Source organism: Dermacentor silvarum, chromosome 4, assembly GCF_013339745.2.
Source record: "Dermacentor silvarum isolate Dsil-2018 chromosome 4, BIME_Dsil_1.4, whole genome shotgun sequence".
Classification (NCBI taxonomy): Eukaryota; Metazoa; Arthropoda; class Arachnida; order Ixodida; family Ixodidae; genus Dermacentor; species Dermacentor silvarum.
Genome location: NC_051157.2, coordinates 146,331,011 through 146,403,099, shown reverse-complemented (window position 1 = coordinate 146,403,099; position 72,089 = coordinate 146,331,011). Strand labels below are relative to the sequence as shown.

General features: G+C 47.9%; 1 long non-coding RNA gene across 1 annotated transcript; it reads left to right on the top strand.

Moving 5' to 3' along the window:
• Nucleotides 1-34,854: 34,854 nt before the first annotated feature.
• Nucleotides 34,855-62,152, top strand: LOC125944807 (uncharacterized). The gene is made up of 3 exons (XR_007466513.1): nucleotides 34,855-34,963; nucleotides 56,861-57,083; nucleotides 62,028-62,152. It is a non-coding gene; the product is annotated as an uncharacterized LOC125944807 (long non-coding RNA).
• Nucleotides 62,153-72,089: the final 9,937 nt, after the last annotated feature.

The window sequence follows — 72,089 nt, the reverse complement described above, 5'->3', positions numbered from 1 at the left end:
TCGCGGTTATTTGTGCCACCACTGGAAGGACCGATATTATTGGTCCATTCAGGGATGCTCGCGCTAATGAATCGGCCATTTCATTTAAATGTAGTCCGCAGTGTCCTGGTACCCATAATAATGTTACAAGATTCAGCTGGGGGGGGGGGGAACTAATGTTAGAAACGTCTTTAGAGCTGATGAATTAGTTGAAGCTGTAAGCGCAGTACAGACAGAAAGAGAATCTGTTATAATAACCACGCTGGATTCATTTAAAGGGAGTTTACGCAGTGCAAGAATCATTGCTAAGAGCTCAGCTTCAAATACGGGAGTAAAATCTGGCAGTCTCAAGGAGAATGACCAGCCAAGTGACATCGAGAAAATGCCTACGCCCGCCTTATCGTCGTTCACAGAAGCGTCCGTGGCTATTATGTTAATTGTGTGTACTTGCGCAAGGTAATCTTGCGTTATATTATTTAATAACTTGACTGAATGAAACTTGCGTTCTGTGGGAAAATTTCATCGAATTCAATCTTTAAATTTTGATTTGAGTCATATGATGGAATAACGTCTCGTATTTTTACATTTAATCTGTTTCATTGTTTTTGTACAAAAATAATCTGTGGCGTGTGAAAACGTGGCCAATGAGCTAGAAAGGAGGAGTTTGGATCGTTTATAAATACATACTCGGATCGTCTAATTGGAGAACTGTAAAATTTTAGAAATGTTTGTATCGTTAAGATGCGGAATCTGCAGGGCAATGTTGGTAGGCGCGCTTCCTGATAAAGAACATTGTTTGCTACAAACCTAGGGAGTCCCAGGCACAGGCGCAGGGCTTCACGCTCCAAAAGAACCAGAGGCTTAGTCTTATAAGCAGGGCTTCCTGAGAATAATACACAGCCGAATTCCAATATTGGACGCATGTACATTTTGTATATCATTATGAGAGCGTCCCTGCATAGACCATACTTTCGGTTGCTCAGTCTACGCAATAAACCTAAAGCACGCTGTGCCTTAGATGCTACATTTTCTATATGTGGACTCCAGTTGAGTTTTCCATCATAAATGACATTTAAATATTTAAGAGACTCAACCTGGGGAATTGGTTCTTGGTTGTAAACTATAGAGACTGAAACCGGATCCGTTAGTGGGAACACTAATATTGCGCTTTTACTTACATTTAAGGTCATGCAAATTGATTGAAGCCATACTTCAAGCATACTCAAGTATCTCTGCAATTTTTGGTATAAAAAATATATGTCGTTATCGGCCGCGAAGAATGCAATATCATCTGCATAAATGTAAACTTGCACGTCCTGATTGGCTGGAATGGAGCTCATTAATATGTTAAATAATATTGGAGATAAGACTGCTCCTTGGGGGACACCACGAGTCTGTTTGAATTTAGAGGAAGAGCAGCCGTCCTTAAAGCAATAAAATTCTCTTGATCTCAAAAATTCTGCCAACCACGCAATAATATATTTTGGAATATTATGATTCCGTAGTACATTCAGTAAAACTGTATGTTCCACGGAGTCATATGCTTTAGCTATGTCTAATGTCACTAAAGCGGAATATTGTCTTCTTTTTCTAGCGAGTTGTATGCGGCTCTCTAAATCAGCATGGGCACACTATATAGAGCATTCAGCTCTGAAGCCAATTTGATTTGGATTCAATATTAAATTATCCGACATCCAGACAGTAATTCTGTAATGTAGAATCCTCTCTATGAGTTTGACCATATTAGAAGTAAGAGAGACAGGTCTGATGTTTTCTATGGTGTAACCTAATCCTTGTTTTTTAGGTATCGGGATTACTTTAGCTAGTTTCCAATAGTATGGTATCCAGGCGTTGTTTAGAGAATAGTTTGTAATGCTTAGAAGGTCAGAAGGAGATAGTTCGAATAAATTTTTTATCATATGCACTGTAATTCTATCAGGACCTGGAGCTGACAAGGGTAAGTTTCGAATTACTTTAGCTAATTCAGGCGCAGTAACTTTGTTAAAGTCTGACGTTAGGGCTGGTTTTTGCAAGTTATGTGGCATAGACGACATGAATCTACGCTCAAGGCCTTTTGCAATCTGTTCTAGTGATTTTATCATTTCATCAGATGATAGAGTTACATAATCAATAATTGGTGGCGGCAGAATTTTTCGATTTCGCATGTATCTAAATAGCGCCTTTTTGTTTTTGGGATTTGAAAGGAAATCATAGTGTTTCCTATCATAATCTTCTTTAGATTTAGCTACTGTGCGTTTAAATACAGCAGCGTAAAATTTGTAATCAGCCCAATTTTTGGGGGACTGGTTATAAAGTAGTTTCTTCCAAGCTGCTTTTCTTCGTCTGTAGTCTCGTGTACAGTCTGGTTTCCACCAAGGAGTATGAGAGGCTCTCTTGGCAGACTCCACAATAAATTCAGCTTCTTTGTATGATCGTTTGATTACAGCACAAATTTTCATAGGTTTTGTTTCTTCGTGCTCTTCAGAATGGTGAGCCAAATGTGCTTTTAAATCATCTCTAAATTTATAGTAGTTTACGAATACTCGGATCTGAGAGCACGATGGTATTAACGGGCAAGCAATTTCAAATATGATTGTACAGTGATCACTGTTGGTGGCACAGTCCAAGGCTGCCCAAGATGAACTAGTGAGAGATGAACTTATGAAACTTAAATCTAAGGCTGAGCGCGACCGATTGCAAATAAATGTAGGAATTCTAGTGTTGAGACAAGTCATATGGTTATCAATGTGACCAATCCCACAAACGTTTGCCACATTAATATGTGCGAAACCCCCAACACGTGTGATGGGAGTTGAAATCTCCCACAAGGATTTTATCCTTGCACCATGACGACACCACGGAATCCAAACATCGAGTGCCTTGCACACCCGCAGGAAAGTATACATTTACTAAAGAGAATGGTAGGCAGCCCGGTAAGGTTACATCTAAGGCAAAAATTTCACTTTCAGGGGACATATGTTTATATGAAATCTTCACCTTAAGACTAACTCTATTACTAATGAAAAATGCTAATCCTCTACCTTTCGAAGGACGGTCTAATCGGAAAGATCGGAAGTTATTTATATGAAAAGATTGATGTGTTGAAAGCCATGTTTCTTGCAGTGCAATAATATCCGGCTAGAATTTCGATGCCAAATACAATAAATCTGTTATGGCAGAGTGAATGGATCGGCACTTCCACTGAAGAATTTTGAGGAATCCTATGGTTGCGAAAGGATTGACTCAGTAACTGCTTTACTTAAAATGCTGTCTTTTAAGAAATATTTCTATGTAAGGTTGTCTTTGAGGTATTTTTTCGTCTTTGAGTGAATAAGTGAAGTGGCTGTTTTCGACAACGGGGATCTAGATCGCTTTAGCGATCGGGGGTTCATGTCCATTTCATCTGAGCTTTCTGCATCCGCATTGATGCGTTCACTGTGGTTGTTGCTTACATCAACAGATGGACCAGCAATTTGATCATCTTGGGACGTGATTTTAGGCGCCACCTCTTCATTTGATGGTCGTGGACACTCAGTAGTTTGCGAAGTCATGCTAATAGCTGCTGTTCAGGGGCGTAGCCAGGGGGGGGGGGTTGGGGGGTTCAAACCCCCCCCCCCCCCGAAATTTTTTCCGCACCCCCCCCCCCCCCCCTTACCCACTCTTTGTTCTCGTCGCTTCGCGCTGACATAATTCATGAAACCGGTGCTACTATCACAATTTCATTCCTGGGCGCTTCCGTTTGGGTTGGTAATTTACAGCGAATCATGTCTGCATAAAAAACTGTCACGGTGTTTGTCAAGGCTTTGACACTCTGTGAAGTTTTGGGCGAGAATGTGGCGGCGGCATTCTGAAGCAGCAAATGCTCAACAAATGAAGCAACAAATGCGGCAGCCGCATTTTAGATGATCGCGAAAACGCTCGAGCCCCGTTTACTTAGATTTAGGTGCACGTTAAAGACCCCAGGTGGTCGAAATCTCCGGTATACATTTCCGCCGCTTCCCTTCAGGTGCCGGTTAGGCCGCGCTCGCGCAGGATTAGTCTGCGCGAGAAACGTCTCTTGTTTTTGATTGTGCCCCTACGGAAGGCTGGTAATTACTGTTGTGTTGTTGAATCCCAAACCAGCAATTACGGAAGGCTGGTAGTTGCTGTTTTGTTGTGGAATCCCAAACCAGCAATCTACACACGAAGGGGTTGATGACAGCAGTGAAATTCCACCGACTCGCAACAGAATGCACGAAACAGACAGCCGACAAGCATGAATTACTGCTGTGCGCAGTACAGCGTAAGTAAACTCTTGTTGCAGGCGCTGACAGTTCTCGTCGGAGTTCACGCGCCCTGAGAAATTGATTATGTGCACTATGCACTGAACAAGACCGGAGTTCATTCCTGCATCACTAGTACACCAATCAGTCGAGATTCTGTGAGGTACAAGGCCGCTTCCTGTTTGCACCGGCGTAAATTAATGAAGCAGAAATGAGTTTCACGCACTACTTAAAATGCGTACACATGCCATATCTATGCTGTGCGGTGAAATATTCTGTACAATTTTGAATCTGTTGACGTTAAGGAAAATGACGGTTGCACGCTCGCACACAGCGGAAGACACAGCGGCCCATGCACTTGCGGCAGGAAATGCAACCCTCTCGTATGAGGGAGCAGGGCGACGAAAGCTTCGAAAAAAAAAGCCTTACGCGTTTTCGCGCGTATTTAAGTTTTCTAGCGCAAAGACGCAGCGAACAAGCTATTGCTATGGGAGTAGGTATAGCCTGGTCACACGAGCATTTTCCCGCGTATCGCCGTCCTTGACTTGTGAAACGCACTTCGCCCCGACGAGGACGACACCATCTACGCTTAACGGAAATTTACAATTAATGATGTCTTCTCCGATCGCACGGGTTGTCTGATGCGTTTTCGAAGGCTGGTTCATTCAGTGGCGCGATGAGAGACCGTTGCTCCAAACGCCCACTGTACCTGTCGTACTTACTGTATTTACTGAGCTTACTTTACTTTTTACTGAATTTCTTCACAAGCACACGCACACGAGATGGGGGGGGGGGGGCGATCCCATGTCGTTGATATACATGTATAGAGTCTGCTTAAACTACTCATATTTATTATCGATCTCGTGACGTGGAGGAAAGCAGAAGCTTGCCCCCCCCCCCCGGTCGGGCCGGTGAACCCCCCCCCCCCCCCGAAAAAAATTTCTGGCTACGCCCCTGCTGCTGTTGTGCCGAATATCTGTGCCATCTGGTTAGTTAGGATTTGTGACAAGGACTCACAAAGGTTTCCAGCTAATCGCTCCTAAGGCCTTCTCCATTGCCCTTTCGACTGCATCAGCAATAGCAATTGAAAGAGACGCTTCCGTGGCGATTGTATGACGGGCTGTGACAGCTGCGTATCCCTGTGTTCTAGCCTGCATTTCAGATATGGCTTCTTGACAAGAACAACATCTTCGTTCAATGATTTCTAGAACTTGTATTTCTCGTGCCCTTGCCGAGCAATTCAAATCATCAGCACAGTGGCCTTCATTGCAGAGGCAGCACTTTTCTTCCTTGCTGGTGCACTCGCTGGAATTGTGTTCCTCCCCACAAACTCGGCACCAAGGAGCAGACCTACATCCTGTCATAGCGCCAACACTTTACACATTGGAGAGGACGAGGGGATAGGGGTTCCACTCGATAGATTAGGGGTCATGCCTTAATTTCTGTTGGTCTATCTGTCCCTGCAAACGTTACAATGACCGATTCAGTAGGAATTTTGCTCTTATCTACCACACGTCCACATCGATAAACTGAAATTGCACCTGCTGGTGAAAACATCTCTAATATTTCTGTTCGTGTCATGTTAACATCAACGACACGCACCAGCCCTTTCACACACGCCAAGGGAGGTGGAATGAATGCCCTTACCGGATTCGAAGCAAACGTGGAACACTTAAGAAGGTCTTGTACGCAGGGCTGGTCTGGGGAAAAGCATAGAATACCTCCTCGGCCAAACTGGCGGACCTCTGTGATATTCAGGAAATGGGCTGTCGCCGATCGCAGTTCCGCCTAAATCGCTTTCGGATTCTTCATCCGTATGAAGCCATCATTGGTTGGGACGATAGCCACGGGAATTGTTCTGACGCCGTTGCGCAGAAACAAATCCACAGATAAATCCTGCGAGGGAATAGAGGCGGACCAGAGGAAAGCCCCTGGCCCTGGTGACGAAAATGACATCTGTCTGGTCTGATTGGCAAAAATGCACTTATTAGACAACAAATACTCTACTAAAACAGTTAACAATAAAAAAAGTCAGCAACTACTCAATCCTTGGCCGCATCCCCCAGAGCCGAACACTCAGCACAAACCGCCAGGAGCTGATGATCACGTGGCAGCTAACAATGGATGCGAACGAAATCAAGATTCTTCTTTTTCTTTTCTTTATTGCTTTTCTTAGCGCGCGCGCCTTTGGAAGCCCGCCGTCTTCTTCTTTCTCGTCTTGTCCGCTCCCATGAGTTTCAATAGTCGCCACCTATTAGAGTGTTATAGCGATGAAATTTTGAGTATTCTAATATTTCTTCAATAAATTGCAAGAATACACTCATATCACCAGACGGTAGACGGTAAAACGCCACGTACATGTTGATATTGCTCTTTATGCAAAGCCCTTCATAGTCAGCTGTAATGCAGGTGAATTCCGAAATTATGTCGCAGAGCATGTGTTTCTTTACGTGCAATGCCACTCCGCCACCACGGAAGCCACTTCGATTGATAAAATAGTGATTGTAGTCAATCATGTTTAGCATATCGCTTGCTTCATGATACCATGTATCAGTTAACATGATCACGTCGAACAGGAAGTTGAACTCGTTAAAGAATGTGCCTAACTAATCTAGCTTAGGGGCGCCGGAACGTACATTAAGGTGAATAACAGTGAACATGCCCTGCGACTGCGCCGGAAGTTTGAGGTCACATGGCAGACAAAATTCTTGTTACTACATCGCGTGTACAAGAAAAAGTAACACAGATTACAACCATAAGCACCCTAGGCAATCTTGCCGAGGTCAGAATCTGTTTCAATGCGTACCACTTGACTGGACTGTGTCTTGCGCGCGAAAATCCTTCCATTCTTCGTCCACACAAACTGCCACTGATTCTCCCGTTTTTTTTTTGCAACTGCCTGTGCAAGCAGCCGCTTCAATGTCGGACAGAGATGCTCATTCACGAAGATTTGTGCTTCGCTGGTGAGTCCTACGCTAGGATTCCTAATGCGATTTTTTCGGGCTTTCTCGACGAGAAGGTCCCGTTTCTGCTTGCTTTTGAACTGTACAATAACGTTCGTTTTGCCCTGCTCACGAGTCGGTACTCGGTGGCACAATCCTATATCGCTAGCAGAAATGGGTTCGCCAATGACATCACCAATCTTGCCTACAAGATTAGTGATGTTTTCATTTTCCATCTCAACGAGCCCTTTTATTTCAACATTCGATCTGCGCGAGTATTGCTCACCTTGAACAACTCGCTTCTGCAGTTCGACAATGACTGACTCATTTTCACTGCATTTAGCCTTGAGCCTCATTTTCCTTCCTTAAGCTTTCTCTCTCGGTGCGCCCTTCCATTAACTGTTGTTTCATTGTTTCAAATTGTTTTTCTATGAATTCCAGTCCCTCCTTCATTTGTTTCGTCTGAGCACGTAGTTCGAGCAACACAGAGCGTGCATCACGATCCTTTTGTGACACCACAAAGAGCAGAAAGTGCAAAATGTGCAAAATAAATTCGATAAGCCAAATGACACAGCAAGTTGGCAGCGGTGAAAAAGCAAATAAAACGCGTCTATAACAAAGAGAAAAACAGCACCAACCTGCAGTACGACAACACGTTTGATTAGTACTGCGCCTACTGGTTGTCACCGCTGCCAAATGTTCCGTTGAGTGTCCGACCGCTTCCTTTTGTACTCTCGCTGATGCACTGTGGGTAGCTTCCGGGTAGTGCCGATGCGTTGCCTTCCGTGAACCTCCGGTGATGGGCGCCTTGCCGCTAGCGGTTCGTCGCGGCAAGTCTCCGGGTTGATGGCGCAGTGGGTAGCTGCCGGGCGGCTTCCGATGCTGCGCCGCTTTCAGGCTTCCAATGAAGGACACCCTCGTGCCTAGCGGTGTCTTGCGGTGAGTCTCAGGCTATCTGCAGTGCGACAACACGTTTGATTAGTCCTGCGCCTACTGGTTGTCACCGCTGCCAAATGTTCCGTTGAGTAACGGAACATTAGTAGTAGTACTACTACTAATGTTCTAAACTAATTACTAGTACATCTAGTAATTTTTTGGTTTCTAAATAGGGAATTAGGTGCCGGATTATAATCTTTTCAAGGAGCTTGCACAGAGAACTAGTTAGTGCTATTGGTCTGTTGCTTCTGGCCAAGGATGGTTCTTTTCCCTCTTTGAGGATGGGAATTACAATGACTTCCCTTTAAGAAGACGGAACGTACCCTGATTCTCAGATAGCGTCAAACAGTGAGAGGGGCCTGATTAGAGTTTCAGGATGTACGTGTTTGATCATTTCATATGAGATGCGGTCAGGTCCTGGCGCAGACTGATTACAGGAGATCAGTGCCGCGCAGTTCAGGCATACTGAAAAAACTGTTGTTCCCTTCAGTGGGTGCGCATTTGCGTTCGAGTGGCTTTCTTTATATTAGCTCTTTGTGTCTCAAGAATGTTTGCGAGTAGTGTTCAGAACTAGATACAAGTTCAAAGTTGGCCCAAAGAGAATTCGCTTGATCTTCTATGCTGTTCCCTTGGTTATTTACTGACGGCATCGAGTGTGTCTGCCGTCCTTTTACCTTCCTCACCCTGTCCAATCTCATCTGTATATGAGATGCGTGTTAGGTACTTCTCCCAGCTTTCCCTTTTCGCCTGTCGGCGTCTTCTCCTTCCCTGGGACTTAATGAGCTTGAAGTTAATCAAATTTTCAACAGTTGGGAGACTCTCGTAAAAGCCCCCAGGCTTTGTTTTGATTTTACGTGCCTTCCTACATTCCTCATTCCACCAGGGAACACATCGCTTATTAGAAGATCCATTTGTTTGCCGGATGGACTTAGAAGCAGCATCAATAATGAATGCTGTGAAGTACGCAACTGCGTCGTCAATGCTGAAGGCTGCGATGTCATCTCGTTTCAAACGTGTACATTTTCGACAACTTTCCTAGTCGGCTGTGTCGAGTTACCATCTGGGTATATGTGGAGTATATTTTACCTGTTTCGTGAGGTTTAGGATTATTGGGAAGTGATCACTGCCGTACGGATTTTTGATCACCCTGCAATCTAAATAGGCATCATAGCTGCAGAGGATATAGTTAAGTCTATAGAGGAATAAGAGTGATGCGTGGTACTATAAAAGGTGGGATCCTTCTTATTCGAGAGAACCGCACCAGAGCACAAAAGAAAGTTTTCAATTACACAGCCCCTTGCGTCGCAGCGCGGATCACCCCAGATAGTGTTATGAGCATTTAGATCTCGTGTCAATATGTATGGCTCGGAGAGCTGATCTATTAGTTTCTCAAGCTCTCTAAGCTCCAAACGAAAATCAGGGGGGACATGGAGAGAGCTTCGTTATTTGAGAAATAACGAAGGCTTGTATAAGTCGTATGACGCTGCCTTCGCGCATGCCCGCGTGTTTGTTGGTGATGCGTCGGATGAGCTGCATCGTGTTGGTGGCCTTTGCTGTTATCTTGCGAAGTGCTTCGCCATTGCCGCCCTTGTGTTCAATCATCATTCCAAGTACCCGAATCTTGTCTACCATCGGGATGGGTAGGCCGTTTGATGCCGTTAATTGTATCTCTTCCTTTTCCATGGGGGGTGTAGCCTTTAGGTGGGCGCCCCTTTCTGACCGGTCTATATAGCAGCAATTCGGATTTTTCGGCCGAGCAGGTGAGTCCCGTGCCCACCAGGTAGTTTTCCACGCACTGGGTGGCCTGCTGTAAACGTTGCTCGATCGCTCCGTCGCTGCCCGTTGTCGTCCAGATCGTAATATCATCCGCGTATAGCGTGTGGTGCAGTCCTTCGATTTGCAACAATCGGTCGGGTAACCCCAGCAGGACGAGGTTGAAGAGCATCGGCGAGATGACCGAGCCCTGCGGGGTGCCCGAGATCTCGATGTTGATTTGATCTGAGTCGAGTTGTCCCACTCGCATGCTAGCTGTTCTTCCCGTGAGGAAGTCTCGAATGTAGTTGTACGTTCGCAGTCCGAGATTTAGCTTCTCTATTTGTCGTAATATGGCATCGTGGCGAACGCTACCGAAGGCCTTCTTCAGGTCCAGCCCGAGAATGGCTCTCGTCGAGCGCGCGTGTGTGTGTCGAGCGCGGCGTGTGTCGTCAAGATCTTATTCATTTCTCATTAGAAGGGCCGACAACGCTTTTTGCAATGCCTGTCTTTATGAGGAGACGCTAGAACACAATCTATGCTACTGTCCTGAATAAAATGTTCCGAGACAGTCCCTGGCGTCTGTTATACGGCACCTTGACAACAGGCCAATGTCAATTGAAACGATTCTTACGTGTCGTCGACAGAAGACATCGCAGCTGAAGGCAACGAAGGGACTACTTAGGTTTTTTAAAAGAAAGGCCCTTGGACAAGCGGCTGTCACCTACCACGCAAGTGACGGACTGTGACTGACGATGTGTGTGCTATGTTATGTGCTTTCTCTGTCTCTCCTCCCCTTCTTTCATTCCCCCTCATCCCGCTTCCATGTATAGGGTAGCAAACCGGTTGTGAACTGGTTAACATCCCTGCTTTTCCTTCTCCACTCTTTCCTTCCTCGCGGTCTTTTCTAAATATGGAACAATGTTTCAAAAAACTTGTTTGGGTGGATTTTAGATGTGTTTCCTGTAGGCAGAATAACCGTGGTTGAAATTCGTATAGTTCCTTGACGTCGTCAAAATTAGGCATAAGCCCTCTGGTATTCTATTGAATTATTTGGGTATCCATTTTCTAAGAAATAAACAGAGCTATCTGCGTACAAGGAAATTCTGCGCTTATGAAGCTTTTCCTGGAGCAGTCACTCGAACCGCTTTTCCTTTTCTTGAGCGGTCAGGTGAGCCGCGTTGCTCCTTCGACGCTGAGAACGCCGAGGAGCATTGTGTAGTGTCCATTGCCTCGGAAGAGGCAATCTGTGCAGGCTTTGTGACCTTGCTAGAGGTCTCGCCACGCGTGGAGAGGCTCCCTGACCCGACAGCCCAGAGGTTGAAGGGCCCTGTTTGAAGGGGGGCGGAGTAGATTTACCCACTGCCGCCAAGGGGACAGATGGCACAACCGCCGGCTCACTGCGCGTGGGCCGAAGGGGTGCCTGAGGCTGCTGTGGTGCTGCCCCTTTACGCGCGGCATCAGCGTATCTTGTGCCTTTCAGGAATGACATGCGTTTGCATGCTTCCCCGAATGGAATGTTTTCTTTTACTTTCAGTGCAATAATATCCTTTTCTGTTTTCCAAGACGGGCACGAGCACGAGTACACGGCATGCCCGCCATCACAGTTCACACAGTGGAGTGCATTTTCGCAGTTTTCGGAAGAGTGGTCCTTCGATCCGCACTTGGTAGATCGCTAATGGTCGGGGCCCCTAGTCCAGGGTTCCGCTGGCTCTTGCCATCTTCTCCGCTCTCTGGATCAGCTTGAGCTGGTCGTCGAGGGCCGAGCTGGACAGCAGTGCCTCCCATTGCTCCCTCGGGGTGTTCGTGTCATGGTGTTCTATGTTGTGTAGCGTGCACTCCCACGTAATGTGGTATAGGGTTGGTGTGGCCCCACACCACGGGCATTCGTCCCTGTAGGCTGTGGGGTGCATGCGATGTAATATGTGTAGGTTCGTGTAAGTGCCTGTCTGGAGCCTACGCCAGGCAGCGGCATCCTCCATCTTTAGTATTCGATGGGGTGGGGGATATGGCAAGCGACTCCCTTTGTGGTAGTTCAGGATTGCTGAATACTCGGGGTTAATTGGGTCAGGGTCATCTGCAGTCGGCGTGATGAGTGCTCGGTTAAGTGCAAATTCTCGAGCTGCTCTGTCGGCATACAGGTTACTCGTGATGGCAGCGTGACCCGGTATGCAAATGATGGTTTGGATGGTGTTGTCAGTGTCCTCCTAGGGTATTTGGGCTAGGACTTGTGCCGCAGGTCTTGCGATTCTTCCCTGTAGGAAGTTGCGGCAGGCCTGCTGGGAATCCGTGAGGATCGTCAGTGGTTTGTTTGCGTGTTGGCCTTCACAGATGGCTAACGCGATGGCCAGCTCTTCGGCTTCCGTGAACGTGCAGGGGCGGGTCGATGCACTGGAGGTGACGTGGCCCCGGCGGTCGCAGACCACTGCTACCGCGCCCTTTTTCTTCGTTCCGTACATAGCGGCGTCCGTAAAACGGGTCGTGGTATGGAACCTGAATGTTTTCTCTATGTACTGGACCCTCGCTTTCCTCCTTCCGGAGTGTAGATTAGGGTCCATGTTGCGTGGTATTGGGGCAATGTGATTCCTGTCCTGGACGTGACGAGGTATCGTGCAGGTTTCTTGAGTTCGTATTGTTGTGGCTTTGAAGCCCAAGGTTTGTAGGACCGGCCGGCCCGTGTGAGTCCGCGCAAGTCTCCGTTGTTGTGAGACGTGAAGGGCTTCTGTGAGTTCGCAGAGGGTGTTGTGTAACCCCAGTGCCAATAATTTCTCAGTCGATGTACTCATCGGCAGGCGGAGAGCGGTCTTGAAAGTCATCCTCAAGAGCGTGTTGGCCTTTTTCGTCTCGGATTGTGTGAGATGGTAGTAGAGCAGGCTGTATGTGATTCTGCTCACCACCAGGCTTTTGACTAGTCGGAGGGTGTCCTCTTCCTTCATGCCTCTATTTTTGGATGTTACACGGGATATCATGCGTGATATCGCCTTGAGACTGGTTTTGAGGAGCGTAAGGGTGTGCGTAGCACGCTGGTTAGACTGCAGCCACATGCCCAGCACCCTGAGCAATGACGTTTCTGGTATAAGGCCCCCCATTGAGGTGTACCTCGAGTTTTCGTGTTGGGTCTGTGGGGACTGTGTGGTTACCCCGGCCTCGCCAGACTCGTATGAGTTCAGATCTCTAGGGCGAGCATTGTAGTCCCCGTTGGCTGACGTAATCTTGGATGAGGTCAGCTGCAGTTTGCAGCCTTTCTTCTTTTTCAATGAGGGACCCTGTTGTGGTCCAGAGTGTTATGTCGTCGGCGTAGAATGCGTGGCGGAGGCCTTCTACGTCCTGCAGTTTTCTTGCGAGGCCGATCATGGCGACATTGAAGAGCGTGGGTGAGATGACTGCTCCTTGTGGTGTGCCCTTGTTGGGAGGGTGGTATACTGCAGTCTGGACCTCCCCAATCTTCAGCTCTGCCGTGCGGTGGCTTAGGAAGCTCTGAACGTACTTGCACGTTCGCTCGCCGCAGTTGGTGTTGGCGAGCCCTTCTAGGATTCCTTGGTGGCTGACGTTGTCGAAAGCCCCTTTGATGTCGATTGCTAGGAGGGCATGTTCGCCGCTGCGGGGAACGTTGCTGAGCACTTCTTCCTTGATTTGGAGTAAAACGTCTTGTGTGGACAAGCCTGCGCGGAAACCAAACATGGTTTCTGGCAGGTGCTCGTTGTCTTCTAAGTGTCTCTGTAGTCTCTTCTGTATAATTTCCTCGTACACCTTGCCGAGGTTGGATGTGAGCGAGATGGGTCTGAGATTTTCACTTGCAAATTTATTCCCCGGTTTGGGCATCATGATTATGCGTGCGTGTTTCCACATCGACGGCACCATACCTTGTTCCCAGTGTTGGTTGAGAAAGGCCGTGAGTGCGGAGATATCCTTGTCGCTAAGGTTTCTGATCATGGTGTTCGTGATGCGGTCCGTGCCCGCCGCTGTGTTACGTGTGGTGGCTGCGATGGCCGCTCACGCCTCCTTTTCTGTGATAGGTTCGTCCACAAGTGGGTTGGGTTGTCCCATTTATGGTGTTGTACATGGTTGCGTGGGAGCTGCATCTCCATAGCAATTGTTCTTGATGCACTTGAGACAGGTGAGCTGGCCTCGGCATGTTTGTGAATCGTCACCATATCTCTGGCAGTTGAAACATCGTCGGATGTTAGGAATATACGGGCGTACTCGGATCTTTGTGTAGCCTGTCACGAGCATTTCGGGAAGAATGCTGGATCCAAAAGGTAATACTATGTGCTTAGTATTTCTTTGTTGTCACGTTTAATCTTATTTCTCTGGACGTCACATAGCGAAATGCAGCCGGAAATGGACGCTAACCGAGCACCACAAGCAAACGAAGACCACCTACTCGAAACGTGGGTGGCCAAGCTCGCCCTCGGGGACCTGAAAGACCAACGACAACTCGTCGCCAGGACCAAGAGGGCAGCCGAAGCCAGAGGGTTCCTGGACTAAGGAACCTTCCCACCTCAGGGTGATACCGGGCCTCGCTCGGGACACTGTTTCACTAATAAACGTTTCTCTCTCTCTCTGGACGTTGAGGACATTCTTGTGCTTATAGCCCTCGAGCAGTTCGGCATCACTCAACTCAAGCAAGTCATCCTCCGATGCCACCCTTCGGACGGTGTTCATCGAACGATGTGCAGTCACAGTGATGGGGACGTCGCCAAAAGTTTTCAGGTTGGATAGATTTTCATACTGGATTGTGTCTCGGACTTCACAAAGCAGATCGCCGCTTGTCATTTTCGTAACTTTATGGCCTGGCCCTAGTGCTTCTCCTAGGCACTTCGCAACTAGGAACGGGGACAGCTTTCTTAGTGGTTTTCCTGACATGGCGCTATGTATTACATTGAAGCACGGAAACGTTTCCTTGCTCTGTACAAAAATCTTCAAGTTTGCTTCGGTGCGCCCCCTCTTCAGGGAACGATCAGGTGTCAATGGAGGGAAATGCGTAGCCATAAAATTTGGTATGCGTTCGGCAGCGGTGGTAGCCACCCACCACCGAGTCCAACAAGGAGACGCTACAAGACGCGTGAAAAATAAGCTTGCAAGCGCCAGCTGTGCACCGCCGCTATACCCAGTGTGATATCCCCCAAGGTTGGGTAGAACACACAAGGTTAACCCAGGCCACCGGGAAACAGGAACGAAAGTCACGGAAGAGAGGAGGTGACAGGAAAGTGAGAAAGAGGAGAGGAAAGCGAAAAGATTGAAGAGGGGGTAGGAAAAGGCGACTGCCGATTTCCCCCGGGTGGGCCAGTCCGGGGGTGCCGTCTACGTGAAGCGGAGGGCAAAGAGGTGTTGCCGCCGCCGAGGGGCCATAAAGGTCCGAACACCTGGCATCGGCTCAACCCCCAGGATCCTCTTCTCCCCGGACATGGCTAAGCCGCGCTAGTGTACTCTTGGGAGGGTCCAACCAACCCTCGTGTGCTCGCGTATGTGGTGTCGCAACACACCAAACGCCTGCTGATGCAGACGCCCCTGCGGGGGTGCTGCACGAATAATTTCAATATTAAACGTATTTTTTCAATGGAATCAGTCTCGGAACGTTACGGACAAAGGTTGTGTAAAACTGTCACCATCTGTTCACTGCATACCACCCCATACCCATTTCACAATCCGAGACCTGGAAAATTTAATAGACCAGTTGCCGGAGCCCGTTGTTTTAGTAGGAGATTTTAACGGTCATTGCACTCTTTGGGGCAGCGATAAAAATGACGAAAGAGGACAACTTATCGAAGATTTCTTTTTAACTAATAACATTTGTCTTTTGAATACTGGTGCGCCAACATATTCTTCACCAAGCTCCCGCAATTTTAGCTGCCTTGACTTAGCCTTTAGCTCACCGTCTGTTTTTACCGATTTTAAATGGGAAGCACAGGCCACCTCATATGGCAGTGACCATTCCCCTGCTGTCATGACACTCTCATCACCACCACCCAATATAAGTTTTAAACCGTGCCACTGGAAAATACAGCTTGCTGACTGGGCACTCTTTATGGAAAATGCAAAGCTCGAATAAGTGTTTTCAAGTGAGCTAACCGTTAACAAAATAACTGAAAGGTTCACTGCGGTTTCAATTTCTGCGGTAGAAAAGACAATACCCCAAACATCCAGCCTTTTACGAAAAAACGTAACCCCTGGTGGACACCAGAGTGCACCGAAGCCAAAAAACAACAAAACCGGGCCTGGGGAATATTGCGAAGGTACCCGACCTATAAAAAAACTTCCTAAATTTGAAACAGGCCAAATGCAAAGCACGATTTATACGAAGGCGCAGGCGGAAAAATCGTCATGGAAGAAATACATATCTTCAATCAATAGCTCAGTCACCTCTCAACAAATGTGGGAAAAGGTGAAGTTTAGGGGAGATTTCTCGTCTTATACGATACCGCTACTTACTAGTCCAGGTTCACACCCGCAAGGGCACCTTGAGTATCAAGGTGATGGTGCTTGGCGCCACCACGGACCCTTAGCCCACATACCGAAGCTGTCATCCGCACCGTGGCAAAAGGTTTTGAGGTGAAGGGTAGAAACAATGAACGGTGGCAGTCGGGGCCCTGGTCAAGCTCCGGTCTGTTTACCAGGCGGCGAGCCCCGGGACCTTCCTCTGAATAAGACGGTGAAACACAGGTGACATTCTAGGAACCGTCGGCATACCCATATCGCATGAGTACTACTTCCAAAAAACCCGATCGGTCCCTGAAAAGGGGCCGCACCGAAGAAAGCTTTGACAGAACTCGAACTGATTGTGATCACTTTCCACGTTTCCTGATAATTCACTCTTTTGTAGACAACGACTCAGTTGCTGCAATGTCCGTTTTTGTTATCGCTAGGACCCATGAGAAAGTGATAGGAAGAAACTATGAAGCAAGGAAACTGTCATCTGGTGATCTTCTTGTTGAAGTGTCACAGAAAGATAATTCTGACATCCTCCTCAAGCAAAAGCAGTTCGCTCACTTGCTGGTGTCCATTACCCCCCACCAAAGTCTGAACACAGTTCAACGCGTCATATCAGAACGTGATCTGATCCGCGAAACAGACTCAGACCTCCTCGATGACTTCAGAGATCAAGGTGTCATTGCCCTACGCCGCATCACCATAAGGCGAAACGGTGAGGATGTAGTGCCACCTCATATCGTCTTGACCTTTAATCGTTCTTGTCTACCAGATGCTGTGAAAGCAGAGTTCATTCACTGCAAAGTCCGCCCCTATGTCCCAAACCCGAGAAGATGCTTTAAGTGCCAAAAGTACGGACACGGATCAAACACATGTCGCGGAAAACTCACCTGTGCAAAGTGTGGTGCTCACGAGCATCCTACTAAAAGCTGCAGTGCCACCCAAACAGAATGTCCCAACTGTCATGGGCCGCACGCTGCGTACTCGCGAACTTGCGAAATGTTCCAGAACGAGAAAAAGATCATTCAAATCAAAGTAACGGAAAACATCACATTCCCTGAAGCCCGGAAGAAGCTCTCGCTTCTCTCCGGAAGATCCTACGTTGACGCAGCGCGCCGGGGGCCGGGCGGCGTCTAGTTACGGTGGGCACGCAATACAGCTTTGCTGATGCGCGCCTTTCTCGGCCCCCCAGCAAGCAGCCATCGGCTGCACCAGCCTTTCAAGTCCCAGAGGTCAACTTCGCACACACCTCTGGAACAACCCAGACAACAGAGAGGGAGTCAACCCCTCCTGACAAACCTTCATCCGCTTCCGAGTCTCCGCCGGAAGCAATGGAAGTGACCCCGGGATCCTCAGTGTCTCAGACGCTGAGAGAATCCGCCAAAGAGAGGCGGAGTTTTCTAGACCGCCTCACACAGAAAAAACATCCGCCAGTCAAGCCGCCTAATAAAGGCGTTGACATTTGAATAACCCGTCCGCTTCTCATTTACTAAAATGGCTGTTGAGATAATTCTACACTGGAACTGCCGAGTGCTACTTAAGAACCTGGATGAGATATATGAAATACTTGCACAATATCAACCAAACATACTTTGCCTACAGGAAACACCATTAAACCCAACACGCACAAACTTTCTAAAAGAATATGCAACATACCGGAAAGACAGGCCAGGCAGTGCCCACTCATCGGGTGGCGTCGCTATTGTTGTGCAGAAAACAATTCCCTGTCAGAGTATCACACTGGTTACCGATCTAGAGGCAGCGGCCATACGAGCCCTAACTTTCGGGAGAATAGTAACTGTATGTTCCCTATATATTCCTCCGGACCATCACCTCTCTGTCGAAGAATTTGAAAAACTTATTGACCAGCTCCCGGATCCATTCATGTTGGTTGGAGATTTCAATGCACACCACCCACAATGGGGAAGTTCAAAAGTTGATTCCCGAGGTGCGCTAATCGAAAAATTTCTATTATCCTCCGGTCCCTGTGTATTTAATAAAAAAGAGCCAACGTACTTTAATATAGCACACAACTCATACACACCAATAGACCTTGCTATTGGCTCTCCGGTGCTCTTGGTAACCACTGAGTGGGCTGTTATCAATAATTTGTATGAATGCGACCACTTTCCTGTTTGCTTGAAAGACAAAGGAAACATAAATGTGGGTGTAAATAATCAGAGGAAATTTAAAGGAAAGGCTGCTGATTGGAAGAAGTTCCGAGAACTCTCAAAACTGCCCAGTTCTCCAATCGTAGACCTAGGTATAGACGAATTACAATCTATGATCACTCTGCATATTATAGAAGCCGCACAGAAATCAATCCCACAGACATGAAATAAGACACAAAACAAACGTAGGCCATGGTGGAATGCGGAGTGCAAGAATGCCCGTGAGAACCAAAAGAAAGCATGGTAAAAATTCCGCAGGTATCTTACAGTTAACAATTAATTAGAGTTCAAGCGAGCTAAAGCAAATGGCAGGCGTATCCGACGTGCATCCAAACGGGAAAGCTGGCAGTCATTCCTCTCATCCGTAAACTCCTACACAGATACACATAAAGTGTACAACACACTTAGAGCACTTCAAGGGTGCAGTGCCTCTGGTCAGCCCTGCTGGTGATACACTGGAACACCAAGCAGATGCAATAGGTAAACATTTTGAATATATTTTCAGGTCAGCACATTATACAGACTCCTTCATGCGACACAAGCTAGCGGATGAGCGGAAACCTATTCGTGATAAAAGGCCATCCACAGGAGGGTACAATAGCCCTTTCACCATGGAGGAACTGAAGGCGGCTCTGGGAACATGCGGCAACTCAGCAGCAGGCCCAGACAGGATTACATATGGCATGCTCAAGCACTTAAATGAACACACCCTTTTAACCATCCTCTTTCTGTTTAACAATATATGGTCCTTTGGGCGCTTGCCCAAAGCCTGGAAAGAGGCTGTTATCATACCCATTCTTAAACAAGGAAAGGAAGCCACACTTGCAGCTAGCTACAGGCCCATTGCATTGACTAGTTGTTCGGGCAAGGTTTTTGAAAAAATGATAAATCGCCACCTCGTGTATTTCCTTGAATATAACGGCCTCCTTGACCAACGTCAAGCTGGATTCAGGTCTGGTCGGTCGACAACTGACCAACTTGTAGCAATTGAGGGATGCCTTTATCCACAAACAACACTGTCTTTTTGTATTCTTTGACCCGGAAAACGCTTATGACACGACCTGGCGTTATGGCATTCTCTGTGATCTGCATTCTCTTGGAGTCTCGGGAAACATGCTCAATACTATAGAAAGCTACCTCTCCGAACGCACCTTCGTGGGTAGTCTTGGAAATGCTCTTTCGAAGCGATTCATACAGGAGAATGGCGTTGCCCAAGGTGGCGTTTTCAGTTGCACGCCTTTCATAGTTAAAATGAACTCCCTAAGCAGTGTTGCCCAAAACGATCCCTTACTCTGTTTACGTAGACGATGTCCAGATCAGTTTCAAATCCTGCAACTTGGTCATCTGTGAACGGCAAATTCAGTTGGGGGTAAATAAACTCATAAGTTCGGCAGATGAAAATCGGTTTAAATGCAAAAAAGGTAAACTGCCTGTTTACCTTTTTCTGAACAGCGTGGCATTAGGCCCGACCACAAGATCACACTGAACGGGCAGACTATTGCCATTAAACAAGATCACAAGTTCCTAGGTGTTGTGGTCGACAAAAAGCTCACCTTTGTTGCACATATCAAGCAGTTGGAATTGAAATGCTTGAAAGCATTGAACTTACTAAAGATCCTTTCCCATGAGTCATGGGGTACAGACCGTGACTGTCTACTGAACCTTCTGAATAGCGTTGTGCTGTCACCTGTTGACTATGGCTCGGTAGTGTATGAATCAGCGTCAAAGTCTGCGCTAAAGATGCTTGACCCCGTGTACCACCTTGGGCTCCGTATGGCCACTGGTGCTTTCAGAACTAGCCCAATAACCAGCCTTTATGTTGAGGTGAACAGATGGTCACTGGAACGACGAAGGTAGTGCACAAGCATATTGTATGCCACTAAGGTGCTCTGTCATGCACAGCATCCATCTGGTGAACTCTTGCGTGACACAACCAACACCCAGTTATTCTTGAGGCGACCATCAGCAACGCCACCATATCCCATTAGAGTCGCGTCACACATTGAAAGTCTGCACATACCGGTCTCCAACCTCCAGGTGGTGCCCCATAAAGACGCCATTGCGCCGTGGGAAATAAATGTTGTTAACTGTGACATGTCATTTCCTGAGGTGGGCAAACATGGTCATCCGCTCGCAATAAATCAACACTTTATGTACTTGCAGGCAGAATACAGGTGTGCCGAGTATTACATTGACGCCTCTAAGTCCTCAGCTGTCGCATGTGCCGCACATGGCCCTCAATTTTCCAAATCGAAAAGAAGGAACGAACTTACAAGCATATTTACTGCATAATGCTGTGGCATCCTCGTGGCCGTAAAGCACATCCTACCGAAGAAACAACCAGCCTCCATCATATATACAGACTCCCTCAGTGCGGTGACTGCGTTGTCATCCGGTAAAAACCATAAAACTTCAGTAACTAATTTCCTTCTAAAATGTATCATGTCGGCTCCCAAATCCAAACTTAAAATCACACTGTGCGGGGTACCAGGGCACTGCAACATAGCTGGGAATGAGGTAGCTGACAGACTTGCGCAGTCAGCTGCTCTCCGTAATTCTATTGACATAGATAATGTACCCTACGAGGACCTCAGGCCACGCATTAGAAACAAAATTGGTAGGCAATGGCAAGAAGAATGGGATGCAGCAATTGAAAACAAACTGCACGCAATAAAGCCCATAACAGGAAGATATGCTACCAAGAAACGCGACAGATATAAAGAGTTTGCACTTTGCAGGATTAGAATAGGACACACACATGCAACATATTCACATCTGTTAAACAGTTCTCCAGCACCGCACTGTCCAAAATGTGGTGATCGACTGTCCGTCAGTCATATTCTAATCATTTGCAAGGGGCTAGAACCAGACAGGAGACGTCACTTCCCAGACCTGTTCAGAAACCAAATACCTTCACACCCGTCCTTCTTTCTCGGCGACTACCAAATGTTTTCACTAAAAAGAGTTCTTAAGTTTTTAGCGAGTTTAGGCTTTCTACGAGCAATCTCACATTACCATTGAACTCAGCCTTGTCTCATTCCCGAGGGAATGGCTGAGATTTTTTATCTCACATGTGCGGCGATCTCCACTCCTTGCCCTGACAAGGACTGTTGCTGAGGCTGCGTGACCTTGTAAATGTCCTACGCTTTGCCCATAATAATTAAATATAATCATTACTGAATTATTTTAGGGCCTAAACACCACTGTTTCTTCTTCTTCTCTTTTACTGCTCACTAACCTGAGTCGACCATCAATCTTGTGTTTGGCGCTCTTTGGCCGCAGTTGCCCTTGCGCCATAAAAACCTACGACTAACTAGTCCAGGTTCACAAACAACACTACAAGAACAGGATGACATACACGGTGAACACTTCTATAATATCTCCAGCTCGGGTAATTATTCAAAGGACTTCTTAAAGTACAAAGAGTCTATTGACAAAAAGAAGCGGCCCACCACTGGCGCGACAAATGAAGTCTACAATGCCCCCCTTACACAGCAAGGATTAAACATAGCCCTTTCAGCAGGCGAAAAAAGAGCGGTAGGTCACGACCGTATTCACTACGCTATGCTGGCACATCTATCTCAAACATCTGTAGAGGCTCTAATACTGCGAGGTTTATGATATTCATCAAGAGTTAGTGCAAACAGCTGAAAGGCCACAAAGATTGCCCCCGTGGTGCGATTTTACACAGTTATGTGATTGGACACTAACACATCTAAAGAAAAAAGACACCCCACAAGAACACATAATACAAGAGTTCCCAACTATTTAAGAAAAATACAAAAATTACACGGAATTTTAGAGTGATGGTTCTAAAAACACGAATACATGTGGTGTGGGAGTCGACACGAAACATTCGGAATCTAATATTCGGATGCACTATTTTGCGTCAATCTGTACCGTCGAAGTTTATGCAATATGGATGGCAATAAAGAAAATCATCAGCGAGAAGCTGAAAAATGCTACAATTTATACCGATTCGTTAAGTGCACTGAGAGCTTTAAACTTAAACTCCGCCTGCGAACGTCTACTTGGTGACATCTTAAACATGGTCTTTAATAACAAATACGGAAGAACCATACGATTCTGCTGGATCCCAAGCCATGTTGGGATACCAGGGAATGAAGCAGCAGATAGATGTGCGTCCATGGCAACACACAAAAACATAACTCACACAACACTTCCATACAAAGTATCCAATCCAGTATCCAATCGATTCGTAAGGCCCTTGCATCAAAATGGCAACAGGAATGAAACTCGCGCGTAAATAACAAGTTACATGTGACTAAACCGCTACTTGGCGAGTGAAAATCATGCAGTAACCAAGAGCGGTTCTATGAGGTAATCTTATGTCGACTTCGGATTGCGCACACACATCTAACACACAATTTTCTACTTCGAAAAGAAAACCCACCAACTTGCCAAAAATGCCATGAACCACTTACAGTAATGCACATTATTATGGCATGTACACATACTGAAACACAGACGAAAGCTCTTACACAAACTAGATAACTTGCATATACCTTTGCACCCAGCCTTAATATTGGGAGACGACCCGCTAGTACCATTCACCGAGTTGTTCAACTTTTCAGATGGAACCGGTTATTTACATCAAGTATAACATAACACAGCTTTCACTGCCCTAACATTCGTTTTTGTATTGTCCTGTGACTGGCGCAGCATGGCCTTAGTCGTTTTTGCGCCATTAAACCTTAATTAACTATCATTAAATAATGTGAATTTCGGCTGTCCCAATAGATGCAGTTTGCTAAATTATGATATCCTCATTTATTGCTGAGCTATACGTACAGCTGACAACTTGGTACTTTTTTTCAGTTTTCAGAACTTTTTGTAAAAATAACGAACTGCTCAAATAAAACAAAATATTATTACCGTCTCAACATCTTATATTTCTTTAGATGCAACGAACCTAACAAAATTTGGTGGAGTCGATGCGGAACAAAATTATTCACCTGTTCCCGTGTATTTACATTGCAGCTCTCCCTCGGTAAAGCTTTCTTCTTCCTTCTATATCTTTCTTAAAGAAAGATAGAACGCCGACCAAAGTGAAGTCGTAAATCAGCTTGGAAGACGTTTGGCTCTTCACTTGGAATTACTCAGCTAAAAAGCGCCTATGTTAAAAGAATATAACGCACTGGAGCGTATATGTCGTTTACCGTAGTGAACTAGCCAAAACGTCTTTTAGCTACTTTGACGACACCATTCTTGTCAGTGTGCTATCTTTTTTTGTCTACTTACTCTACTTACAAATTTGGCTTGTTCTAATATAAGAAGCACGTTCTGCGTTGATATATGTCAAGAAATTTACAATGACGCAATCGATATGTTTAAAACTGTGTGCGACAACGGCCATAATTACAGGAAAATTTTGGAATTTGAGACCAGAACTTAAAATAAGGGATGCTGCCAGCTGGGTGTACGAATGAGCGCGAAGTACGAAAAAGTCGGAGTGGAGCCGCTGTTCTGTGCTTGTGCAGTGCTGCTGACGGTATCTTTAGGTGCGCTAAGCTGCTTCGGAGCGCAATTCAATGTCCCTTTTAATTCCTTTGGTGAACTGCAAATTAACGATTGACGTAGCGTGGTAATTATAACGAATTAGTACAATAGGTTATTTGGGCTAAGTCATGGAATGGCGCTAACATGAATAACATTTATTACAGAGTGTCGGGAAGCAATTTAAAATACGCAATGATCTGGTAGCACCGGCCGCGTCCGATACCTTCCGTGAGTCTTTGTTGCGAAGCGCACAGGCAACGTCAGGGACTTATGAGAGACGACACCGCGGCACTGATCCTAGTCCCTTTCGTTGCTTGTGTGCTGTTTATTTTCGTGATGTTGCACCAACAAGCCCAGGGGCGGTATTCTCTAAGAGTCTACCTAGTGGACTGTACATTTAGGCTGTCGCTGATTGGCTGCTGCTTCAGGTGCAGGAAGGTGACTGGCTGGCACCTTCCTGAACATCAAGCAGCAGCAGCCAATCAGCGACAGCCGAAATGGACAGTCCACTAGGTCGACTCTTACAGAACACTGCCCCAGGTCTCCAGCATTGCGAAGTGCTTGTATACTGTGCGGCATAGTGCGTCTCGGCGAACGCCACCATGCTGCCATTGAGGGCTCTAAAATGCAACAGTCAAGCAATTCTTTCAGAGCCCAAAAATATCCATCATAAGCGTCCATCGGCCTTCCACAGAAACCTAAATAAAAAGTCTATGCTGCTGACAGACATCGCTGTCTGCCAATTTTCTTCACGCTAATTACAATCCGCAGATGTATCTTGACGGTGAGTTACTTATTCCTGCGCGCAGCATCCTGACCGACTCTGATACCGACGCTCATGTGGTGCTGGGCAGCGACCGAAACCTAATGTTAGCCCCATTCGTATTCTATGAGTCGCACTACACTGTGGATAATGTGGCATCGGCGATGAAGGTAAGCTCTTGCTTTGTGCTTTGTTTACATCTTGTGTTCCACAGGGCTTACTGAGCACTTGAGCAGCAGGAACTATACATGACACAGAGCCTTTAGCACTCTGAGCCATGATGCCTTGTAGTCGACCGGCACAGAATAACGAGGAAGGTGACTAGAAAAGATGTCGCAGCCTGCACTGCGCACAGCACTTGTGCGCTCTAAGTACAAGCGGCTAACTCGAGGGTCACGGTGACGTGAGAATGCTTGCCCTCGAGCCGAGTCAACTTCGGGTTCTAATGACTCTTCGAGTTTACTAACTTAATCACAACCGACAGTAACTTGAGCCTCTAACGTTTAGATACCTCACACAATTATGCCTTAAGAGCAAGTCTGTATCGTAAAAACAAAAATGTACCTCACACGTGATCAAAAGAACATCCCCTCCCCGTCCCTTCAGTCGTCACCAAGCCCTGGTATACTTAATAAAAATGTCAAATAACGAACACCTCTGCAAAAATCACTGCGTCGCTCGTGCTTTATTTGTGGTGAATTCCAGGGCCAGATTTCCGGCTTCTGTTTCGAGCAAGCGCTGCGCCGGTCTTCAGGTTCTTCTCCTCAGTGATTTTGCTGCGCCTGGGTCAGTGACAAAGCGACCAAAATGAAACTAATTCTCACATTCATGTACCTGCACCACAACATGTGGGCTACATACACGCATCGCTGCGTTCGTAAAAGCAGACACCTTTAATGCGCGTTTCTAAAGTAAGGGTACACTGCGGATTCAACTTCCGTTTTCGCTTACTTGAAGCTTGCAGTGGCGGAATACGCATAGTGTCTGTAACACGATGATTTGGCAAGCGCGAGGATGCAAAACGTCGTACGCGTGATTAGCAAGCTCTGCACAAGGTGCATGACGTGTATGCATTGTCCACGTGCTTTTCATTTCACGCTATTATTTTTGCTCGTCGTGTTTAAAGCAATCGCTCAGTTTATATACTAGAAGCAGTCAAACAGAACATCGATTAAAGAGGTGTTGTAAAAAAATACTTTTCGTCTTCCAGACAAAAACCTAATTCAGGCTGATTAAGGCTTCCCTTTGTAGAGATGAATTCCTATACGGCTAAAGGGCGGCGTAGGGCCGGGAAGCAGGTCGAAAGCAAAAGCTAAAAGACAAAACGCATATTTCCGACGCTGGCACTCCGCACACGATCGAGCAAATTTACGAACGTACGCGAACATTCCTAACCAGTACCATCGTTGTCAAAGATGTTCATATGTTTTGATGGTTCCGGCGGGGGCGAACTACAGGTCGACGTGAAAATTTCTGAGTCAACAATTTTTAAAGAAGTTGTTACTTTAATCTGGGGAACACGTCAGAAACATCAAGATTATTTCAACGATTTCAGCGCCTTAGTTTACGAACGCGCCGGGATAAGTACAAGGAATTCCTACATCCTATAAATCTTAAAATATTTATTTTATGTTGAGTATCCTGTAACATGTCTGGCTAAGTCCTTTCTATGGCGCAGACACCCTTGCAGACAAAGTCACGGCAGGTGGAAAAGGTAGAATGCATCTTTGATACCGGAAATATGTATTTGTGGTCTAAAATTCCTTCCTTTAGTTCAATGCGGAATCCAAGAACAGTTAGAATTGACTTATGAATACGAGGTCTAGCACAGAGTTTGACCAAATTGTATAAGGGATAACTTGAGTTACGCCATGAGAAAGACGAAAATTATTCAATTACTTGTGAGTTACACCATGATGATTAATAGAGGATAATGAAGGTCGCTGTAAAGAACGAAGTGACTGCGCGTCCGTACGATATCGCTCGGTGCTACTTTCTCTTCGGTTCTCGACACGTTGCCGACCGCAAGCAACGGACGAGATGGAGTTGCTGTGACATAGTTATTAGCGTGAACAAGACTAACGAAGTGACCGAGAAGCCCAAGATGACAGCGGCGCCACGTGGTCCTAACTTTGCTCCTTGTGTAAATATTGCTACGAGAGACACATTCTGCCAGGGGCAGACGACAAAGAAGACGGTTCTGTCGGGTGCTGGTGGCTGTCCACCATCTTGGCTACTGTGTCTTTCTAGTGTAAATACAGTGTAAATAGTCCCGCCTTGTGTCGTTTTACGTAACATCTTTGTGGTGGAGGTGCTGGGTAGTTCCCTGTTTCCATCACGGAGCTCCGCAACGGCCGCTTCATCACGCTTCCGACCATGTCAGTCGGTGCAGGCACAACGTCTTCACCCGCTGCCCCTCCCGTGGCTCCCACCTACATCGTTCTGCCTCCTGCTCGTGATCCTGGCGTATTTTCCGGCCAGGATGGGGTTGACGTCGACAAATGGCTCAACCTTTACGAACGGATCAGCGCCAGCTACAGGTGGGACCCGACCCTTATGCTCGCCAACGTGCTTTTTTACCTCGATGGCCCACCACGGGTGTGGTTCGAGACGCACGAGGCGGACATTACAAGCTGGGACTCTTTCAAAGAGAAGATACGCGACCTTTTCGGTGACAGCACTGGCCGGCAGCATGCTGCGCGGAATGAACTTGCGACTCGTGCACAGACATCCTCCGAGTCATACGTCTCTTACATCCAGGACGTTATCGCTCTTTGCCGCCAGGTTGACGAGCACATGCCTGAGTCCGAGAGGGTTTCTCATGTGCTCAAAGGTATCGCTGACGATGCCTTTAACCTGCTCGTGTATACCAACGTTGATACCGTCGACACAATCATCAAAGAGTGTCGGCGGTTTGAACATGCCAAGAGCCGCCGTATAACCCAGAGATTCACCCGGCTGCCCAATACGGCTGCAAGTTCATCGTGTGATGCCGTTCGCCTGCCGCCAACCTGTGACCACGTTACGCGTATTGTTCGTCGCGAGCTTGAAGCTGCCTGTCCTGCACCTATTCCACCACCCGTGTTTACATCCCACGCCAGTGACCCAACGCCGCCATCAGTGTCCTTCATTCAAGCTGTAGTAAGGCAGGAGTTTGCCAATCTCGGCCTTCCATCGGCGTGCCCACTGACTCGTCCTGACTCTCAGCCTTATTCCTCTGGACCTGCTCGACGATCCTACACCTCTCCTGTCTCCTTCCGCAACCCTGCGGAATGGAGAACGCCCGACGATCAGCCCATCTGCTTCTCCTGTCATCAAGCCGGGCACATTGCTCGTTATTGCCGTCGCCGTTGGACCTACGCATCTCGCCAGACCTCCATGCACTCTACTCCTTTTAGACGTCCAGCCGCTGGTTCCCCTACTTACTACTCGTCGTCCTCCCACGAGCCTCTTCTCTCTGACGCCACTGCTCCTGTTCGCCGCTTCTCCCGCTCCCCGTCGCCGCAACGCCGCCAATCTCGCTCTCCGCAGCCTCGCCGCTTTTCCTCGCCGTCCTTCTCTGGACGCTCGCCGCCGGAAAACTAGATAGTGCAGCTTATGGAGGTGAAGCTGCAATGCCGTCGTCCCCTGCAAATCCTCTGCTGACTCTCCCCACTCACCATAGCCTTCTAGAAGTCAAAGTCGACAATGTTCCTGTGACCGCCCTCATCGACACTGGTGCACACTTGTCTATTATGAGCGCCCCTTTACGCCGCCGCCTGAAGAAGATTATGACGCCGTCTACGACACAGACACTACGTGTTGCCGATGGTGGTGCTGTTCAAGTGATCGGAATGTGCACCGCCCGTGTTAGCATTGCCGGTCGTCACACTGTCGTACTTTTTGCCGTCCTTGCTCACTGCCCCCATGACCTTATCCTTGGCCTTGACTTTCTTTCGGCACACTCGGCCTTAATTGATTGTTCCTCTGAAACACTCTCTCTCGATCTTCCTCTTGTATCAGATGCCTGCGAAACGACCGTCAGCCGATTAAGCCCCACCGCTTTTGTTCGCCTACCGCCTCGAGCCGTTACGTACGTGTGTTTGTCATCGACTCCACCCGTTCCTGACGGCGACTATATCGTCACTCCGATTACTGACGTACGCCTGACGCGCAATGTTACTGTGCCACATACCATCGCGACATTAGCTGATAACTGTGTGTTCCTCCCGCTACTAAACTTTGGTCTGACCCCTCAAGTGTTGCCCCACAAGATGTCACTTGCCCACCTCACCGCTATAACAGACCATGACGTCAAGGTTGTCGCCTTAACTGCGCCTGAAGAAGCTGAAGTTTCCCGGTCACCAATTTCTGACGACAGCATTTTTCGCAAAATGATTGCATCAGACCTTTCTCCTGACCAGGCCGACGCTCTCTGTCGGGTTTTGGCCTCATACAGCGACATTTTTGACATTCGTGATCGACGGCTGGGTCAGACTAAGATTGTCACCCACCGAATCAACACTGGCGACTCTTTGCCCATTCACCGTCGACCTTACCGTGTGTCCGCATCCGAGCGCGATGTTATTCAAAAAGAAGTGGCGAAAATGCTTGCTAAGGACATCATCGAACCATCATCTAGTCCTTGGGCCTCCCCCGTCGTATTAGTAAAGAAGAAAGACGGCTCCTGGCGTTTCTGCATTGATTATCGGCACCTCAACAAAATCACCAAGAAGGACGTGTACCCTCTTCCACGTATCGACGACGCCCTCGACTGCCTCCATGGTGCCACCTTCTTTTCATCCCTGGACCTTCGATCTGGCTACTGGCAAATCGCTGTAGACGACCTGGATCGCGAGAAGACCGCCTTCGTGACCCCTGACGGCCTTTACCAATTCAAGGTCATGCCTTTCGGTCTCTGCAACGCACCAGCCACCTTTGAGAGAATGATGGACACACTGCTTCAAGGATTTAAATGGTCGACGTGTTTATGTTACCTGGACGACGTAATAATTTTCTCTCCCACTTTCGCAACACACCTTGAGCGGCTTTCGACCATTCTAGCAATTTTCCGACGAGCTGGCCTCCAGCTCAATTCCTCGAAGTGCCACTTCGCTCTTCGTCAAATTACTGTGCTGGGCCACCTCGTCGACGTTTCCGGTGTTCGACCAGACCCAGCGAAGGTACGCGCTGTCACGAATTTCCCCGTTCCTCGATCTGTCCATGACGTTCGTAGTTTCATGGGGCTGTGCTCCTACTTTCGCCGTTTCGTGAAAAACTTTGCGGCGCTCGCACGTCCACTCACTGACCTTCTCAAGCAAGACGTCCCGTTTTGTTGGGGTCCTCTACAAGCTAACGCCTTCTCTGAGCTCATCGCCGCCCTAACGACTCCACCTATTCTTGCCCATTTTGACCCAGCTGCTCCCACAGAAGTACGCACAGACGCTAGTGGCCACGGCATCGGTGCAGTTTTAGCCCAAAACCAACGCGGCATTGATCGTGTTATTGCGTACGCAAGTCGTCTCCTTTCGAAATCTGAACGCAATTACTCGATTACGGAACGGGAATGTCTTGCCCTTGTCTGGGCGGTTTCGAAATTCCGTCCTTACTTGTATGGCCGCCCTTTTCGTGTTGTCACAGATCATCACGCTCTCTGTTGGCTTTCCTCACTGAAGGACCCTACTGGACGACTTGGTCGTTGGGCGCTGCGCCTTCAGGAGTACTCTTACTCAGTTACCTACAAGTCTGGCCGCCTCCATCTGGACGCGGACTGCTTGTCCCGCTACCCTGTTGACCAACCAGACGGATCGGAAATCGAACCTAGCCCCTGCGTGATGTCCATATCTCAGTTTCTCCAGATTGGTGACGAACAACGCCGTGATGATTCTTTGCGATCGCTCATTGACCGGCTGGAATCGGCACCTAACGACGCCTCACTGCGCATGTTCGTCCTCGTGAATGGCCCACTTTACCGTCGTAACGTCCAGTCCGATGGCCTTGAGCTGCTTCTCGTTGTGCCTAAACATCTGCGTTCAACGGTCCTGCATGAGCTTCACGACGAACCAACTGCTGGTCACCTTGGAGTATCCCGCACGTACGACCGTGTCCGGCGCCGCTTCTTTTGGCGCGGTCTCGCCCGGTCTGTTCGACGTTACGTGACCTCCTGCGATAAATGCCAACGTCGGAAACGTCCTGCTGCACCCCCTGCTGGTCTACTTCAACCACTCTCCATCCCAACCGAACCATTCTTCCGTGTTGGTTTAGACCTTCTCGGTCCCTTTCCTGAATCAAGATCCGGCAACAAGTGGGTCGCCGTTGCTATCGATTATGCGACCAGGTATGCAATCACTCGAGCGCTCCCCACCAGCACTGCTACTGACGTTGCCGATTTTTTGCTCCACGATGTTATTCTACACCATGGCGCCCCTAGCCAATTGCTCACAGATCGAGGCCGTGCATTTTGATCCCGAGTAATCGACGATCTTTTGCGCTCCTCCTCAACGCAGCACAAGTTGACCACCGCCTACCATCCTCAAACAAATGGCCTCACCGAGCGCCTAAATCGCACCCTCACGGACATGCTCTCAATGTATGTTTCCTCCGACCACCGTGACTGGGACCTGGCGCTGCCTTACGTGACCTTCGCCTACAATTCATCACGTCACGATACCGCTGGTTACTCACCTTTTTATATGCTCTTTGGCCGTGAACCGACGTTACCAATGGACACCCTACTTCCGGCTGCTGCCGCGCCGCCTAGCGAATATGCACGTGATGCCATCGCTCGTGCCGATCATGCGCGCCAGATCGCCCGCTCTAGGCTGTCGGCCTCGCAAGCGACCCAAAAGCGCCTCTATGACAGCCGACATCATGACGTTCGCTTCTCACCCGGTGCCTTAGTTCCCCTGTGGTGTCCATTCCGTCGTGTGGGCCTATCCGAGAAGTTGTTATCTCGGTACACGGGTCCATACAGAATCATCCGCCAGGTCACGGACGTCACCTACGAGATTGTTCCCGTCTCTCCGACTTTGCCACCTGCGATCGCTCCCAGTGACATAGTTCACGTCAGCAGACTGAAAGCATACCACCCTCCTTCTGACGACAATGTTTGAAGTGCGCCGCGACGGCGCTTCCACCGCCGGGGTAATGCTACGAGAGACACATTCTGCCAGGGGCAGACGACAAAGAAGACGGTTCTGTCGGGTGCTGGTGGCTGTCCACCATCTTGGCTACTGTGTCTTTCTAGTGTAAATACAGTGTAAATAGTCCCGCCTTGTGTCGTTTTACGTAACAATATTCTGCAGCGTCGGAGCTCCTCAAACCGGCTTCCAACAAGCTAAGTCGCTAAATCGGGAGCTTGATCTTGCGCTCTGTCGCGTTTCTTCTCTCCGTAGAATCTTGGTTCTAGACGAACTTGCTTAACATTTTCTTCCTTGCGACATTCTCCAGCTGGTGGCGGTTGAATCGGGGCCAACGCTTACGTGCTCTTGTCGTCGTCTTACCAGTCTGCAACAACTTGACGACCTGGCTGCTGCGGCGGTGGCGGCAGTTGCGGCCGCAGTTACGTCGGTTGTGGTTGCTGCTGGCGTCCCGCCAGGCTGAAACGGAAGCCTTTAAATCTCCAAACGGCGCCCGAGTGACTGGAGGAGCTGCCGGAGGGGACTCCTTCCTTCTCTTCTTGGACCTGTGGATGTCGTCCACCTTGTTCTAGTTCGAGAAGTAGGCACCTCGAAGGCGTCGGGTGGTACACCGGTGCGGCGGTCCGCGGTATAGGTCATAACCGTGCCGGGAAAGTTGCGCACTTTCGCTCAACCTTGGCTGAACTCGCAGAACTTAGATTCGTCGAGTTTCTTAAGCGGCGGTGGACTTACCGGTGTTGTCGGCGGGACGTAGCTCTGCTAGTCGATGAAAGTAAGCATGGCTGCAGATGTCCGTGCAGGCGCATATGACCAGGTCGGGGTGGTGACGTCCTCGATGCAATAGCGCTCGCGCTGTAATGGCCTGAACCAAGGTGGCTGTACGTAGCGGTATTTCTCATTGCCAAAGCGGTCATTCGTCTTGCGGTTGTTGTGGGATATTGCCTCCTCTTTATTGTTGAAGAAGGTCCAAGAAGGCCTTGACGCTGTTAAATATGCTGGTCTCGGGGCTGCGGTTCCTAACACTGCTTCGCCGGTGGTGTTCGTTCTCCTCGCAGTGGCGGTGCTAGTGGGAGGAGCAAAGGTGGTACCGATTTCATCTGTTGTATTTGCAATGTTCACGGGATAGGCATCGTGTCTCCCGCACCGCGCGCACAATGTCGCGCGAGTTGGGAGGTGCGTACAGATCGTCATTGAAGTCGGTTCGCAATGTGCCGCTGTTCGTTGACGTCTGCTCCACGCACGCTGCAGGATCACTAGTTGGGCCTCGTGGATTATTGTTAATGCACGTGGGTGGTTCAGCAACTGGCAGCTCGAACTCCTTCACGACTTTCTAGTCGTGATCTGGGGGTTCTAGTCAAAATATTGGTGTTAATTTCAGCAAGACAACGATCTTTGTCATCGACGTCGGTTCATAGGACTTGCAAGTAGGTAGACGGCGGTTTGGTTTATTGCAAGGCTTAGGTGGCGGTGGTGACGACGCGCTCACGGCGTAGTCGGTCCGTGATCGGTTGTGCGGACGGCATGCCTCCTTTCCGGGATTCACGGCACTCTTATGTAAAGAACGAAGTGACTGCACGTCCATCGGTTACGTTTTGTCGGTGCTACTTTCTCTTCTACAGCCAACGAATACCCGGGCAATTAAAAGCGCCCATAAGGACAAATATAAAATTACGACGCTGTCATCTAGCACAATGTCTCAAAATAATGTAAGCTACTCGGTAAAACTGTTGGGGAGACGACAGAAAATGAAAATAGTGAAATGCCGTTTATGTAAATACAAGCTTGCAACATACCCATTAGGCCTGGGTAGGGGGTAACAGAGCTTTAGTAGAGATTAGTAGCAGTAGTAGTTGCAGTAGAGTTTAGTAATACAGAGCTTGTGGGTCCACAGTCAAGGCAAGCCAATATAAACGTGCTGGCCGGATCCATAGCCGGATTACGGCACAGCAGCCGCCATTTCGCGAAAACGCGAAAAGAGATTCTCGCTGTCCCGAACATACTAGAACTGCGAGAACAGCATGCGAGGTCCTCCACGTATGCGCGCAAGAATGGGATGCAGGTGCACGGAGCGGCCACGTACGCATCACGTGCCGCTCGTGTTGCGTTCTGCACATGCGCACTATTCAGAACGTAGCTCTCTTGCGTACGCAACGTGAGCCGTACTAAAGCTGTATAATAGTACGAAGAACTTAGCCAGAGTGGAATGAAAGGGCCGCACGTCCACCTTTACTGTTAGTATGATGCTTCGGAATGAAAACGTACGGCGTGAGGGGCATCCGAAGCAACCACGTTTCCGTAATTCCGATAATGTGAGGCTAGTAAGAAGATGGAAGTTATAAAACCTGTGCAGATTTGTTGGTTACGCTGCACGAATTAGTGTTTAAAGTAACAAGGTCAGACAGCGACAGAGAATATTATGAACGCAGGGGTGCAGTATGCGAGAGAGAGATAGAGAAAATATTCTTTATACAGAACAGCACGCGAGCGAAGCGATGATTGTCGCTGTTGTTCATCGAACATGTGGTTTCTACCCAAAATTGGGAATTGGTCATGATGTAGCAGGTTTCCGGCAGCTTTTACGAAAGAACGTACCCATTCATAGTAGTTGCAGGCAACATTGTCGGTGAAAATGTGATCATATCTGAACTTCATAGGGTAGCCCTTGTTTAGTAATAAGGAAGCATCCCACGACATCTGCCGAATAGCGCGCACTCTATATGAGAAGCCACGAGTCAAGTTATAACCATACTTAGAAGGCTAAATTGTAACTAAAGACTAATCAATCTTAGATGACAGGAAAGAGGACGGCCACTCCGAATTTTACCGAGTTGGTGGTAGCCCTCCATGCGTGGGCGTTCTGAGTTCCTTTTCTGTAAATATTGAGCTTCGCTAGTTCTGAAATTACTTATGCTTTTGTGCTCTGCTACAAAGTGTCGAAATAAGTTTAGCGTTGTGTAATTGGAACTCACTGATTTTTATAGGTTCCGGCATTCTACAACCCCAACAAAAACATCTTTTTTCCTCATTTGAACGTTGAGGTCAGCGTGGGAGGCTACGTACTTTGGTATGGAGCGTGGCTTCCGGGGATAGAGTGAGTAGTCATTGTCAATGATGGAATAGCAGGCCCAGTGTGATCGAACGCGGTGTGTGTGTGTGTGTGTGTGTGTGTGTGTGTGTGTGTGTGTGTGTGTGTGTGTGTGTGTGTGTGTGTGTGTGTGTGTGTGTGTGTGTGAAAACGTTTTATTTACAGAAGTCCTGAGGCTCGACTCTTTCAAGCCGAGGCGGGCCGCACCCACGCGGTGCCAAACGCGGACGATCGAACGCGGTGCCACCCAAAATAAGAAAAATGCTTCGCTGTGGTCACCGAGCAAACACAGATATAGGTTGTCGTCAAGAGAGTATACAGATAAAAATGATCTTTCGTTTCTTTCAAAACTCAGTATGGTGCAAAAGTCATAGCTAATTGCTCATTGGAGCTTAAAATTCTCGAACATGGCGATACCTTCATTATGAATTGTATCCGGAATCCTCACCGTCATCAGCAGCATTTGCATGAGATGCCGATAAAAAAAACACGGAAGAAAAACACCAATATCCTGCAGTATGAAGATGATAGCCTCGGAATACCCGCAGGGGCGTCTGCGTAAGCAGGCGTTTGGTGTGTTGCGACACCACGAACCCGAGCATATGAGGGTTGGACACTCCCGCGTCTTACCGTGCGCGGCTTAGCCGTGCCCGGGGAAAGGGGGATCCTGTAGGTTGAGCCGATGCCGGGTGTTTGGACCTTTATGGCCCCTCGGCGGAGGCAACACATCTATTTGGCCTCTGCTTCACGTAGACGGTACCCCCGGACTGACCCACCCGGGGGAAATCGGTGGTCGCCATTTCCTGTCCCCCTCCTAAATCTTTTGCTTTCATATCAACTTACCTTTCTGTCCTGTCATCTCCTTTCTTCCCAATTTTTTTATTTTTCTCCCCAGCGGTTTGGGTTAACCTGGCGCCCTATATCCAACCTTGCGTATATGGCGCATTGGGTTGTAGCAGCGATGCACGGCTAGCGTGTGCAAGTCAATGCTCTGTCAAACTTATAGCGTCCCCTTGTTGGGCTCCATGGTGGGTGGCTGCTATTGCTGCCGAAACAAATACAACCAGCATGCATAGAGCATCATTTCCTCTACTATCCGATCGTACCGCTGCAAAGCGCGTACGCACCGAAGCGTCCCTCAACTTTTTCGCCCCACGCAAAGAATCCTTCCCACGTTACCACGTAATCCATAGCGATAAACCTGAAAAACCAGTAAGGGTTATTTCACCTTTCCTTGTCTCGAAATCTGTAACTGACACCATTGGACCAGGCTATAAAGCTAGCAAGATGGCAAGCGGCGACCTCCTCCTTGAGGTTCGTGACAAGCTGCAGCATGAAAAACTCGCAAATCTCACAACCTTTGCAGACATCCCAATAACAGTGACCCCACATCGTTCCCTCAACACAGACCGAGGCGTGATCTCAGATTCCGACCTGTTAGAACTTACTGAAGCAGCACTGTTAGAAGGCTGGCAAGACCAAAATGTCATTCACGTAAAGAGGAGAAAAATCAGGCGGGACAATAACGAAATTCCCACAAAACATCTGATCATTACAGTTGGCTCTAGTGTGCTGCCAGAAACCCTCGAGACAGGCTATACCAAAATCCGTGTAAGACCTTATGTTCCTAACCCTCGTCGATGTTTAAATGTCAGAAGTAGGGCCACGGCTCGCAAAGCTGCCGAGGTCAACTCACCTGTGCAACATGTGGTGACAAAGACCACACTTCCGAAAACTGTTCAGGAACACCCCACTGTGTGAACTGTGAAGGTGACCACCCCGCATATTCCCGATCCTGTGAAACAGTGGCGCACCGACGGGGGGGAGGGAGGGGGGGGAGGTGGTTGTAACCTCCCCCCCCCCTGAGGCCGACTTAACCCCCCCCCCTTTTGTTTAACACCTTGTCTTTCCTTGCGCATTTGAGTACTACAACTAAGATGTAAGATGCGCAATCGTCTGCACACTCGCAAAAAGCGCATTTTTTGACAATTTCCCGTGCAGAAATTGAAATTAGTGTCTGTTTAGATGGTATTGGCAAACTGCGAGCCCCCCCCCCCCCCCCCCCCCCCCCCCTGGAAGAGATCCTCGGTGCGCTACTGCAGTGAAACCTGGAAAAAAGAAAAAGCAGTGATCACACTGAAAATCAAAGAACACGTATCGTTCCAAGAAGCACGAAAACGTGTTTCTGTTTTTCATACCGCAAGGTATGCTGGTGCGGTGCGCAAGGGGGCAGCGTCGCAGCAGACTCCGGCATCGGCCCGCTCCACAAACAGTGTGGCTGCGGCTGTGCCACCAGGCCTCTTGGCGAAAGCAGCTGACGTCGCTTCGCCGTCCGCGAAAGGGGGCCCGTCAACCTCCGGGTTGCTGGCCCCAAAGGTCTCGTCCGACGTATGGAGGCCTACACGTCCAACACTGCGCTTTCAAGGGCGCGTGTCCAGCGCCTCACAAGAGGCGATGGACATAACACCTATTCAGACGGCGCAGCCAGCGCCTAAGGAGCGGCGGGATGCTCTCGACCGCTCCACAAAAGACAAAGCTCGCGTCACGGCGCCTGGAAAGGGCCCCGTGAGCTAATATTAGTCTCTTAAACACACAGCACAATCACTTTCTTCATTATGGAGACACAAATACTACCATGGAATGTTAGAGGACTTATTCACAACCTCGACGATATAAGAGAACGCCCACACAAACATAACCCAAAGTTGCTGTGTGTTCAAGAGACACATCTGAAACGTACTAACACAAACTTCCTTCGTCAATACACCATCTTTCGAAAAGACCGCGATGAGGCTAACGTCTCGTCCGGTGGTGTAGCAATAGTTGTCGAGAAGTCGGTGGCTTGTCGACATGTGGCCCTTCAGACGGCCCTTGAGGCGGTGGCAGTTCGAGCCATTCTATTTAACAGACTAGTAACTGTCTGTTCCATTTATATACCCCCCAATCATCACCTTGGAAAAAAACACTTTATAAACTCATTGACCAGCTTCCCGAGCCTTACATTCTCGTGGGAGATTTTAACACTCAACACATTATGGGGAGACTCGCGATGCGATGCGAGAGGTCGACTCATTGAAAATTTTCTTCTGACCTCTGGTGCCTGCCTTTTTAATAAGAAAGAGCCGGCCTACTTAATGACCACCACGATTCGTAGTTTCGTACTCATCGATAGATCTAGCAATTGGATCAGCTTGTCTCCTGCCTGACCTCGAATGGAGTGTCATTAACAATCCTTTTGGAAGTGACCACTTCCCCGTAACTTTAAACTTAATAACGCAGCATGATAACCCTCCCAATATTCCTCGATTGAAATTAGCATCGGATCACTGGGAGCATTTTAATAAATCAACCTATTTACCGTGAGATTTTATAAACAATTGTAGTATCGACGATGCTGTTGCATATTCTCCTGCTTTTATTATTGATGCTGCTGAAAAGTGTATCCCACAAACGAATGGTGGTTCACTTAAAAGACGTGTTCCCTGGTGGAACTAAAACTGCAGAGAGCCGCGAAAGAAAACAAAACAAAGCATGGGGCATATTGCGCCGATTTCCGACTGCTGAAAATCTCGTTGAGTTCAAGCACGTCAAGTCACAGGGAAGGCGGACGCACACACAGGCAAAGAGGGCAAGCTGGGAGAGGTTTGTCTCAAGCATAAACGCTTACACGCAGGAAGCGAAAGTCTGGAATGGCTTGAAAAGACTGAACGGCCAGCAAACCCAGCCATTACCCCTGGTCGATGACCAAGGGAACACATTGAAACACCTAGCTGACGCTCTTGGCGAGCACTTCGAGTGCGTATCCAGTTCAATTCACTATTCCGAGGCATTCTTAAAACACAAAGATATAGCAGAACTCAACGTAATAAACCGCAGATGTAGACATAACAAACCTTACAACCTCCCCTTCTGTATCGCCGAGCTGAAAGCTTCCCTGACTGCTTGCCTTAGCTCTGCACCCGGACCTGACAAAATCATGTACGACATGATTAAGCACTTTCACGAAGACTCAAATGACACTGCGTGCACTGTACAATGTTATATGGGCTGCAGGACACTTCCCATCTACATGGAAAGAAGCCATTGTAATCCCTGTCTTAAAACAGGGCAAGGACCCATCCTCTGTGACAAGTTATCGCCCAGTTGTGCTAACTAGTTATCTATGTGGGCTATTCGAAAAAATGATTAATCGGTGTCTTCTACATTTCCTGGAATCTAACAGACTACTTGAACCTTACCAATGCGGTTTCAGAGAAGGCCGGTATACAACCGACCATCTCGTGCGCATCGAAACAAATATTCGGGATGCTTTCATACATAAATAGTTATTATCTGTATTTCTAGATATGGAGAAGGCATATGACACAACGTGGCGTTACGGAATCCTGCGCGACCTGTCGGCAATGGGCATCCGCGGGAACATGCTAAACGTTATAGGTAGCTACTTGCAGAATTGTACTTTCCGGGTCAAAATAGGTAATGCGCTGTCCCGCTCATTCATACAGGAAACTGGGGTACCTCAGGGAGGCGTGCTCAGCTGTACGCTCTTCAGAGTCAAGATGAACTCACTCCGAACATCATTGCCTTCAGCCATTTCCTATTCCGTGTACGTCGACGACGTACAGATAGGTTATAAATCTTGTAACCTTACACTGTGCCAACGACAGGTTCAAGTTGCCCTGAACAAAGTCTCTAAATGGGCCACAGAAATTGGCTTTAAAGTAAACCCAAATAAAAGCTCATGTGTTCTATTCACATGAAAGAGAAGGCTCTTAGCAGACCCTGAAGTGGAACTACACGGTCACCTTATACCAGTAAATACAGAATATAAATTTTTAGGCACAATTCTAGACTCTAAACTGACTTTCATTCCTCACATAAAGTGTCTTAAAGTCAAATGCTTAAAAGCAATAAACATTCTTAAAATATTGTCGCACACCACATGGGGCAGTGACAGAAAGTGTTTGTTAAACTTATACAAAAGCCTGATTCGCTCACGCATAGACTACGGTGCGATAGTCTATCAGTCCGCCGCCCCCAGTGCTTTAAAGATGATCGATCCTGTTCATCACTTTAGGCATCCGCTAGCAACCGGAGCCTTCAGAACAAGCGCTGTGCAAAGTCTTTATGTGGAGTCAATAAGTGGCCCCTAAATCTTCAAAGGTCCTACTCTAGCTTATGTATTTTCTGAAAGTAAACTCAGATTGCCGACATCCTTGTTACTCCATTTTAAATGACACTACGTGTGCCACACTTTTCCATAACCGACCTACAGCAACGGAACCCTTCTCACTACGGGTGAGGAAACTCTGCGAAGAAAGCGGTGTTCCGCTGCTTCAGCATCATGTAATGTCTCCGGCAAAGCCGTTACCGCCGTGGCAATTGATGGCAACTTATAGAATGTGACACATCATTTGTTGAGGTCTCGAAGTACGCTCCGGAAGTACATATCTGGATGCACATTCGTGAGCTTCAATCAAAATACTCTTGCCCGGAATTCCTTACTGACGCATCAAAGTCACATGCTGGCGTGTCCTATGCGGCAATCGGTCCATCTTTTTCTGAATCCGGTGAAATGCATCTAGGAACAAGCATATTTACGGCTGAAGCTCATGCACTATTGTGTGCAGGGAAGCATATAATGAAAGCAAAGCTTCCAAAATCTGTTATATACACCGACTCTATAAGCGTAGTAAAGTCATTAATGTCTCCTAGTAAACCCCAAAACCCTGTGCTCGGTGAGCTCTATTCAGTGCTGTGCTCAGCATATACGTCTAACCAACGTGTCACAATATGCTGGGTACCCGGCCAAGAGGTATTGTGGGCAACATGCTTGCAGATGAAACTGCAGTTCCCTTGTAAGAAAGGGGAACACCTCCTCTATAGCTGTCCCTGCAATCAATTTGAAACATTTCCTGCGCAAAAGCCTTAGGAGCTATTGGCAGCACTTATGGGACGCGGAAACAACAAATAAACTTCACGCCATTAAATCACAATTAGAGAATTGGCCACCCACTACGATAACACGACAAACCGAAGTCATTCTTTGCCGCCTTAGAATTGGCCACACGTATGGCACGTATTCTCACCTGTTGACTGGTAATGTACCCCCTTCCTGTAGCAAATGTGGTGAGACGCTAACTGTAATCCATGTCTTAATAGAGTGAAAGGAATTAGAGCCCCAAAGAAAGAAATATTTCCCCTTAGCAAACAAACAACACATTCATCTACACCCAGCAATGTTTCTGGGCACAGAACCGTTTTTTGACTACAGGCTAGTTTTAAAGTTTCTTGAAGATGCCGGTACATTGCGAGTCATCAGCCCCCTACATTCGTAGCATATCCTCTCTTTAGAGGCTGCTGCTGCGACAGCATTATAGTAGAGCACGTGTCTCTCAGCCCTTGCGTTCAAGGGCACTGTTTAGGCACCGGTGCTACTTTCACGTACACGTTTTATGACATCACTTCAGAACAAACCATCCATGGTCATTGCTCACATCTCCGGTCACTGTCATCATTTTAATAGTTATATGTTTTACGCAAGTTAGAGCGACTGATTTTAGGCCTATTTACAGCCATTCAACATCCACCATTTCATAGTAAATTCCTGTATCTCATAAACAATTAATTGGAAACTCATTACCATGTGTGTGGCACTCTTTGTCCATATCTGGCACTTGCGCCATAAAATCCCATGCATCATCATCATCATAGCCTCGGAATGTTCATCTGCTTGAGAAATCGGGCAAGCATCGCGGAATCCTAGTTCATTAGCATCTGAGACAACGACGCGCTGTTTACTAAAGATTCTATGGGTAAACGAAGGACATTGAGATGATGGCATACGGTTATAGTTTTATATGCTGACGGTAGCAGGCAGCGTGTGGTACATTTTAAGTCCCAACCTGTCCTTTAGCTGGAACTGCTAAGAAAAAAGGGCAAACGCCGACTGTATGGGAAACGACACATTGCGAGCATGTGCGAAATTTCGCAGAAATGACTACACTCGTTGAGTAACTGAATATACATATTGTAAGGACGAACTCAACTTGGCCGCGAACGCTCGCAAGGCGGGCTCTGGAAGAAAAAGACGAGGAGGGGAGAATAGAACAGCCGGCCCAGTGAACGGGTGCTGTGTCTCTGTCTCCGTTCATTACAATATTTTTAAGGACGAGTTTCACTTCATTGTGCCGCGGATGCAGGTAGTCCCTAGCGGGTTGAAAGGAAACTGTGACATAAAGTAAGTATATTTTTTCCGTGACGAAACAGGCTTAGTCCTCGAGATGCGGATACAGGATAACATGATAAAAGATAACACAACCGGAATGCAGAGATATTAACCACAAAAAACGTGCAATTGGCTACCTTGCACACGGAAAGGCCAGAAATGAAGCATTGGAGGGATAGGGACTTGAAAGAAAATTGTCATTGGGCCAATGGCGACCAGACAGGCGATCATCTTAATAAACGCAATAGCCCATTCTGCATACCCTGTGCACGCAGGAACGGATCTCGTCTGTAGACACAGGCTGGTCGTCGAGTCAGGTCTTGTTGTGACTACGTGTAGGTGAGCGACTACATCTGTGCATGAGGCGACACCCACGATTGTTGCCATTTTAGAGATATTGTCGCTAACTTTAGCGACTTTCTTGTCCCTTTAGCGTCGAATATTTCTACCTAGCCCACCTTTGGGCCACAACAGCTTGGTCTATCAAATAAAGTTCATTCACTCAGTGAGAAGCAAGCGGAAATCTTAACGACGTGACAGAACAATTGGGGACATTTTAGCGGCTTCAAAGTTAGGAAAGTTGTTTCAGAAAAGGTCGTATAAAACACAGTTTACTATTCAAAAGCGACATGTAAGCGGCCGAAATTAGCTGCGTGACACGTGGACTCAGCGGCGATTAGGAAGCAGCGACTTCAATCAGATAATTGGTCTACACACTGTGCTCACAGCATGGTGGCGTTCACCGTGTTCAGTGTCTCCTCAAAAATGGTCGTTTCTTTAACGCGACAGCGTTAAGGGCCCCGTGTCACAGAAAATCTGGCGTCGGCGTGGATGTCGGCGCCCGTGGGGGAGAAAATCATCCGCAACCACCCCGACCGCGCAGGCCCTTTGTCGTGGTGCAAGGTGTTAGTGAACAAAAACTGAATTTCTCACAGTGAAATCCGCCAGAAAAAAACTTAAGCACAACCTACAGACATGGTGGCGTCGGAATGTTATTTGAATGCACGAGAAAACATAATTCTGCTACGAGGAAACTCAAACACAAACCCCTTTTGCCAGAATTTCTACCGGGTAAGCTACCGCGCGCTCAGGTGGGCTACTTGCCAAAATATTATCCAGATGGCGCTCGCATCCACGGCAGGTTAGGGAGCGTACATGCAACGCTGTTTTAGGGTGATGACAATTAACACCAAAATTTCGACCACTATTTACCGCCAAATTTGGTGGCTATAGCCATTTTGGCACCCAGTCTCCTTAGAGGTCGCGGTGCATTCCTGATATTTTTTTGCCACGCTCTGATGTACACATGCTGGCACGCGAATGATTAAATTTATTTAATTTAATATTGCACAAATGCGCACATGAAACTTGCATGTGTCTTTAATATACTAGTTGTGTTTTTCTTTTATTTTACGATATCAAACTTATTTTTTATTGCTTGTGGTGCGACACATATAAAGCAATAATTTATAAGGCACGATGGCGTGCTCGTGGTAGTATTATCTCACGCCAAGAATGTGAACTTCATTAAGCATGGTCGTTGCCTTCCACTTGTAAGGGTGTTTTTCGAAGTGTGCTGTAATAAAGACTGCGCTTACGAGCCTGTTTAACTAAAACGGAGACGTGTCGTGTATTGCGCTCAGACACGCTATATGTCTCTGGCTGCTGAAGCCAAAGTTTATTAAAAGAAGTTAATTAATTTCACATCATCAATGGTTGCGGGAAACGTGGTCTGTCGGCTGGTCTTTCGCCATTTTGGTCGCCACATTTAACCCGCCAATTTAACTGGCAGCGGCAAGTACCCTTACAAAGGCTATCACCACCCTAAAACAGGGTTGCATGTAGGCTCCCTACGGCAGGTCAAATTGGGACTTGGCCTGCCTAATGCGTTATGGACACGCGCGCGCGTCGGGGCAATAGAAAACAATGAAGAAAATGTCTTCCCAGCAATGCATTTCTGTTTAAAAGTGAAGCCGAAATTAAGGTGATCGGTGTAAGCTTGGTCTTTGTAAGCTGGCTTTCCCACGTTCTGTGTTGCAGTGATTGAAGCCTACTTGTCGGATGCGAACGATGCGATGCGAACAGGTCCCGATAGCGCTATCGCGTTTTACTCCTAAAGGCGAAGCTTAATCGTCCTCCAGTTTGTTTCTTTATAGTTTCCGAAATTAATTTACATCTACGTTAACGATCTATGATCTACACTTTCACTAAATACGTCCGATTAGCTGACATTTGCAAGCGTTGAAGTTTACTGAACCCATTGCAATGAATTTGATGGTGAGATATAGAACGCAGTAAGTAAATAATAAGGAAGGTTAACTGCCGAAACGCGTATATATTGGAGCGGCTGAGACTCTTCCACGCGAGTCTTAACACACGACTGTCTCATCTGATGGCTTTTGGGCAAATCAATACTGCGAGGAGCTTCCAGGTAGATCAAGGGGCGGAACCATAGTATTTGACCTGCATAAAGGTCACGTAATGGTCATCGCCATGTTTACATTTGACCAAGTGCGTGTCGCAGAATATAGCTTTCCTTTTACGAGTGGCGAGAAATAGAAAATTCGCAGGAATACTATGACGGATCTAGTGTCCTTGCGCGCGAGGAAAATCACATTGCTCGTACATTTGTATCGTACTGCATTTGTAACCTCAAACTCTGATCGTAAAGGCTGAATTTCAGCTGTTATTGTCCTTTATGGTGCAAGTATATTAGTAAAGAAAGAGTCTACTACACACTGCGCGTAAACTTACTGTTTATTTCTTAACTCACACGAACCTTGGGGTAAACGTGAGACTTTTCGGTAAATAATTTGCGCCTCGTTAACTTTTATTATACTGCCCTGTGATGTCTTGTCCTGCCCTGTCGACAATGCCTACGTTGCCTAAAATTTACGAGAACGTTCCAGCGACAAATGTGGCTACATTAGTGTAATATTTAGCGGTAATTCAGCGAAATGTTGTATCACTCTAGCAGCACACTCTAAGCAATATGGTAACATTGATAACCATACAACAGATGAAGGTAAAGCCTAAATGGAAGTGGTATTATAAAGGCGTTACCTGATCGCCCCCAGAAAAGGGGTGCAGCGAAGAAGTGTTTCAATTTTTGCGGCACCACAAAGAAAACTTACCTCGCTACCACGTCATACACAGCGTAAAATCTGAAAAGGCAGTGAGAGCGATCTCTCCCTTCCTCGTTTCAAAATGCCTGACAGAGACAATAGGAGCCGGCTACAAAGCTACGAAATTGGCTAGCGGCGACCTCCTTCTTGAACTCCGAGATATGAAACAACTTGAGAAACTACAGAACCTAGTATCCATTGGAGACTTTCCCATCACTGTGACCCCGCACCGCACTATGAACACCAGTCGTGGTGTAGTTTCGGATGATGATTTGATGGAGCTAAGTGAAGCAGAACTGTTAGAGGGCTGGAGTGACCAAAATGTCATCAATGTCAAAAGAATTAAGATGAGGCGTGACGGAAAAGAAATTCTGACCAAGCATCTCGTTCTAAGCGTCGGCACAAGTGTACTGCCCGAGACTATCGAGGCAGGCTACGTGAAGATCACAGTCAGGCCGTATATTCCTAATCCCCTGCGATGTTTCAAATGCCAGAGATTTGGCCATAGCTCACAGAGATGTCGCGGTCGAACTATTTACGCCAAATGCAGTGCTTCTGAACACACGTCTGAATCATGCAATAATAATCCACGTTGTGTAAACTGTGAAGGGGAGCACGCCGCGTACTCGCGGTCCTGCCCATCCTGGAAAAAAGAAAAGGAAATTGTCACAGTTAAAGTTAAACAAAACATCTCGTTCAAAGAGGCATGAAGGCAGGTGTCCTACCTGCCAAAAACTAGCTTTGCCGAAGTGGTGCGTCAGGGGGCTGCGCCACAACGGCTTTCGGCGGCTGTCTGGCACACGCGTAGTGAGCCAGCGGTGACGCCATCCACCCCATCGGCGGCTGCAGCTAGTGCTGCTCCACCATCTCAAAAAAAAAGGGGCCATCGACCTCCGGGCTGGTGGCCTCCAGGGTCTCGTCTCTGGAGACGAGGCCTTCAAGGCGAACAAACCGCTCTCAAGAGCGGGTGTCCAGCGCGCCGCAAGAGCCGATGGAACACATCTTCCAGCCATACGGCGCAGCCAGCGCCAAAGGAGAGGCGAGAATCTCTCGACCGCTCCAAAAAAGAGAAACCCCGCATTACAGGGCCTCTAAAGGGTTCTGTAAGCTAACTTTCTTTTCTTAAACACACAGCACAAAACTCTTTTTAATATGGGCACTCAAATAATTCATTGGAACGTCAGAGGTCTCCTTCAAAATCTTGACGACGTCAAAGAACTCCTCCACAAGTTTAGTCCTAGAGTGCTGTGTGTTCAAGAAACACACCTCAAACATACACAAACAAATTTCCTCAGACAATATGCCATTTTTCGCAAAGACCACGAGGACACTGTCGTGTCATCCGGTGGTGTGGCTATCATAGTCGACAGAGGTGTTGCGTGTCGGGAAATAAAACTTCGTACGCCCCTAGAGGCAGTTGCTGTCCAAGGGGTGCTGTTTGACAAGCTAGTCACTATCAGTTCCATATACATCTCTCCCAGTTATCAACTTAATAAAACCGAATTTCAAAACTACATAGATGAACTTCCGGCTCCATACATAGTTGTCGGAGATTTAAACGCACATAACTCATTGTGGGGAGACTCTCGTTGCGATGCGAGAGGTCGCCTAATCGAAAAATTTTTTCTTCAGGAGCATGTATACTTAATAAGAAAGAGCCAACGCACTACAGCGTGGCGCACAACACATACTCCTCCATAGATTTAAGTATCGTGTCGAGTACGCTAATGCTGTACCTGGAGTGGTCCGTTCTCAAGAACCCTTTTGGGAGCGACCACTTCCCAATTATGTTAAACTTAACAAAACAAGATATGTGCTCACCACACATTCCCCGATGGAAGGTTGACATAGATAAATGAGAACGTTTCCGAGAACTTACATAATTAAGCACGGATGATATTGCCTCATTTAATATAGAAGACGCTGTGGTGTATATAACAGGCTTTATAATTGACGCTGCCACGAAATGCATCCGTCAAACTAACGGACTTGCGAATAAACGTCGCATCCCGTGGTAGAATGAAGAATGTAAACAAGCACGGAAAATCAAAACAAAGCTTGGGAACGACTTCGCGACTCCAACTGCCGAAAACTTGATTAGTTTCAAGCAAATAAAATCGCAGGGTAGAAGAACACGTCGACGTGCTAAAAGAGAGTTGGGAGAAGTACATCTCAGGTATAAATTCTTACACGGATGAGACGAAAGTGTGGAATCGAGTTAATAAATTAAAAGGCCGGGAGGTACACCCATTACCCTTAGTCAGTACCCGCCGTGGTTGCTCAGTGGCTATGGTGTTGGGCTGCTGAGCACGAGGTCGCGGGATCGAATCCCGGCCACGGCGGCCGCATTTCGATGGGGGCGAAATGCGAAAACACCCGTGTACTTAGATTTAGGTGCACGTTAAAGAACCCCAGGTGGTCCAAATTTCCGGAGTCCCCCACTACGGCGTGCCTCATAATCAGAACTGGTTTTGGCACGTAAAACCCCATAATTTAAACCCTTAGTCAGTACCCAAGGTCACCCAGACAATCTGCCTGGAAGACCAGGCAGATTGTCTGGGCGAACACTTTGAACATGTATACAGTGCGTCCCATTACACACAAACATTTCTCAGGTTCAAAGAACACGCAGAGCGAAAGTCCCTTGATCGAAAATGTTCACTAAATGAAGATTACAACTGCCAATTCAGCCTAGTTGTACTTAAAACTTGTCTTACTTGCTGCAACAACTCGGCGCCAGGCGGCGATCGTGTCGTATAAGATATGATTAAGCACCTGCACCCTGAAGCGGTGAAAACACTCCTGTCTGTTTTCAATGCCATGTGGTCGGCTGGGTATATCCCGTCCTGGTGGAAGGAGGCTATAGTCACCCCCGTGCTTAAACAAGGCAAAGACCCGTGCATATACCCAGCAGCTACAGGCCAACAGTGCTAACAAGCTGTCTGTGCAAACTGTTTGAAAAAATGATCAACAGGCGCTTAATCTGCTTCCATGAAAATAACAAATTACTAGACCCCTTACAATGTGGTTTCAGAGAAGGTATGTCCATAACAGACCACCTTGTCCGCATTGAGTCTTATATTAGAGATGCTTTTACAGATAAGCGTTCTGTCTTTCAGTGTTTCTCGACCTAGAAAAAGCTTACGACACGACATGGCGCTACGGCATTCTCCGAGATCTCTCTGCGATGGGTGTGCGTGGCAACATGTTAAACACAATCGAAAGTTACCTATCTAATCGCACATTCCGCGTAAGAGTGGGTAACGCTTTTTCTAAGTCACTCACCCAAGATACCGGTGTGCCACAAGGGGGCGTGCCTAGTTGCATACTATTTATTGTAAAAATGAATTCCCTGCACACAGTCATCCCACGCACTATGTTTTATTCTGTTTATGTCGACGATGTGCAGATAGCTTTCAAGTCATGTAATATTGCCATCTGCGAACGACAAGTGCAGCTGGGAAGAAACAGATTGTCCAAATGGGCAGATGAGAACGGTTTTAAAGTAAATGCCCAGAAGAACACTTGCGTACTCTTTACAAACAAGAGAGGCATAACGCCTGTCCCCAGTATACAAATTAAAGGAGATGCGCTCTCTGTGAGCAGCGAGCATAAGTTTCTAGGCATTATTTTAGATTCCAAGCTTACATTTATTCCTCATATTAAGTATCCAAGGGCAAAATGCCTGAAGACAATGAACCTTTTAAAGCTACTGTCACGTACGACTTGGGGTAGTGATGGAAAGTGTCTGCTTAACCTGTATAAAAGTCTTGTCCGCTCACGCCTCGATTACGAAGCTATAGTTTATAATTCATCAACGCCAAGTGCATTAAAAATACTAGACCCTGTTCACCATCTGGGTATCCGCCTCGCGACCGGTGCTTTCCGAACAAGTCCGATCCAGAGCCTCTATGTAGAGTCGAAGAGCCTCTATGTGGTCACTCCATCTGCAGCGTTCATATAGCAGTTTCACATATTTTCTGAGCATACGCGCGAACACTGAACATCCTTCTTATTCAAATATAAATGACGTGACCGCTGCCACACTCTTGCATATACGACCGGCAGGGAGAAAGTCCTTCTCTTTGCGCGTGAGGAACCTCAGTGAGGAAATGGGTGTTCCAGTTCTTGAACATTGTCTTATGGCTCCAGGGAAACTGTTACCACCGTGGCAGTGGCAACTCATAGATTGCGATACATCGTTTGTAGAGGTCACGAAAAGCGCACTAGAGGCACACATTAAAATGCATTTCCTAGAGCTTCAATCCAAGTACTCGTGCACAGAGTTTTACACAGACGCTTCTAGGTTACAGGCCGGCGTGTCGTATGCAGCCGTCGGCCCATCCTTCTCGGAATCCGGTGTACTGCACCCGGAAACAAGTATCTTTACGGCTGAGGCCCATGCACTATTGTCGGCCGTGAATCATATAAGGAAATCAAAACTTCATGAAGGAATTATATTTACAGACTCTCTAAGCGTCGTGAAAGCCCTGATGTCACTCTGCAAACACAAAAATCCTGTATTAATTGAGCTCTATTGCATCGTATGCAGAGAGTAAATATCAAACCGGCATTTCATTATATGCTGGGTGCCGGGTCACAGAGGCGTTGAGGGTAATGTGCGAGCAGACCAAATGGCCACATCAGCTATATCGCACACCACTAATCATACAGATGATGTTCCTTCAACAGGTCTGAAGCCTTTTTTGCGAAGGAAACTGCGAGGCCACTGGAAGCGCTTGTGGGACGCTGAAACAGATAATAAGCTTCATTTGATAAAACCACAGTTAGGTTTCTGGCCCCCCTGTAACGAAAACACGACGAACTGATGCCCTGTTCTGTCGTCTCAGAATAGGACATACATATGCCACCCACATTTTTTTGCTTACTGGCGATGGACCATCAACCTGTGGTAGATGTGGTGAGAGGCTGACCGTCCTCCATGTCCTCGTGGAGTGTCGAGAAACCGAAACACAGAGAAAGGAATATTTTACAGAAGCGTACCGATATCATGTCCCTCTTCACCCCAATATGTTTCTTGGTGAAGAACCGCTTTTTAATTCCAAAGCAGGTAGTTGATTTCTTGAACGATGTGGTCCTGCATGTTATTAGCCCAACTAGTTCGTAGCGCATCCTCTCTCCAAAAGATGCCGCTGTGATAGTAGTTTTTTATAGCACATGCCTCCAGGCCCTTGTGGTTCAAGGGCTCTGTTTAGGCAGTAGTGATTCTTGCCAATTACTGCATCTTAAATATTTTAAATATCATGTCATTATTTCTCAAGGCATTCTTCATTTCATAGTACACCTCATTAGTCATTGCCATGATTTTAGTACATGTATATTTTAAGCACTTTACAGCGATTACTTTAGGCCCCTTTACAGCCACTCCACTGAAAACTCAGAAACACTGGCATGGCGCTCTTTGGCCATACTTGGCCCTTGCGCCATTGAACACCAAACGCCTCATCTACTTCTCAGAATTCATCGCTCCAGTGCAAACTCAGAAACACTGGCATGGCGCTCTTTGGCCATACTTGGCCCTTGCGCCATTAAACACCATACATCATCATCAAAGGTGAATAGGCAGTAAACAAATGTGAACAAAAACTAGCGCTGATGTGAATATTGCTTTGATATTTTCATAACGCTGATTCAGATATAATCTCCAGATATTCTAAGAGATATACCAAAAACAATCAATAGCTTCGAGGACCACATGGCTCTTGCTGTTCCTTACCGCTAAGGTCGCCGGGTATAGTTCAAACTGGAAATGTAAAAGTCACCTTGCTGATATTTTAGCTGGTACATCATCAAGCAGTGTTCGAGGGTGTGGATGTGACCCGGAGGTACTTAACGTATTGATGAAATGTCGAGAGAACAAAAGTGCGTAAGTCGGGTGTTGTAGTTCAGGGTGTTGTACAGATCACCCAGGATGAGTCCAGAGTCCAGTTGAGTGGTCGTTCTAAAATGGAGAGCAGAAATGGGTGAAAGGAAGTCGCCGCCTTGCTTGTGTTAAACATTGTTTGGCAATAGGCATATTTAACTCTACCTGTGGCCACAACAGACCGCATTCGCATCCGGAATTAACCACAAAATTATCATGGAACAAGCGGCATGGAATCGCTAGCAACGTTGGTGCGTCCTTTATTAAAGCTCTATCTGTGTTACAAGGCGGGACCTCTGAAAGAGCAGCGCAAGAAGACGTGTTCTGCGTACAGGATGGATGACAGTTCTTGCAGCTCTGTCTTTATTTGAAAGTTGTAATGCTGTTGGTAAAGTTGTTATTTGAATGTTGTAATGCTACGTCGTCTGGGAGCACACTGGCTTTAGAGGAGAAATCTGCGACACTTCGACAGTTGTTGTGAATGTGGTTGAAATCCACAAATTCAGAAAAGCCGAAGCACGGAGTAGACTCTCGCACTTCGTGTCTGAAGTGGAAGACGGCCTATGAGCCGAAGCAAGTTCCTCTGTTCTTGCGCCCCAGCTCTACATGACTGACACAAGACAGTTTTAATTTAGCCTGTTTAACGTAATAGCGGGCTTAGCGGAATAGCGGGATTGAAATGCGCACAAAGCTAAAGGACCTGCAGCGTCTAGCGTACGCACGCTATTTTTCAGATTCAACGTATACCGTCTTTGCGTCATTTACGTTGTTTGCGTAAAAAATGGTGGCGGCCCCGGCCACCCGTTTCGAACTGAATTTGGTGTTTTTTTCGCAGAATTATCTTCGCTCGTAGCAAATGACTGTGCAAACGGTTTTCGTTTTTTCTCACGCCGGTTGGACGACAGAGTATTTTGGATAACCTTGCTGAGTTTTCTAGATCGCCTTTCATTTGGAACGCGTCGAGACATAATGAGAGAAATTTCCAGAATGGTAGCGCTACCTATCGACGAAGTCGAGAGCTAGACTCGACTGTATATGGCCTCTGAGATCGGGCGATTTCGGAAGCCAAGGACGGTGAGGTCGTACTGATTTCACTGCTGGTTGGCAGACATGGACAGTACAAATAGAAAGCGCTCCCGCCTGTCATTGCGGTGCCTCTCCCACTTTTTTGACGCACACGCGAAGCTTTCCGAGTAGATAAGATCACTTATGCGCACTATGCATACGAAATTTAAAGCGTAATTGCAGCGTCCCACTACGTAAACTACGCTATTGCGCTATGCTAAAACGGGCTTACTGCAAAGGTCCTTTGCGGAGCGGTAACGCTATTTCCCTTAGCCCCTCTATTACGCTAAAGTAAAACTAAAACTTAGGTAGACGCCGCTTTACTGGCCGCAGACGAATGAATAATTTCACGTTGTTACTGAGAACTCACATTTTTTTTAAATATTCATTTCCGGGTTTTACTTAAGTTATTGTCCCTGGCTGCGTAGCGTATGCAAGGAGCGTACCCATGTGCCATGTACTACCCCGGTCGCTGTTCGCGCTGAAGACGCACCCGGAGACGAACAGCGAAGTGACAAACCTGATGGTACCTGCGCCACAGTGAAACTAACCAAGCACTGACAACAAACACTGGCTGCTTTGCCATTACAAACTCTCTATCGGCCGTTATGATCCCGTGTGGACGAAAGCTTAAGCGGCGCTTACATAGGAGTTAAGCCCGCCGTCCTCCGTAGTACCTAGGCAAACGCACAGCGGAAACAGGAGTTCATAGCAATCACTCCCCAGATCTCGCAAAAGTCTGCAGCAGAAGTAGCCGGATGCCCCTCTCGCAACTCACGTATGCACACAATACCCGAGCAAGTACGAGAAAGCCTTAGCAGGGCGGGTGCCCCGGAAAAACGTTGGTCCTGGATTCGAAACACGGACCAGGACAAATTTTTGCACAACTGGAAAACTTGCTTTCTGAGAAACATGCATGGGTTTCGTTTGAAGCTTCGTGCTGCAGTCAGGTTGATGACAATATCCCTTTAAGGACACGTCCTCCATCATTCGGGATTCCGCAGAACTGATTATGCCTTTAATTAATCAAACTGATTCCTTTGCTGCCTTCTCCTGTTTCAAAGCGACCAGGTTTCTTCGGCACCTTGCCCATTTTCGTAACTCGGACTTTCTCCCCTAAAGCTACTTCCTCTCACGCAACCGAATTGACGGGCGCATCCTCAGGAACCCCATCCATTTGTGATGCAAACATTGTCGCGCGAGACCTTTATGTCATCTAAAGGAGTTCGGTGGTATCGCTGCGTGACATTTCTACGGTAGCTGGTCTGACGGTCCCCGGCCGCGTTTGTCGTCACTCGAAATCCACTCTTTTTAAGCGAAGCTTTATAGGCTCACAAGTGTCGGCTGTGGCGGTGGTGTAGGCGGCGGCGGTGTCACGCTGAAAAGTGGGCCGATCCTGGCGAAAGTGCAGAAAGGGTCAAAGCTCAATGGCACATACCAGGCACAAAAAAGCGAGAGAGAAAGAAAGACCGAGTGAAGGAGACAGTGAGAAATAAAGAAAATCACCACGAAAGTCAGACAAAGAAACAGAGAAAGAGAGAAAGAAATAAAGAGAAAGACAGACCGAGAGAAAGAAAATCAGCACGAAGGTCAGAGAGAAAGAAAGAGAAAGGAAGGAAGAGATATAGAAAGAGAGAAAGAGAATGAAAGAAAGAATGAGCAATTAAGAGAGATAGAGAAAGGGAAAGAAATAAAGAGAAAGAAAGACAGAGAGACAAAGAGAATTATACAAAATCGCCACGAAGGTCAATCAAAGAGAGAGAGAAAGAGAGAGAGAGAAAGAGAGAGAAAGAAAGAGAGAGAAAGAAAATCAACACGATGGTCAGAGAGAAAGAGAGAAAGGAATAAAGAGAGAGAAATGAAGAAAGAGAGAGACAGAAAGAAAGAAAATTACCGCGAAGGTAAGATACACACACGACAAGCTTCGCTTACCCCCCTTTTGTCGACAGGGAAAGGGCTGCTGATTTTTCTATGGGTAATGCACATTTCAGTGCCATATAATCGCAAACTCATTTGTGACAACGTTTACTGTATTGGCGATATATGTTTCAGTAATGAAGTTTTTTCCATAAATGAAATAGTTCTAATTTTCATCCTTTCATTTAAATTACACTTCCAGCAGTGGATTCCATCCAATTTAGCAATGGTCAAGTGCGATGGCACTGGTTGCCATGCTTGTGGAAACACCGCTCTTTTTATAAGTCGTGTTTCCAACCGAGTCAGCCATTGTTAGCATGTCTTAACACACGAAATACTTTGCTAACGAGGCAAACACGCTGATTGTGGCCAACCCGTGAAAGAAAAAAGTAGGCGACTTTTGTCTAGAAGACCAGGAAAGAGACTCTACCATTCAGATTTTCAAGTAAGGGCGTCATGAAAAAATTTGGAGGACGCTTTAGCTTCGCCTTTAAGAGTGGAACGCGATAGCATTCAAAGATCCCTGGCTGCTTATCAGGCTTCCCGACAACTGCAGCTTTCTTTTGCCCCCAACTTCACCTCCGTATGCGGCTGCCGAGGAGGCGAGCGCCATCTGGATAATACTTTTGCAAGGTGCAAACTGCGGCGCGCCGCTGTATGAATGATAGAAATGCTGGAAACGGGGCTACTGTTTCAGTTTCAGCGTACGAGAGTTACGGTTTATCGTATATTCAAATTACAATCCGACGCTACCACGTCTGTGGGTTGTAGTTACGTCACACTTTACGATTTTTCTGACGCATTCTTCTTTGAGAAACTGGATCAGTTCACCAGCGCCTCTGCGCCACGCGGAGGGCCTGCATGTCGGGGTGGTTCGGGATGATTTTCTCCGCCACGCGCGCCGGCGCATACGCCGATGACGACACGGAGCCATTAACGCTGTCGCGTTAATAGAATTCAAACGCCGGACGGTTACTGGTGTAATGTGCAGTGCAGTGACCTGACTCACACTAAATTTAGGAGCGCAAGCTTATTTTTGCACTGTGACGAATCATTATGTTATTTATCTTTGATGAGAAAGATAATCGCAGGAATCAAAGGTTCCGTGCTATTTAGAGGAAAGAAGTTTTGCGATAGCCAGAACTGCTACGCACTTGCTCGGTCGCTGCATTGAAAAGCTACTGAGCATCTGCGCTTTAACTAAGTAGATAACTTGTAGCATAGAAAAAAAAAGTTGTCGCAGTTTCACCTGAAAGGTGAAGCATCAATTGCGATAGCAAATTTGTAGAGAGCTATACAGAGTAATGATGTTAGCTTTATCAGCTGTATAAACTTGGACATGCAGCAGCACCGGCAACGCGCAGAACTGTTGTCGACGCCGTCGGCGTTTTGCCCGCGTTCGCTCAAAATGCGTGCGGCGTTGGTGACTGTTGCCGGAGCCTCTGATATAAATACGCACTTGGTGCCGCAGCTAAACGCCGCCTCCCTTCCCTTCCCCTCACCCCCACGGCCTTTTGTGCATCAGAAGAACGCGCGTTTGCTCTACATATATGGTGATGGTAAAGGAGGAAAGAGACGCCTACTTCTGCAGCCCTTAAGGGAGCACGGCACAGAACGCGCGTTTGTTCTCCGCCGTGCGTTCACTCCCCGTGAAAGAGCGCGTCCCTCGCGCCCTTTCACTCGCACAAACAGCGTTCGGCTGAGCCGTGCTCCCTCAAGGGCTGCAGAAGATAGCGCCAACCTTTCCCTTTCCCTCAAGAACCACTTACTTACGCGCGGTCACGATTTCATCTCCATTGACGTCATACGGAACCTCACGGCGACGGCGACGGCGACGGCGACGGCGACGGCAACGGCGACGGCGACGGCAACGGCGACGGCGACGGCGACGCTGACGGCAGAAATCTGCTTTTGAGTGTCCATATAATTGCTATCGCAATAAAAGTAATTGAGTATAACCTTTCGTCTTCGCAAGGAAAACATTCACATGTGCCCATCGTTTGTTTTTTCCGATGACCGTTTCTTCTCACCGGCTAATCACTGTTGTAATGTTATTCCTCGGTGCCAAATAAAGTGTTCGCCCAATATGGAGTTCATTACTCACAGTTTCTTGTTTGGTTCTCAGTCACTACAACGTGATAATATAATGACATTACCACTAAGATTCAGAAAAGAGTGTTAAATAATTCAATATCCACAAATTTATTGTGGAAGAAATTAGACATAGGAGCCAGTAACAGGGAGTCAGTTCAAATACACAGTACACAAACGGCATAAACACTGGTAATCTCCCACAAGCAATACATCTAACATAGGCCTGCATTGCGTGAGCCCGTAGCGCTTGGAAACACATGATCATTTGTACATGCTGTTTATCTCGTGTATGACACAATGGGCTACGAGCCGGCGTGGTTGCTATGAGTTTATTTGTGCGCCTTTCCTACCCCGGATGCGGCCGCCGTGGCCGGGATTCAATCCCGCGACCTCGTGCTCAGCAGCCCAACACCATAGCCACTGAGCAACCACGGCGGGTCGGATTTGAAAGCCTTTTTAGAACATGCTAAGGACAGTTGTATTATTCTTCCGTAAACGTGCGTCACACTAGCAGTGCCCAACCTTAAGCTATGTCGTGCAATTCTGCTAATTATGCAAGATCTCACCATCGACTTTTCCTTTTGTTTCAGCGTTGCAGCACAAAACAACCATGGAACACGCTTAGCTGGTGCAGTGCAGAGTCCTCAGTTTGGCGAGTTGACGTTGCTGCTCAAATTCTACAAGGACGGCTGTATCTTGTCGAATGCCGACGACACAACGAATATACCAAGACTGTCGGCTTCTTTCAAAAGCATCAGCTTGGATGAACTCTACGTCAAGCCCGATCCGGTGTCTTTCTACGAGTTTAAAGCTGTGAGAGTCTATCCATATCTATATAATAGCTATTGCAGCTAGCCTATTGTTTAGTCAGGCGGGCAGTCTGCGCTCACTGAGACCATTTTAATGCGAATAGCATTCTTTGCCTACTTCAGCCATCTTGAATCTATCTATCTATCTATCTATCTATCTAACTATCTATCTATCTATCTATCTATCTATCTATCTATCTATCTATCTATCTATCTATCTATCTATCTATCTATCTATCTATCTATCTATCTATCTATCTATCTATCTATCTATCTATCTATCTATCTATCTATCTATCTATCTATCTATCTATCTATCTATCTATCTATCTATCTATCTATCTATCTATCTATCTATCTATCTATCTATCTATCTATCTATCTATCTATCTATCTATCTATCTATCTATCTATCTATCTATCTATCTATCTATCTATCTATCTATCTATCTATCTATCTATCTATCTATCTATCTATCTATCTATCTATCTATCTATCTATCTATCTATCTATCCTACGGCGTGATATCTTCAAGGTCGTTTCTTCAACTGGACGTATATCAGAATAGAGATGGGCCAGCGTGACATGCACGCATACATAACATGAATGAGATCTCATGAATTCAGTGACATTACTTATTTGTCATGGCAGGTATTATCGTCATCATCAGCCTATATTTATGTCCACTGCAGGACGAAAGCCTCTCCCTGTGATCTCCAATTTCCCCTGTCTTGCGCTAGCTGATTCCAACTTGCGCCTGCAAATTTCCTACTTCATCACCCCACCTAGTTTTCTGCCGTCCTCGACTGCGCTTCCCTTCTCTTGGTATCCATTCTGTAACTAATGGTCAACCGGCTACCCATCCTACGGATTACATGTCCTGCCCAGCATGGCATGTATGTCATGACATAAATGGTACGAATGACATGATGCCGTCGTGGTCGTTTAACTCAATATACTTCAGGATATGAATGAAATGCATGCATGACCTGACAAAGATGACATGACATAAATGTCATGGCATAAATTACATGCTTGCCATAACATTATTGACGAGTTTCATGACATGAATGACAATACATACAGTGCGTGTCATGATACCAATGACATCACATGCTTGTCATGGCATGTATATCGTGCCACAAATGATACGAATGATCTGTTGCTCTCATGGTCGTTTCTTTAACTCGGTATACATCTGCATATGAATGACATAACGTACGTGCATGACCTGACATAAATGACATTACACCATGTTATCACATTAATGACATGCTCGTCGTGACATATATGACAAAAATCGCATGACATGACGATGACAAAACATGCATTAGCATGTAATTCTATGTTATTCTTGTCATGCCACGCACGCCTGTCTCGCCACACTTTCCTAACTGACACATATCCCATGAAACAAATAACCACGACGCCATTATTATTTATGTCATTCATGTAATGAATGTCATGTCATTTCATGTAATGGATGTCATGAGAAGGGAACTGACCTGAAAAAATATGTCATGACATTAATGTAATAATAAAATTACTATAATAGGTTAAATTACATGACATTTGTTTCGTTAACTATATATACTTCACGACATACATGTGTGGAAATTGTAATGCTATGTATGTGATGACATACATGCGTTCATGCACGGCATGACATTACCATGAAAAGAACTTATGCTGACCGAACAGACCAAGTTGTCTACTAACTTGGGCCGATGACTATATGCTAGTGTTCGTGATGCGGTGATGGTCGCTGAATCGTAATTCCAGCTTCGTAATCGAACTCTCGCTCCTTATCCTCGCGTTCCATCTGCGCTCGAGACAGGTGGCGCGCTTAGGAAGAACCCATCATCTCGACAGCAGGGCACCGGCTGGTGGTTGCATCCGTTATAACAGCGATGGAAAAGCAAGTTTCCAGCGAGCCTGAAGAACACGAGTACCTGCGCCAGGACGACAGGACGTGACTGAGACAGACGAAGGGCTGTATTGACCCTTTTCGCGGAGCAGTTTGCTTTAGAGAAACGAGATGGCGCTCACGGCGGCGCGCCATACCTCTCCTCAGCGACCGCGCATGAATACGAAACCATTACCGCTTCTACCTTGCTTCTGTGCGATCAGCTGTCGGAAATGCAATTGAGTTTTCGCTAACACACTGTGCTCCAATTATGGTAGATCGAATCATGTGATTGAAGACGTGTGCAATAGTTGGCTGCAAAAATAGTGACTGGCATGTTAAGGAATAGAATGAATCTGTGTGGCCAAGTTCGCGGACCGCTGCTGCAACTGTCCGAACATGTTACTTCGTGATGTACGGCTTTCCTCGAGGATACAGAAATTTGCTCATCCGCCAGCCTTGTATCGCTAACCTTCAAAGAAAGGGCTTCATCCCCAGAACGTCGGCAAGAGTGAGTACCACTCGTTAAACAATGACAAAGGGAGTAGCGCCGCTTCCTGTCATAGTAAGTTTCGCGCACGTTATCTATACACATCAATCCCGGCCATGGCGGCTGCATTTCGTTGGGGGCGAAATGCGAAAACACCCGTGTACTTAGGTTTAAGTGCATGTTAAAGAACGCCAGGTGGTCCAAATTTCCGGAGTCCCCCACTACGGCGTGCCTCATAATCAGATCGTGGTTTTGGCGCGTATAACCCCATGATTAATTAATTATTATCTATACACATCTGTCCCAAATGGCAGGAAAACTTAAGCCCATTCTATCGCCGACGTATCAAGAATAAGTGAATGGACGCATACTTGAATATATGCGCACTGTATACGCACAATAAATGACGGACTACACCTATGGCGCACGAATGGTCGAAGCTGAATGTTTCGTGAGGGTCCAGAAGAGTAAGCGAGTTACTAGCTGTAATATATATTTGCTACAAGGCATTACAATGTACAATACAGCTACGTTTCAAGCCTTGTGCGCAGCAAGAACAAATTTATAGGAACTGAGCACACCCGCGAGCGATTAGGCAGAAACTGACAAGCCACTGCTTCAAAATATTTGCCGAATATAGAACAAAAAGCAAAACACACTAATCCTGACTGAATTTATAATCGGAAAGCTTGGAATACATATTTAGCCCCGCTTTTAGAACAAGCACCATATACGCTGCTTGCGCCGTTCGGACATAGCTTAATCAGCTCCGAAAGCGCTTTTGCGTGTTCTCTGAAGCTTTGATTAAAGCTTCTTGTCGTCCACCAAGTCACGGTGTACAATATCTCCGAAAACAGAGGTTTTCTAAGCCGCGCCGGCGTCACACACTTCAATTGTAAACAAGGAGGCAGCGGAGGCAGTTGAGGCAAGCAATGGATGCGTCACCACGTGATCAAACATGGCAGCGCCCACGGGATCTCCGCGAAAAGGGTCAATATCTCAGTCACGTCCTGTTGTTTGCGTTGTTACTCGTTTTCTTCAGGCATATACCAATAGACCTTAGTTTATTCCAGCGAGCGTTGATTTCCGGGCGCCAACGTGCCGCCTCCTCGTTCCTTTCGAAACTCGTACCGGGCTTTCACGGTGCTTCTCGTCTTTACCAGGCCGCCTAATCAAACTAGGCGTGCTCTTTCATGGTGCACATAGTGCCCGAGTACGGCAACGCTGCATAGAATTTCACAATGGCAGCGTTAACACGGCTCGGTCAAGGCGAGCAGCTGCAACACTACGCTTGTCCTAATGACTATAAATGGACACGGGTTTTAGGCTGTGCTGCAGTATAACCCGTTTGTGATCTCCAAGTTACACCACGTGCTGCCGTCCGCGAGCATCAAGTTTCTGTTTCTTACCCACCTCGCACGTACATGCCGCCCGTCGACATGCAAATCAGGCGTTTGTCGTTACCGACGTAATTGTCTTACTGCTGTCGCCGCACACACGCGCTAGCTTCAGTTCTAGTTCACTGTACTCGAATCGCAAACACAAATAGTGGATTTAGACAAACACATTGGTTAACCTGGTAACGCTTTGCGGAACCCGAAACAATGCTTTATAGCTAGGAGCCTGCAAAATCCTTCGCATAACATCGATTTCCACGGTGCGTGGGATCTGTTTCCTTTCGTATTCTACCGTTCAACGCGCTGAGGCCAGCAGTGTAACACCTTCGATGAGAGTACACAGGGCTCCAGAGAGATGATGTTGCATTTAGCGAACATGCATTCAAAGGGTCATGTAAAAATGTCAGCACTTTTGTGACAGTGATCTTTTCTCTGTGTTCTGTGATGAGCATGGAGTCATGCTGATTGGTGTCTTTACTGGGAGGTTTCGAAAGACAAGTCCACCGAGCAGTGCAGGCGCCTCTTTTTGTCAGTCTTTTGAGCAAACGTGAAGCTGACGAGGTATGGACTGCATTTACTTGATGAGGTCACGTAACAATGGCCCAAAACAAAAACAATACGAATATTTGTGGTGTAAACACGAATTGAACTTGCCCGCGGGCGCTCGCAAGGTGGGCACTGGGAGAGAAGACGACGAGAAAGAGAATAGAACAGCTTGCCTAAGGAATGGGTGTTGTGTCTGTTCTTCTCTCTTACAGTGTATTCTTTTTGGATGAGACAGTCTTGCCTATAGCCTCGCGTCAGAAATTGGCAGTACTTCTGAAACGAAAAATTTTGCCTTCAAGCGCACCTGACTTGTGAATATATGTTACTTATATACCGGCTTGAACATCCAATATCCCTCTTTTTTGCCGTGTTTCAGTTATGTCCACGCATTCATGTGAAGTTTGGCCAATCGCAGAGTAACGTTTTTGCTAAACCAGGCAGTGCGTATTTCACAGGATCGCGAGGTCCTTATTGTTCTAAATTATGGCTCAAGAACTTTCGCAAAAGTGGCTAATAATCACCAAGGAACAACCCATATGCGCCATCTTTTTTTAAATGGTTACGATATTGAGCAATAATGAATAATTTGACAAAACGCTTTTTTGCAGGTGACGGGGTATATAAATTACTAGCAGCCTACTTCTCGGAGAACCGCAACAGCACCAGACAGTAGCGGCTGGCCGAATCAAGATATTCCGTTGCTTCAATGACGACATCACCTGTGCTTCCTTTGTTTGTGCACTTAATCGCATAGCCACTTTAATCGCTAGTTTGCACAAACAATTGCTTCCATTTCTTTCTGTATTTTTGTTTCTTTCACCAAACAATGCCTTTAATAACATTAAGGACCACCCGCCGCGGTGACTCAGTCAGCTAAGGCTGGAGAGCACGAGATAGCGGATCGAACCGCATTTCGATGGAGGCGAAGGCAAAACGCCCGTGTGCTTGCGTTGTCGTGCTCGACGTTGTAGGGGTGCTTGCGTTGCAGTGATGGAATTTCGACCACCCCAGGTGGTCGAAATTCATCCGGAGCCATCCACTGCAGCGTGCCTGATAATCAGAACTGGTTTTGGCACGTGAAATCCCAGAAAGAAGAATAATAATGACCATGACACTTGTGTTTTAATGTGAAGATTATATTTTCCCAGCACGGAAACATTCGGTAGAGTGAAAATTTGCATTATACTTTTGCAGAAGCTGCGCTGTGGATACAAACTACACTTCAACAGAATCAGTGCGGGGATCTGTCGGTAGCATTGATTCACTTCAATTAGTAGGGCATGTTGCCTTGATGGCGCTGTGACTTATCACAAAAGAGGAAGTAAGTTAAACTAGGATATGAAACGAATAGTTCGACAATACAAGGCACGGGCTGCAAATAAGCACAACTGGCAAGTGTTACGTCCTCGACGATGTGGCAGGGATAGCGGGCGGCCGTGCAAGCTTATCTCAGAATACGGTGGGTAACATGAGGCTGTAAGTTTTATGTAAAATGTTGCGGATCTTTTTTCTGGCATAGAAAGTTCACTTGTAACTGTCCTTGCATATTAGTCACTGTTCCTGGCTACCATACGGCTCCGCACCTATATTCCGAATACAAACGATAACTTGCAAAACATGGTACTTTTAATTCTAAGGTTCAATTTATTAGTCAGAAGTTATCGGCCAGTGTAGTGAACGAGTTGGAGCAAAGGAGAAAAAAATTGCAGGGGTGACTTGCGATGAAGAAATAGTTTCATGTCAGTGTGAAGAGCTCGTCTCATGTTGTTTTACGTGAATAAAAACGTTCTTACGCTTTCTGGTTAAGACACTCGTTTAGTTCTGTTTAAAGCGTTTCCTTGGCCTTGAATAAACAGTATTGAGACGTGAAAAAAAATCACAACGCCTTCTACTCCGTGAAGAGGGTCGAACAGCGAAGCTGTGTTAATTACACCGAGTTACACCATGTGCACGTGCTGCAATTGCGTAAACACAAGTAAACACAGATCTACAACAGGAAGTTATATTGATACATTGCGAGGCGAGAAGAGGCAGTGACTTCCGACGCTACTCGACGAGTGTCCAGAGGGGGGGGGGGGGGGAGGGTATTCCGCAAGAGTCCACCTAGTTGACTGTCCACTTAGGGGACTGCCTGCTATATTCTTATGGTGTGGGCAGAGGCTCTTATTTTATTAATTTATGCCTCACTATAACAAATGTCCACTTAGGGTGTTGCCATTGGCTCCCGCTTCACGAGCGCGACGGAGACTGGCTGGCACCTTCGCGCTCGTGAAGCAGGTGCCAATATCGACAGCCGAAGTGGACAGTCCACTAGGTGGACTCTTGCACAATACCCTCGCCACCCTCCAGTTCTCTGGTTGAAACCTGCCGAGCCTCCGCCATCGACATTGGCTGCAGTCACGGACACCGCGCGCGCGCGGAGCGAATGCGGGGTAACGCGGACGGCGTCGGCAGCAGCTCTGCTCGTTGCCTGTTTGGTGCTGCGATACGCGTTGGTTATCCGAAAGTGCGCGCCGCTCAGAAATAGGGAGCCTACATGCAGCAGCGTTGCATGTTGCACGGCCACGCGGCGCCACACGTCGGGGGCTGTTGTCTGGTATCGGCATAGCAAATGCGTCAGGAACGCCCTTAGAACGCCGTCGCACGTGCAAGCCGACGCATTCCATCGCCGATGACTAGCGCTGTTCGGCCCAGCCAAGCGGCCATCACGTTCGCTCCCATTGCAGCGCGCCCGACGCGGCAGGCCGCGCCTTTATTAGGGGCGAAGCACCTTAGGGCCGAGCCTTGTCCACCCCTTCGTCGTCGTTCGTAGCTCTGGTTTGCATGGAGTCCGCTAGGGGCGCTGCGGGGCGCAAGGGCATTCGTTCCCGACGCGCGCTCACTTTCTATCTCCAGCCATGGATGATAACGGTCGCTTCTGATAACGGCGCGCCCGCTGTGGACGAAAAGGCGAGAGTAGCGGCTCAACTGCAAGCGGAGTCGAGGGCTCGGAAAGCTGCTGCAGCACGGCGACGCAGACAACAAGCGGACCCGGAGTCTGGGGCGCGGCAACCGGCAGCAAAACGGCAACGCCGGCAAGCGCGGATCCGGAGCTCAGGGCTCGCGAAGCTGCAGCAGTACGGCAACGCCGACAAGCGGACCCGGAGCTGAGGGCTTGCGAAGCTCGCGCTTGAACCGAGCATCGGCGCCACCAACGTCAGGTAGACAACACTTCCGGCGTTTTGCCGCCGCTTCCCACGCTCTCGCCGCCTCTGAGTCCACTTGCCGGCGTCGGGGGATTCACGGTTAACCGAATGATCCCCCGGTGCTTCGCCAACTCATCATCATTCGCTTCGTGGATGTGGTGGTGCTGGTGGTGGTAACATTTATTTAGGTCCTGAAGAATCTTCACCCCGTTTTTATAGGGGCAATACTGCGGGCCGCTCCCACGTTGGGACGGGAAGGCCAAGCCTCACCGCCGCATCGTGGGCCTTCTGGACAGCCCAGAGTTGATTAATCCATTCGTGGCTCTTGACCAATGAATAAAATGCTTCCGCCATCAATACGTGGTCCGTGTGGTGCTGTAAAGAGGGGCACTCCCAGAGCATGTGTTTAAAATCGCTAACTCCGCCGCAGTCGGGACACAGAGGGGAGACCTCAGTGTACCTACTGATGACGGAGAGTCTGGGATACGAGTTCGTTTGTATTAGCCTGAGGGTCACGGCTTGAGGCCTCGTGAGATTTCGATGTGGCAGGGGGAAAGCCCTGCGACTCGTTTGATAGTGGCTAGTGATCTCGTTGAAGGTGGAGAGAATGTCCCTGAAACGGGGGGATTCTGCCTCCGAAAAGGTCGGACCAAGCCCGTCGCCCGTCCCACCCGGCACACCGGCCTCCCAGTGCCCGGCGCGGCCGGCAAGACCTCGCGCCCGGGCATGGGCCAACTCATTAACGTTGGCTAGCCCCCTAGTCCTGCGCCCTCGTGCGCCGGGAACCATGTAATGACGTGATGAGTAAACACCTTACCCTCAAGTGCCCTACCAGCCTCTTCACAAACTGCCGCAGTCGAGAAAGCTCGAAGGGCTGATCTCGAGTCCGTATAAATATCTTCCCTGTCCGACTGAAGGAGCGCCAGCGCAATGGCCAGCTGCTCCGCCTTGCAAGCCGATGACGTCCTGATTGACGCGGCCGATAACACTCGGCCCTTCATGTCCACGACGTTAGCAACAAAATGGCTGGAGTCACCTTCGTATTGGGCAGCATCTACAAAACATGACTCTGCCTCGTGCGCATGTGCGAACCGCAAAAGCGCAGAGGCGCGAGCCGTTCTCCTGCCAGTGTTGAAAGTCGGATGTACGTTCCTCAGAATTGGGGAGACCTTAATAGCCTGCCTCACACTATCCGAAAGCTGAACGTTCCTATCCCTTAACGTCTTCGGATTGATCCCGACCTTAGCCAGAATCCCCCTTCCCTCCTCCGTAGACAAGAGTCTAGCAATTTGTGCGGATTGCTGCGCTTCGATAACTTCCTCTAATGTGTTGTGGACGCCTAGGCTTGCTAGGTTTTCTGTGCTTGTGCGCATTAGGACTCCTAGGACTCTCTTAATACTTTTTCTGATGAGCGTGTTTAACTTGTTCATTTCGTGTTTCTGCCATCTGTGCATCGAAGTGACATAATTCACATTACTCATGAGAAACGAGTGAAAAAGCCTGAGTAGATTATATTCCTTAAGGCCTCCTTTTCTGTTCGAAACCCTTGCAATGAGTCTGATTACTCCTTCATCATGTCCTCTAAGCTTATCTATAGTACACCCGTGCTGACCGTTAGCTTCAAGGATCATGCCTAGCACCCGGAGAGAACTAAACCTTGGGATATCGCTCCCGAACGACGTTCGCACCCCAATATCAATCTCCTCTGGAGGCCTCCACCCTCTAGGCTTGGGTCCTCTTCTAGTGGGACGATATAGAAGTAACTCCGATTTGGAAGACAAGAGCCGGAGACCCATTCGATTGACGTGTTCTTCTACGCAGTCCACCGCCTCTTGCAGTGCGTCTTCAACGTGGCCTTCTGACCCGCCAGAGCACCAGAGGGCGATGTCGTCCGCATAGATTGCGGAGCCAATACCCTCCATCTGCTCAAGCTCGTCGGCCAAGCCCTGCATCGCTATGTTAAACAAGAGCGGCGAGACAACCGACCCCTGTGGAGTATCCCTTTTCCCAAGATCATAAGCCTCCGATTTCAGGTCACCCAATTTGATTGTGGCATTCCTGTCCCCGAGAAAAGAGTGCACGAATCTGTAAAATCTCTCTCCCATCTCAAGGCGGGAGATCGAGTCTAGAACATCTCTATGCGACACGTTGTCAAAGGCCTTTTCCAGAATCGAGACCGAGAATGGCCCTCGTGTCCCTGGTGTCTTTATCTAATATATCGTGCTTGATGAGTAGAATGACGTCCTGCGCGGAGAGGTGAGGCTTGAAGCCTATCATGTTGTTGGGAAAGAGACCCTCCTCTTCAATGTGTTTAGAGATCCGATCATTTATCACATGCTCCACCACCTTGCCCAAACAAGACGTGAGGGAGTAGCGGTCAGGTAGTCGACGATATCACGAGGCCGTTCACCTTGTTGTGGGCACGCGCTTTCAAGGCAAATCCTAGTAGTCCCAGGTCGCGGTATGGGCATTGGCGGTAGACATTCTCGGCTCCACCGCAGATTTAGCAGAGCGGGCGGTGATCTGAAGCGCGCCATACGAGTACACCTGACATCCTTGAGTAGTTGCGCTTGGCGACTGGCGGGCGAGCTGGCGGCGGCGGCGGACGACGGAATTGAGGCGTTACGGGGCCATGGCGCGGGCACGGCGGGGTACCTTGACGGCGGCGTAGATCATCGCTTCCAACTGGGGTTCCGGTTAAGCTGGAACTTCTGGCACTTCCAGTGATCTCTGAAGTTCTTCCGTGACTATGTCAGCGACAGAGGCCACCTGGGACTGCAACCTTGGGCTCAACTTCTGCAGCTCTTCCCGTACGACCGCTCTGATTGTCTCGCGCAGGTCGTCGGTGCCTAGCGCGTGAGTATCGGTGTAGTTTGTTGTCAGCGCACGGCGGCTGCATTGCATAGTGCTCATTTCAAGGGTATTGTCGATTGTTGTGGCCTCCAAAAGAAACTCGGCGGCAGTCTTGGGTGGGTTGCGTATCAATCCCGCGAATAGCTGTTATTTCACACCCCCCATCAGAAACCGAACTTCCTTTTCTTCAAGCATGTCAGGTTCGGCGTGGCGGACGACGCTAGTCATCGCCCCAGTGAAGATCGCGATTTTCTCCTTCGGTTGTTGTGCTCGGGTTACCATGAGAACTACGGCCCTGTCCTTGCATATGACACTCGGGAAGGTCTTCAAGAAGTTCTCACGAAATTGGTCCCACGACCCTAAGGTCCCATGACTCGACGACCATCTCGAACCAGATCCGAGCAGAGTCACCCAAAGAAAAATACACAGTTTCGCCCTAAGGGCGAAGCAATGAATGCGATAGCAACACAGCAATGTCATACGAAGTAAGGTGAGCGGCCTTGGTAGCAATATGAATTGTAGTAAACATGAGCTGATTAAGTAAGCAGGTGTGCTGCGGCGTAAGTAGACCGACATGAAGAGAGACTCGATGACCACGAGAAGGCGCGTGTGAAATGGTGGTGTTGATGAGAAGCGCTGCCCGTGGGCAGCGCGTGCGAAGGGACACACCTGCAGTGCTGCACTGCCGATCTGGGCAGCATTGCATGTGTAGCGTGCGTTGGAAAATGTGGCCCGACTATTACTAACTGAATGAACAAGCGTGGTGTGAGCGCGCACAAACAAACATGAATAGATCACACTGAATGACTGCAGACAACGACTGTCAAAACGCTGGCAGCGCAACGTACCTTCGCCCGCTGCGCGGGCGAAGGTACGTGCGGTCTATCAACGGAAACTGAGCGGCATAAAGGTCAGAGCCGTGTGGAGATAAGAGACGGTGCGGTCGAACGAACGACGAGCGCGGTTGTTGGAAGCGTAGAAGTGCGCCTGCCCCCCCCCCCCCCCCCCCCCCCCCCATGCTCCCTCCGGCGCTGGCTTCCCGCTTCCTGGCTTGCGCGTGGGAGAGATAAGAGACTGTGCGGACGAGCGCGGTTGTTGGCAGAAGAGTGCCCCCCCCCCCCCCCCCTGCTCCCTCCGGCGCTGGCTTTCCGCTTCCTTGCTTGCGCGTGGGAGATTGAGTGCGTTCGCTCTCCGTGATAGCGCGCGTCCCCCCACGCTTCCGCTGGGGCATACGGCGCGCGGCGAAGATTTTATCTATACGGAACGTCACGGCGACGGCGACGGCGACGGCGACGACGACGGCGACGACGACGCCGACGGCAGAAATCCGGTTGAAGTGTCCATATAATTGCTATCGCAATAAAATATTTAGACACGGTGCAGCTTCTCCTCGCCGCTCCAGTTGTTGAAGCTCGTGGTCCTCTCGTATGTAGGAGAGTCGAAATCCCGGCCAGTTGGTACATCATTTACAGGAAAAAACTGTAAAAAATTCACCGACGATCACGATACTCCTCCATGCAAACTTTCAGTGCAGCAATGTACCTGTGTTGATTTCGCGACATATTGAGACAAAGAATTTGAGAGACATGTAGCAGAGTCGGCCATCGTCGAAAATCTGATCTGCCGGTCAAGCGCGTCGGATTTATGCATGACTCATCGAAGGTACACTGTAATCGCTGGTGCCGCTTGGCTTCCAGAAAGTACTATATAATTCGCATCGTGCATAACATCAGATTACAAAACAATCGCAAACAATGACAACCGAAACAAGCCCAAATGAGACCAAACCAACGAAACCAAACGAGCGCTAGCGAGAGATCACGCCTGCAGATGATATTACGAAACGAGTGGTCCGGCTGAGACCAGCTTCTAGTACGCAGCGAGCAGTGGGACGGGTCCGCATGAAACCAGTTTCCCACGCGCACGTCACTGAAGGGACCGCTCTCACTGGTCTCCACCGTTCGCGGCTCACGTTTCGCTCCTTCATATTTCACTGTTGTGCTGATTCGCTCGGTTACGCCGTCGCCGACGTTGACCCCAGGAACGGGCCATTAAGAGCTGCGCTTTAAAAAGACGAAGTACCAGAGAAGGGAATTCACACCACAATGACTGGTGTGCAGTCACACCACCAGTCGTTGTGTTGATAATTCCTTTCTCTTGTCCTTCGTCTATTACAGCGAAGCAGTTAAGGGCTCAGTTCTTGATGGTCGCGTCCGGATGTAAAAAAAAAAAAACAATTCTCATTGGCCGTATGCTGTATGTGCGAGTGAAAGCGCGCGAGAGACGTGCGCTTTCACGGGGAGCGAACGCACTGCGGAGAGCAAACGCTACGTCTTCCGTCGCGCGGGAGGTCATGGGGGGACGGGAGGGAGGGAGGGGAGGCGACATTTAGCTGCGGCACCAAATGCGTATCTTGCGACCGGGCGCAAGGGCAACTGGTGACTCAATTTCCCACGCGAAAGGCGGACAGCGGGAAGGCAGCGTGGGAGGGAGGGGTTGCGCATTCTGGTTAGCGAGCAACTTGTACTTTTCGCGGCGCCGGGCGGTCGCACGCACCGTATCTTGAAAGCGATCTCCAACACGGCTCCTGCCTTTATATGCGCTGTGATTTCGCCGCTCAGTTTCCGTTGAAGCGATAGGCTGCATGAACCTTCGCTCGCTGCTGCTGGCGCGCTTGCTCACGCCAGCGTTTTGACAGTGTGTGCGGTCACACAAACAACGCACAGAACAACGCGCAGCGTTTTGCCCACGTTCACACCAAACGCGCGCGGCGTTGGTGACGTGTTTATGAAGAACGTGCCAACCTTTGCCTTACACCCTATGGCGGTGTACCGCAGCGACCATAAGGCGATGGTCCATGTGGTCACTAAATAAATGAAAAGCACGGGATCATATATATTTATCAATCTTTAATACTTCAAATCACGAATTACACCATCACATCTTAATAGTCATAATTGGAAATACATAATTCCCACAATATTACAGCTTCGCTGGTCTTTCATCTCCACCCCAGTAGAAGGGCTGACAGTTTTTTAATGGTTTTTCCTGTTACCACGCGCATGTCTCCATCCAGGTTTCAGGGTCTTCAAATGATGAACCACGGAAAGTTGTGGCCCCCTGGGCTGTCAAAGTACGATGGTCACTGACGATGCTCGGTCCGTCATCGTGGCTCCCGACTTGGTGTAGGCCTTCCTGGTCGTCACAGGCCGAATTCTGAAGTCCGGGGGCAGGTTTTGTAGCTGATGTTCGCTCGATGGTCTGGGGCAACGTTGATGTTGTCTTCGGGGTTCACGCTTGGATCACGGATTTACGGGGGCGTCCGGTACATGGACCCAAAAGCACCTCCACCAGATGTCACGTTGAAGTGACGGTGAAGACGTATATACATAGGTATATGTACGCCAAGCTCCGGCTTCCGGAGAACGCTTCCGGCGTTTTGCCCGAATGATCCCCGGCGCTTCACCCACTCATCAACATTCACTTCGTGGATATGCGGTGTTTTTTTTAATTTCGGCTCCATCGAAATGCGACCGCCGCGGCCGGGATTCGATCCCGCGAAGGAAAATGAATTTGAGTTCAAAATGACACTGCGTTTTCATCTACACTTTTAAAGAAAAAAAGGTCTTAGTAGTTCCTACTTAGTGTTACACCATTTGCTACCTTAGTATAACTGCAGCTGGTCACGATAGAGTTAGTAACTTAACTGACTAAACAAGGTCACCTCTGTTACTAATTCGTCTCAGCTACCAATTCCAAATGCAGTTGGTACCACTGGGATAAAAGTCTTTTTTGTTATTGCGCACATATCAGACCCACTGTGGAATACGCCACAGCTGCTCCGATATATGCAGCAGAGCAAAGACACTTTGTATCAGGTGGTGCTAACTGCATTTAGAATTGGCAGCTGAGACCCATTAGTAACAGTGATACGTTGTTTAGTTAGGTATATAACTAACTCTATCGTTATCAACTGCAGCTATATAAAGGTAGCAAATGATATGACACTAGGTAGTAACTACTACGGCATTTTTGTTATTGCGAGATCAATTATATGGACACTCCAGGCGCAGTTCTGCCGTGGGCGACGCCGTCGCTGGCGCCATGAGGTTCCGTATAAAGTCGCAGGGCGATAAAATCGTAGCCGTGCGCCGTATGCTGTATGTGAAAGTGAAAGTGTGCGATGGTGAGCCGGCGATCGCAGCTCAATCTTGCACCCGCTCTTACTCACACCTGCGCACAAACGTCGGGCGATTCCAGAAATGCCACGCCGCGCTGTGCTGTGTACCAATTGTAAAGCCACGCCTGGGCCGCTGTCTCTTGAAAGCCATCTACGACGGGGTTAAATTCCGCCCTGGGCTGCGTTTTCGCGGCTTAGTTCGCGTTGATGCGAGCGGCAGCACGAAGGTCAAATCGCTCGCTGCTGCTGCCATGCTTTCTCCCTCCATCGTTTTGACTGCTAGTTTCCACGGTCATCGGGTGACATGTGTTCATGTTTGCTTGTTTGCGCATGTCACCATGTTTGTTAATTTAGTTACTGTGCCTATGTTTACGAGTTTATATGGCCGATAACACTACTATCCTTACTTCGTATAGCTGTTCACTAATTTGCCATCGCAATTTCTTCGTCTT